Raw genomic sequence first — 71,681 nt, 5'->3', positions numbered from 1 at the left:
GGGCGGGTCCGTTCTCTGCACCCCCACCCCCAATACTTAAAAAAAAATTGGACCCCCTCACAGTAGTATTGCCCTCATTGTACAACCTTCACAGTAGTTTTGTACAGATATGTTCCCCCTCACAGTAGTTATTCCCACATTGTGCCCTCTCACATTAGTTATGCCCTCTCTGTGCCCCTTTCACAGCTGTAATGCCCTCTTTGTGCCCCCTTCACAGTAATAATCCCCATTGTGCCCCCTTCACAGTAATAATCCCCATTGTGCCCCCTTCACAGTAATAATCCCCATTGTGTCCCCTTCATAGTAATAATACCCACTGCGCCCCCTTCATAGTAATAATGCCCACTGTGCCCCCTTCATAGTAATAATGCCCATTTTTCCCCTTCACAGTAATAATGCATATTGTGCCCCCTTAATTGTAGTAATGCCCACTGTGCTAGTAATGCCCTCTGTGCCACCTCTATAGTAGAAATCTCCATTGTGCCCCCTTCACAGTAATAATGCCCACTGTGCCCCTTCATTGTAGTAATGCCCACTGTGCCCCTTCATTGTAGTAATGCCCTTTGGCTCTGTGCCCTCTTCACAGTAATAATGCCCTCTGGCTCTGTGCCCCCTCCATAGTAGAAATGCCCATTGTGCCCCTTCACATTAGTAATGCCTGATGTGCCCCCTCCATAGTAGTAATGCCCTCTGTGCGCTGTGTGGCGAGCAGGAGGAGCGGTATGTACTGGACAGCACTCACAGCGCTTCTCTCCCCCTCCTCCTGCAGACCAGTGAGCGCTTCCATTATGGAAGCTCTCACTAGTATTCCCTTTATAAGATGCACTGCACTGTATTGATGGAAGCGCTCATTGCTTCTGTTCTGGCACCCCCCTGAGAGCCGGCACCCGGGGCGGACCGCCTTCCCCCTGGGCACGCCACTGGTGCCTGCAGTAGTATAGAGCCCCAGTAGTATAACTAACCACAGGTGTGCAATCCCTCTCTCATTAACGCTTTCTGCAATTCCAAGGCTGAGGGATGCATATCTTAGATACGGTTGGCCAAACCTTCTCAAAGAGTGGTGGGCGCCGAAGCAATATACCCTTCCCACAAGCAGTAAAGTCTTTTGTCATAAACTTGCAGTACCTTACTGTCTGAAAATGTGGTTCTCAATCATCTATGAATATCTGTTGTCTTTCTCTCAGGGGTAATCTCTCAATGAAAAGGGTTATCCAATGTCTAAAACATGGCCCCCAATGCCCAGCCCCCTGATATTCATTATACTTACCCCGTCCCTGGCACCCGTGTCACTCCGCATAGCTGTTGCTGCCTCTCCTAGCATCAGCCGCAATGCTAGAGAGTCTCGTCCCCGTCGTGGCCTGCTATTGGGAGGTGCAGTGGCAGCCGTGCGGTGACCAGGAGCGATGCTGGTGCCATTGAGCGGGGTAAGTATAATCTATATGAGGGGTCTGGGCATTGGGGGGGGGGGGGGATGTGTTAGACTTTGGATAACCCCTTTAAGTTATTCTCGGGCAGTTTTCAATTTCAGGGATGAAGATTCCCTGGACCAGGCTTCTCTTTGAGCCTACTTTTCAAGAGCTCACGAACCAGGTGTGCGGACCAGACCATCACCCTGGAAACCGGGCTAAGACTGCCAGCGTTACCTGTTTGTTGCCCATACATAACCATAAGGTATACATAGTTCATAAAGAAATAAGTGCTTTAGCAACAAATCACAACATTTAACTCTTGGTACACAACTAAAGGGAACCTGTCACCAGTGACGTCTCTACCTTGCTGTTTGCATAGCCACACAGCTGTGGGTCACATGATTAAAACGTTTTTCTTTTGTTGATCCAAGTCTTCATTGCTATGACACTTTTTCTTATTATACAAATTAGACCTTGGGTGCAATAAGGGCGTGACCATTGCTCTTGTTGCACCCAAGCTCCACCTATTGCTGTGGCCAGCCCCTCCCTGGCTGCTTTGTCACTGCCAGGCTCTATCAATCAAAACAGCCAGGGAGGGACTGGCCACAAAGTGAGTGGAGCTTGGGTACAAAAAGAGCAATGGTGACGCCTTTATTGCACCAAAGGTCTAATTTGCATATTAAGGAAAAGTGTCTATGCAAACAGCTGGATAGGGTGGTCTCTGGTGAGAAAATAGCTTTAACTCTTAGCAGTGATCCACTGGGTCAGTGCATAAGTGTACTGTTGTGGGTAAAATGTCCTGTATACAATTGCCATACTAAATAAATGCATATTGCCGTGTGCTGATGTCACAGGGAGCCTGTGACAGCGTTCTGTCCCTTTCGGGAATCATGTACCAAGGCAGGTCGAAGGATGCCACATGTCATGTGAATGTAAACCGCAGTATTTAGTGTGAGACGTGTACTGTGAATTACAGGGGTTTCCACTGTTTAGAGTTTGATGACTGATTAGCTGTATCAGACAGCCACCACCACCAGAATCTATACAGTGGCCTCATTAGAAAGCAGAAGGCTCCTGTTTAGTGGTCCTGTTGGGGTAATGCAGCTGAGCTCCTATTCATGTGTATGGCGGCAATAGAAACTACACAATGTGCAGCGAGCAGGAGATGGAAGTTCACTACTTGGGGTTCTTAAAGGGAAAGTGTTTGTCTTGACGCCAGTTGCATATCGGCAACGAGGCACGGAGTCCCCCTTTTAGATGTGGTGGTACCCAGGATAGGAATGCTACAGTGGTGTAAGGGTGGCCTACTGTCCCTTGGTGGTACAGCATGTATCACTGTGCTCCATCCTGGATACCCTGGAACTCCAAGCATGGCCGTCCACTGCAGTGAAAAGGGTAGTTGAATGATGGGATGAAGGAATAAATTGAGTCCAGACCTTGTGATGAACTTGAAAACAGCTTTACTTGAATAAACTTATATCAACAACAACCTTCCAATTTCCTCTCGGCCATCAGCAGGTTTTGGCATGAACTCCATTGATCCATCCAATATTACACAATACAGTTTTTGTGTTATAGTAATATAGAAGGGGCTTTCTTATGGGGTTGTGCATATATCGTTAATGGTGAAGGCTATCCAGGCATGTCCAAACTGCGGCCCTCCAGCTGTTCCAAAACTACAACTCCCAGCATGCCTGGATAGCTTACAGCTATTAGAGCATGCTGGGAGTTTTAGTTTTGTAACAGCTGGAGGGCCGCAGTTTGGACATGCCTGCTATAGACTCTATACTATGCTTCTCTGCCTGTATATATTACCCTGATGTGCTGTACGATTGAGCTGACTATTGGCAATTTTGATCTTTGTGCCCCCACATGTGGTTATCTTTCCACTGTCCTCTATACATTGCCTCCACCTGGCATATGTGCATCGCTCTGGTGCGCTGTCTGGCTGGCATTGTAGTGACGCTCCAATACCTGGCTGTTTCAGGGCCGGCCGATGTGCGTGTCATGTGATCGGACCCGGGGCGGGGAGGTGTGGCTGCGTGATGTCAGATGCGGCTCCCTCCCTCCTCCTGGTCTGGTCATGTGACGCGGTGGGCGTGCCTCGCCTTGCTCTGTAAGCTGGGTGGCGCGTCTTTATGATGTCATCCCTGCAACACTGGGCGGATGCGCTAATCAGCTGCCAGCTGTGGACCACACCATTTAAGGACGAACTCAGTTTGTTACTTTACCTGAGATACCCCCGCAAAATGTTCCAACGATATTTGTTCAATCTTTCTCTCAGGGACTGGATGGTGCGGCCCACATACTGCAACCCACATTCACATTCACAATATAAGAGGATGAGCAATTTAAGAAACTTTTTTGGGTGAATTCCTCCCCCGTTGCATTGCTCTTAAACTTCAGCACACAGTTTGAAATACTACTGCAACACTTACATAGCCGATGGCTGCATTTGTAGCTGCCGGTATAATTTGGACGACACATCCTATTGGTTGGAGGTATGGCGGCATTCTTCTTCAATTTGCTCGGTGCGAGTATATTCTTTAGTGTTTTTGCCCTCCTAAGGCCTCTTTCACACTTGCGTTGCCCGGATCCGGCGTGTACTACATTTGCCGGAATTACACGCCGGATCCGGAAAAACGCAAGTGTACTGAAAGCATTTGAAGACGGATCCGTCTTCAAAATGCGTTCAGTGTTACTATGGCATCCAGGACGCTATTAATGTCCTGGTTGCCATAGTAGTAGTGGGAAGCGGGGGAGCGGTATACTTACAGTCCGTGCGGCTCCCGGGGCGCTCCAGAGTGACGTCAGAGAGCCCCATGCGCATGGATGACGTGCCATGCGATCACATCATCCATGCGCCTGGGGCGCCCTGACGTCACTCTGGAGCGCCCCGGGAGCCGCACGGACGGTAAGTATGCTGCTCCCCCACTCCCCACTACACTTTACCATGGCTGCCAGGACTTTAGAGTCCTGGCAGCCATGGTAACCATTCAGAAAAAGCTAAACGTCGGATCCGGCAATGCGCCGAAACGACGTTTAGCTTAAGGCCGGATCAATGCCTTTCAATGGGCATTAATTCCGGATCCGGCCTTGCGGCAAGTCTTCAGGATTTTTGGCCGGAGCAAAAAGCGCAGCATGCTGCGGTATTTTCTCCTGCCAAAAAACGTTCCGGTCCTGAACTAAAGACACCCTGATGCATCCTGAACGGATTTCTCTCCATTCAGAATGCATTGGGATAATCCTGATCAGGATTCTTCCGGCATAGAGCCCCGACGACGGAACTCTATGCCGGAAGAATAGAACGCAGGTGTGAAAGAGCCCTAAAAGTGATCTGTGGTTTGGATGGTATGATGTCTTTGAGATCCCCCCCATTTTGCATACCATTGGTCCTTTTATTATCTAAATGTATTTGTTTTGTATTGTATTTGCATTTGCATAGTTGCATGTGTAAATTTATATGTATATATGATGCATTGTTTTAGTTAATCATATTCTCAAATATACAGTATTGTGTATGTTGTATATGTATTTTTTATCATTGATATATATTTTTTTAGACTTGATAAAGGGGTCAGTGGTACCCCGAAATGCGTTGTCTATGAATAAACAGCAAATTGTTAAACAACCGGTTGTGAAAGTGCGCCTCTCACTGTCTTTACGTTCGACTTATATGGTCCAGCGCCCTTGCGTTTCTACAGTCTTACCCAAGTGGTGGGGTGGCTCCCACCCAAGGTGATTGGACGAGTCCAGGCTGCACCAACCGATAACCATCTTTACCTACCCTTCATTGTGGTTGCGCCCAAATTGGTGCAACCCTAATAGGTGAGCAAGCCATTTCTAATCATGGACATTCCACTTATCAGACATACTTACCCTATGAGCGCCTTTCTCTATCCTTTTGGCCACTATTTGCTGAGTTTTCAAGTAAAGAGTTTTCTAACTAACTCTGAGATATGGCGGCTCTAGGTGTTCTTACTCTGGTGAATCCACCTGACAGAAAGATACGCTGATGGAATACAGCCAACATTGTCTATCTGAACGTCAGAAACGGACACACGTCTGGACGGTGAATGAAGCAGGAAAAAGGAACCTGAAAAAGACGCATCCCCTACACAAGCGATCAGATCAAAAGAATTAGCGAAAGTTTTTTTAAAATTAGAATCGTCCCTTAATGAAGAGATCCAACATCATCTGGACCTGATATTGCTTAAGGCCTACCTTGAGGAATCTTTGGTTCCCCGTGGCTTGCGATGGAAATTGGAGAGCCCGTTCAAAAATGGATAATGGAGTGGGATAATCACATGTTAAACTGTGTTAGGGGTTTGATGGAACTCCTATGTAATAAACGGGAATCATTATGTCAACATCTCAAAGAACAAATCCACCAACAGACTCCATCTGACCAACTTTAATACACACATGGTTGGAGTACACTAAATATGACAGACTCATTACAGGCCGTTTGCTCCAACTTGAGCGAGAAATTATTAATAAAAAAACCGCCAAACTGTCCAAAGATAGATCCGATTTCCAGAACAATAACATCAAGTTCTGGCTAAAAAACAACACAGGATCCAAATATAGAAGCACAAAACAGCCACAAGGGACTAGTGAGCCTGAAGGTGTTAATATCCTCAAACATCAGGCCAAATTGTCCACTTACAATTCTGAGACATACACCAGGTATCGTAGCAATCACTCCAACCCCCCTAGGGCCCCTTTCGCTCACACGAAAACCGGCCAAGATTCCATACAGACTTCCAATAAACTTAGGCTACTTTTACAATTGCGGCAGAGTGATCCGGCAAGCAGTTCCGTTGCCGGAACTGTCTGCCAAATCCGGCAAAACGTATGCCAACTGATGGCATTTGTAAGACTGATCAGGATCCTGATCAGTCTTAAAATGCCTGATCAGTCAGAAAAATGCATTGAAATGCCGGATCCGTCTTTTCGGTGTCATCCGGCAAAACGGATCCGGCATTTATTTTTTTCACTTTTTTTTTCGGTCTGTGCATGTGCAGACCAGAAGGACGGGTCCGGCATTCCAGTATTTTGAATGCTGGATCCAGCACTACTACATTCCTATGGGAAAAAATTCAGGCAAGTCTTCAGTTTTTTGGGCCGTAGCATGCTGCGGTTTTATCTTTTGCATGATCAGTCAAAATGACTGAACTGAAGACATCCTGATGCATCCTGAACGGATTACTCTCCATTCAGAATGCATGGGGATATACCTGATCAGTTCTTTTCCGGCATTGAACCGTTTTGACGGAACTCGGTGCCGGAAAAAAAACCCGCTAGTGTCAAAGTACCCTTAATCTACCTCATAATAGTCTGGTCAAGCAACCCAGTAAGCAAACCAACCCACAAATATCCCCTTCTACTGTAAACAAGATTGGTACAATACATACGCACTCCTTTTCCATTCGTAACTTACCCCAATCAGACACTCCAATATGGTTCACCCTGCCGTCTGTTCCACCGTTACCAGGGTCCCATCCCTCCTCGAGTCCTCCCCCTCGATCTCTCTGAAAGTCGTTCTCTCAACTTGCCTCCTACTTCATTTCCATCACTAAACCGTATGGGGACTGATCCATCTTTGTTGGAAGACTCCCTGATTACTCTTCATAATACAAGCACCTCAGAAGATATACGGATCTCTCCTAACCATACCACCAACCATTCAGGGTCTTTTTTTATTGCTACCCGGGGCATTGACCCCGCAAGCAACTTATGCTTGAAAAAAAACAGCAGGCGGTACAATGATGATATCGAACTTCTTCAGACCAAGGACAAGACCCCCTGAAAAAGGGCTAAAAAATGCTGAAGAGGACGAAGAGGGGGAGTACGGACCCGAGGGACCAGAAGAAATGGAAAGTGTGGAAGGAGACAAAGAGGAACAAAATCACATTGCAGTAAAGATATTTCACTTATCTGGGTTCAGTCTCTCTTCAGCACAAACTTCAGTTCTCCAGAGAGGTCTGTCTTTTTGCCCTGCTGATAAATTTAATGAGTTTGAACTTTTCGTCAATTTAAAGGGAACCTGTCATGTGGATATTTGATTATAATCTAACTAATTATATAGAATCATTAACTACTAAAAAGTGCCTTAGATGTATTCACTTACTGGTGTGACAGATGGTTATCTCATAATATACACACAAAGATGCCGCATGCTAATGAGCTGTTTCGAGTCCGGCGTGATGTCATTGAGTCCAGCGTATATTTAATTCAGAGCTATAGCCACTCCCCTGCCCACCTGCTGCTGATTCCTATGGAAACAAACTGTCATTCAGCAGCAGGTGGGCGGGGAGAGTCAGGAGCTCATGAATATTCAGGACTCATCATTATCAGCTGGAGCTTTTCAGTACAAGATGTTGGCAGATTGACTGGGTCAATTAAAGAAAGTGACCCAGCATTTTGCTAAGCGAATCAGTCACTTATTTATGTTGCCCTTAGTTAGGACACCATAAAACTGGTGACAGGTTCCCTTTTAAATACATTTATCAGGAATGTTACACTTCAAAGGCATATTGCCATCGAGTCCAGACAAACTATGGCTAGTAGTAAAGAGGAGGCCCCTGAGAACACTGATATAATGGTCACCCCCCACACTAGCCTGAAACCCAAATCTACTTTTAACCCCACTCACCACAGAGGAAACCATAACAACACCTTTTTTTCTCTGGTATCCAGAGAGCCGAGAAATATCACTAAAAACATCAAGGTCAAAAAAAACCTGACTAAAGACGAAAGGGATGCATTGATTGAACTTAATAACAATGATCTCCTTGTTATTAGGAATGCAGATAAGAGAGGGGGAATAGTCCTACAAAATAAAAATGACTACATAACGGAAGCAAACAGGATATTAAACGACCCTCTATACTATGAACCCCTCCCGGCTAATCCACTTACAGAGGATAAAAAGAATCTGAGCATCCTGATAAAACAAGCTGAAGAGGGTCGAATTCTAACCAAAAAATAGAGGAAGTACATAACAGTTGACCACCCAAATACTGCACTTTTTAACCACTTACCAAAAATTCCTAAAGATACTACGAATCCACCGGGAAGACCTATTGTTTCTGGGATAAACTCCCTTACCAGCAACCTCCTCTCACTACGTGGATGTATTCCTACAAGAATATGTGGTAAACCTTCCATCCTATTTGAGGGACTTAACACACCTTATCACCCTACTGAAAGATATCAATTGGGAACTGCAATATAGTTGGCTGACACTGGACATAGCAGCCCATTACTCCAACATCCCACATGCAGCAGGTATCAGAACTGCGAACCCCAATCGTCGTCTCTCCCCCAATCACAAAAAGTTTATTTCAGATGCTTCTCATTTTATTCTCACACATAACGTGTTCTCATTTGAGGGGAAGATCTACAGGCAGCGGAATAGGACCGCGATGGGGACAAGTTTCGCACCAAGTTTTGCAAACCTATATATTGGCTGCTTTGAAAAGGAATTTATTTTCGATGGTCACTGCTGGAAAAATAATATCATGTTTCATAAGCGATATATTGATGATCTGATCTTGATCTGGAAAGGCTCCAATGAAGAAGCCCAGGCATTTGTTTCCCACCTCAACACCAACTCATGGAATTTCTCTTTCAAGTCCAATCTGATGGCCGCATCCACCGAATATCTAGATCTGATTTTATACTCAGATAACAATACCATAAGATCCAAGACCTACTTTAAGAAGGTTGATGGCAACAGTTACCTCAACTATAGAAGTGCCCATTACAAGAAATGGAAGGACATGTTCAGCCAGTTTAGACGGATCAGAAGAAATTGTACTGATAACAGCGACTTCCTCTCTCAGAGTGAGATACTACGCTCCAGATTTATAAATAAAAAATATCCCAGGAGGATTATAGAAAACGCCTTCACGCGTGCAAGCGGTCAAAGTCAGGAAGAATGCCTGAATACCAAAGAGAAGAGCAAACTCGCAAAAATGGGAAGCATCAGAAAATAAAAATCCTCATTTATCACTAATTACAACCCCAACCATGAGGCTTTAAGCACTATCCTAAAGAAACACTGGCATATACAAAAAAATGATCCATATCTCAAAGACATCATACCATCCAAACCACCGATCACTTGTAGGAGGGCAAAAACACTAAAGAATATTCTCGCACCGAGCAAATTGAAGAAGAAGAATGCCACCATAGCTCCAACCAATACGATGTGTCGTCCAAATTATACCGGCAGCTACAAATGCAGCCATCGGCTATGTAAGTGTTGCAGTAGTATTTCAAATTGTGTGCTGAAGTTTAAGAGCAATGCAACCGGGGAGGAATTCACCATAAAAAGTTTCTTAAATTGCTCATCCTCTTATATTGTGTATCTGATGGAATGTGAATGTGGGTTGCAGTATGTGGGCCGCACCATCCAGTCCCTGAGAGAAAGATTGAACAAACATTGTTGGAACATTATGCGGGGGTATCTCAAGCACAGTGTCGCCTGACATTTTCTTTCTACGTACAACAAAGATCCTTCTAAACTGACAATTACACCAATTGAATGCATCACTGAAACCGCCTCGGACAGATTCAGAACGATACAAAAAAGGGCAGTGGCCGCCATCCTCCCCAAGCACTGGGCATGTAGCGATACGCTACATTCATGTGATCCCGTCTCTCTCCCCTGCTGCTCCCCAAGCAGCCGTACTAGCCCCGCTCCGCCTTGGACGCTCCACCAATGAGCGCCATTATGTCACTGTCCTCACTCCTCTTCAATTGCAGCAGAGAGCGCGCGCTGTGCAAGTCGGCGTTCTCCACGTGCTGCCGAACACCAGCCGTGCCATCCGCTCTGCTGACCATCTTCAGGTAAATAGGATCCCCCTTTTTCATTCTTTATTATCATTATCCATATATGAATTACATTAAGACACTCTTCATTACCATTATTACTATTCTCTGCCAACAAATTAATTCATATCTTATGCCTAATCTTATTATTTTTACCATCATGATTCTGTGTCTCCTAGGGACATGTGTGTGCGTTCATATATACCCATATATACATATACATATGAATTTGTGACTCTCAGGGACATGAGTGTGCTGTGATATAATATATATATATATATATACATATTTTTATACTATATATTTTCTTTTATATAGATTTTTATGTTCTATATATCATAGGAGATTCATTTGGAAGAAAAATATTTTGCAATCAATTAGTTTTTATGTAAATTTTAACAATTTAACAAGCTCTTATGATTGAATATAGCAACTCCCCCCCCCCCCTCCCATTTTTCATTGGTCCTTTTATTATCTATAATAAATTAGGCTGGCTCACAGTATATTTGCATACACAAAATGTATTACCATAATAAATGTATTAATAAAAATATTAAAACATAACCTTATTCCATATTAGCATATACATATAGCAGAGTCAAATCGGTACATAGGAAATACTCACACAGGCGGATCAGCTTTAGCATTTTATATCTCACTACTGAGGAAGGAACTTGTGTTCCGAAACGCGTCTAGTGTGAATTTGACCCAGCTTTCTGTGCGTTTCTCCCAATTATCGTTAAAGGACTTTGCGAGTGTTTTTATTCTATCGAATTCACATACATCGAGTGTGGCGAGTCCAATACCGTCACCAAGTGATACCAGGATAAAATACCATCTCAGCCGATCCGCCTGTGCCGGTATTTTTTATGTACCGATTTGACTCTGCTACATCGAATAGAATTTTACACCAAATCGAACTCTGCTACATCGGCCTCTGCTATATCTGTTACACCAATCGGATTCCGCTATACCGGCTACGTCAGACATCAGTGAGTCGCGTATTCTATTGCACCTATCTGGGTCAGCGAATCCTTTCCCTGGTCCGTCACATGGGACGCCACGTAGACCGACCCAAGTGATCATTGGGAACGAGGCGGCAGCTGAGAAGCGCTGGCTGAAAGCGAGGTATTCACTATCTGCAAGCGCTGTTTGAGCGCGAATTATCCACCATTTGAAAATCGTAACAAGGACATTATCCTTCGAACCATAAAGGTTTCAACTGCCGGTAAAATCGCACATTAGTTATGCGATTGTTACAGTATCAATTTGTTAAATTACTCTGCATGTGGGAGAAAATCTATAATATCTGAAAGCAAAGAGTTCGCATTTATTGGAGTACTCCAGGTTTATAGATGCATGCGTGAGCTCCGCATTATATTTATCTATATATGTATATGCTAATATGGAATAAGGTTATGTTTTAATATTTTAATACATTTATTGGGGTAATAAATTTTGTGTATGCAAATATACTGTGAGCCACCCTAATTTATTATTGATTTATTTTCCATTTTGGTCAGCTGGTAACTGATAGGCTGGGCTCCAGTAGCCTGCTGCTGGTGGAGCTTTTCTAGAATTGTATTCATTTCTTTTATTATCTAAATGTATTTGTTTTGTATTGTATTCACATTTGCATAGTTGCATGTGTAAATTTATATGTATATATAATACATTGTTTTAGTTAATCATATTCTCAAATATACAGTATTGTGTATTTTGCATATATATTTTTATCATTGATATATATTTTTTTTAGACTTGATAAAGCGGTCAGTGGTACCCCGAAATGCGTTGTCTACAAATAAAATGCAAATTGTTAAACAACCGTTTGTGAAAGTGCGCCTCTCACTGTCCTTACGTTCGACTTATATGATCCAGCGCCCTTGCGTTTCTACAGTCTTACCCGAGTGGTGGGGTGGCTCCCACCCAAGGTGAGTGGACGAGTCCAGGCTGCACCAACCGATAACCATCTTTACTTAACTTTCGTTGTGGTTGCGCCCAACCCCAATAGGTGAGCAAACAATTTCTAATCGTGGACATTCCACTTATCAGACATACTCACTCACCCTATGAGAGCCTTTCTCTATCCTTAAGCCACTATTTGACATATTATAAGGAGGTAGTTTTTGTACTGGTGCACATTATAGGGGTATTTTTTGTGTTGGCTCACATTATAAGGGGTATTTTCTTGTACTGGTACACATGCTTTGTCTATTGTATTTGGTAACAGCTATAATACATGCAGTTTCACTGCTGTGTGTGTCGTGTGAAATGCTACAAGGAGGCCTTGAACCTAGAGCCTTCCCTGAGTGTAGGCGGGTTAATACACTATCCTTTTGGTTGCCAGCACTAGTCCGGGCCATTTGTAACCTGTATTTGTGTAAGATGTATTTGTGAAGGCCTGAAGCCTATGAGACAGTAGAACAGTGCATTTGATTGCGATTACATCTCCATGACCTCCTGTGTTGGGTCTCATGAGATGACCTGATGACGCAGTGCAGGAGGGCACAGTAATGTGTTTGTTACCGCCAGCATTGGGACGCCCGAAATCAGGCAACAAGCGGTGAAGGAGAGTGTAACACCCCAGAGTTGTGTTACTACACGCCTCTACCCCGCTACTATCTTCTAAGAGCCTGTATATTGTCATCTGATGTACTTTATATTATGTCTTCACAAATATGCATATAAAACTGTTAAATTCCACTGTTCTTGTAATTTTCCAGGTTCACCAGCAGGTGGCACCAACTCCATTGGCAAGGTAATAGTTACAGCTTAGCATATCTAGGCTAGAATGGATCATTCCAGCTTAGCTCCCCCTCTGGAGCTGTGGAGGTGTGGACTGTTCCCACATCCTGCAGCATGGGTGGAGAAGGACGTTATAGTCAGTGTAGCCCACCCCCTGCTAGGGGTAGGGTGTGTGTGTGTGGATTCCCCTGCATGTAGGGAAGACAGCAAGAATCTTGTCTCGGCTGAGACTTGATCATACTCCCAGTCTGAGCACTGTCAGCCTCAGCTGGATGAAAGAAGCAGAAAACTACAGACAACCTCCAGAGTTCCAGGAAGAAAGCATCACCTGAGAAACCATCTGAGAGATAAGTCCAGAGACCTAGGAGAAGCCATTCCTCCTCAGCTAGTCTGTGCCCATACAGCAGAGTTACAGAAAAGTGCAGACACTTAATTACTGCCACAGTTACAGAGCTACCAAGCAGACAACATATCCTGCAAGCTCACATTTAAAGCAGAAGTACTTATTCCTGCCAATGATTGCTAAAACCTCCTGGGGCAAGAGACCAAGGCTGTGTACTGCTTGGATACAAGTTATCTTCAGTAAAGAAACATTTGAACTTCCTTTCTGCTGCTAAATTCCTTCATCACTCCTACTATCACTACACTAAAATTTATTGCAAGCGAGCCAGGAGCCCGGAGTCCGGCCGTACCCAGGTAGGAGACACCGTGACACAATTATCACCCCCCCTATAGAGACATTATAGGCCATTACACCACTCTGGCATTTCTAATCTGAGACGTGCGTTATAACACCTTGGAAGGGCCCTGGGGTAGTACCCTGCACACGCTGCAATTGGCATCACGACAAATACAGACTATTGGCCCACTGCATAAGTGGCGTCAGCGTACCCGTTCCTGGTCACTGCAAGAGCAGAAGAGAGGTGAGTATTTATTTATTTTTATTTTTTGTATGTACACTAAGTCAGGTAGGACCAGGGGCACTACGGGGGTGGGGGAACAGTACTATAGATAGAGAAAGGGGCCCCTAACATATACTAATAATACAGAGGGGGCATAATGTATACAAATAATACAGATGGGGGCATTATATATAATAATAATACACATGGAGCCATTATATATACTAATAATAAAGAGGGAGCATTATACCGGCATATATAATAATACAGAGGGGGCGATCATATATTCTAACAATACAGAGGGGGCCATTAGATATCTAATAATACAGAGTGGGCTATTATATATACTACAAATACACAGGAGTCCATTATATATTCTAATAATACAGAGGAGGTCAAATATAAAATAATAATACATAGGGGGCTATTATATATCCTAATAATATAGAGGGGGCCATTAGTTATATACTAATAATACAGAGGGGGCCATTTGTGAACTGTAATATATTCTTTTAAGCCCCCGCTTTACTTCTTAGGATGGTCTTAATGACTGACCGCCTTCCCTATGTGTATACATGCAGAAATGAAGAGTTTGATGAACCCACTTGAGAAGTCATGTCATGTTTGCAACACTGTAAGAAAGGAAAAGGATGTATGTGGTCAATGAAGCTCCGGCTTAGCTAATACTAACATCCACAAAAGGAAGTTACAAAACCTCAGATGTACCGTATTTGTGAATCCTCTGGCTTTATAGCGCCTTCAGGCCTTGTATTGTCTGCTCCTGTGTCTTATATCTCATTTTATATATAAGTACACTATAAAACGAAGCATCAGTACAAGCAAACAAGCATTGTGCACTGAGATATATTGCATAGACAGTCTACAATCACATCGCCATGTACGGTGTAGCGTGGATTATAAACGGTCTATTGGCTCTGTACATGCTGCAGGTTCATGCAACAAAATAGAGGAACAGTACAAAAACAGGGCGAGAAGAGCCCCAGGAAGGGTGTCAGGAAATGTTTTCAGAGGAGGGAAGCGGCTAGACCACAGTGAAGAGAATGAGGCGTGGGGGGGGGGGGGGGGGGGAGGTTAGGGGGTGAGTCAAATCACTGTCGAGTTAAAAGGGTTAGCCCATGAAAATGGCTTGCACGTCCAGTAGCAGGACAGGCAGCATACTCTTTCATCAGGAACCTGCCATCTTTAAGTTGCTGTAGGGGCCCCCATAATCAATCATCTTGTGGTGTCTTACTCAGTGGTGTACATAGAGAAGTAAGGGCCCCATAACAAGGATCAAACCAGGCCCCCACACAGGACAGAAGGGTTTCTGCTAGGTATGAGTGAACCCGGGGAAGTTCGGGTTCTCCGGGTTCAGCTGAACTTCAGGTCAAAGTTTGGGTTCGGGACCCGAACTTGACCCCGAACCCGGACTCCATTAAAGTAAATGCGGACCCGAACTTTACTTTATTTATTAAGACAGAATGCTAAATAAAATGGCCATTGAGGGGTTAAAAAAAAAAAAACAACTCACCTCATCCACTTATTGGTATCCTCTTCTTTTTTCTTTCTGAAGGACCTGCAAAAGGACCTGCAATGACGTCACCGCGCTCACCACGTGGTGAGCACGGTGACGTCACAGCAGGTCCTTCTTTCTTCATTCAGCAGTTGTTCCTTTAGATGGTAGAGTCCTGACCAAGTTTTCACCTCCAGTAGGAGATAAGGAGGAGATAATCCCAACTAAGACTGCCCACCCTCTTGCCCTGGGCCCCATAGCAGTCGCATGGTCTGCTGCTATGGTAGTTACGCCACTGGTCTTACCGCTGTCTGCCACTGTGTGAGCAGATAATATTTACATGTACTGTAGCTGTATAGTGGCCCCCAGAATAGATTTTTTACTGGTGGGTCCAAGGCCCCGCAGTCTGACACTGCCCTTATTCTTCTCCTGTGATATGTGGGCTGGACCAACTTCTTGCCAAGGGAGGGGCAGAGCTAGTTAGAGCAGTTTCAGAGCGGTAGAGAGGAAAGTGAGGCATGAGGGAGCATGCAATCCATCTCAAGCTCCTCCAGACCACGTGGACCGCAGAGGCAGCTCATCTAGGAGGAACAATGCTCCAGAGAGCCTGTGTATTTGTGTCAGCAGAGTGATCAAGCAAACAAACTATTCAGACTCCACTGCAAGGTGAGGGGAAACACATTAAGACACCACCACCGCAGTTGAGGACAGGCGTAGCAAGAAGCCTGCATCATACAGTGGACATCTAGAGCCACAGGTGCCAGAGTACAGCCGTAGGAACGGGAATCAGGAGAGAGTCGCTGTCAGCTAGCAAACTTCTGAGTGTCATCTTCTACCACATTGCCAGCCACCATATCTCATTATCTAGGAGGAGAAATTGCATTTTGTACGAACTGCTGCTGGATATGCAGTCAGTAAAGAAAGACATTCTATAATCTCTGCCTGGTTCCTTCACATCACTTATTCATTGTACCAAACCCCAAGGAGCGACCCTCAAGCACCAGGGCCCAGGTGCGACCCCCTACCTCTGCACCACCTAAAGGTGTTCCCTTGCTCTTATGGGACTATTATAAAACATGATGTCTGTTAATAGCCATGTAATGTGAAAGTGTAATCCATCCATTTTTGACTTTGTCACTTGAAAACATGTGTCGCAAGAACAGAAGAAAGGCCTGAGGTGTAATTTGTTTATTTTTTTTCGTTATGTGCAAACACCTCGGTTCCTCTGCCAGATCCTGAGCAGAGATACTCAATGAAAGATTAGAGAATGAACTTCCTCTATTTTTCTCTCTTAAAACCACAGTGTCTGTAGTGCACAGTAAAGCACTAGACATTAGACAGCAAGACGTCAACCACTGCCTTCTGAAAATGAATCAAGAAATCGTTGGAAATATTGTCCTCCTGGTAATCGTTACATTAATCAGCGTAGTCCAGAACAGTAAGTAGACTGATGTCTTAAATCCCACGAATATCTTGGATGTAGTCCTTAAAGCCTTCATTGTCATTTTTTCAGTCCTTATCAGTCATAATCTAGGGCAGGGGTCTGCAAACTTTGGCACTCCAGCCGCTGAGAAACTCCAAATCCCAGTATGCTCCATTCCTTTCTAAGGGAATTTGGAGAAGAGCAGAGCAAGTATACATGCTGAGGGTTGTAGTTTTGCAAGAGCTGGAGTGCTGGAGGTTACTTACCCTGATTGGATGCCTACAGGCTACTTGTCATTTTCATAGGATGGACTTGAAGTTATCCAACAACTCAGTCTACGGATGCAATGAAATGATCTCCAGTGATCCAGACTCTGGCACAATAATGGTTCTTAAAGGGGTTGTCTCCCTTCAGCAAATGGCAATTATCTTGTAGACAAAGTTAATACAAGGCACTTAATGTTACAGGGTTACGATCACCCTTTAAGGGCTCGTTTACACGACCGTGTGAAGCCCGTGCCCATGCTGTGGACCACAAATTGCGGTCCGCAATGCACGGGCACCGTCTGTGGGGCAGGCGCATGGGGATCGCAGACCTATTCACTTGAATGGGTCCACGATCTCTCCGTTCCGCAAAAAATATAGAGGATCTATTTGCTGTGCGGGGGCACGGAACGGAACCCCAGAAAGCACTCTGTAGCGCTTCCATAGTATTCTGTTCTGTGCTTTCGTTCCGTACCTCCGGATTTGTGGACCAATTGAAATGAATAGGTCCGCATCCGTGATGCGGAATGACAACGGAACGGTGCCCGTGTATTGCGGATCCGCAAATGCTGTCTGCAATACGGGAACGGGGCACCAACGGTCCTGTGAACGAGCAATAATCCAGCAGTGGTGGGCGTGTATGCACATTATAGAAAAAAACACTGGTCTCTCTGGTGGTCAGGACTGTGGGAGCATGCATAAACACAAATCCTGTCCCGGCCACCTCGTATCTGCTCTGCGGCAGTGGTTGTAACACCTGGATATGAGTAGCGCATAATGCGATGGAAAAATGAATAAAGACAGCAAAGGAGACACTATGGACAATCACAATCCATTAGTAAGTGGCTAGTATTAAGTTTCTCTAAAAATGCCATTTGCTAAAGTGAGTGAATTACTTTAATTAACCCCTTCAGGACCAAGCCATTTTTCACCTTAAGGACCAGGCCAAATTTTGGAAATTTGACATGTGTTACTTTATGTGGTAATAACACTTTTACTTATCCAAGCCATTCTGAGTTTGTTTTCTCGTGACACATTGTACTTCATGACATTGGTAAATTTGGATCCATATATTTCACCTTTATTCATTAAAAAAAATCCTAAATTTTACGAAAATTTGGAAAAATTCTCATTTTTCAAAATTTCGGTTTCTCTGCTTTTAAGACAAATAGTGAGTGATGCCTCATAAAATAGTTAATATTTTACATTTCCCATATGTCTACTTTTGTTTGCATTAGTTTGTGCCTTTTTTTTTGTTTTGGATGTTTTTAAAGGACCAATTTAGTTATGAAAGTCACTTTATGAGGCTTACATAATAAAAACCACCCATAAATGACCCCATTATTGAAACTACACCCTTCACCCTTTAGGTGTTCCACAAGAAAGAAAGGAAAATAGAGGATGCATTTTAAAATGTCACTTCTTTTTGAAGATTTTCCATTTCAAGAAATTTTTCCTGTAAGGCAGCAAGGCTTACCAGCAGAACAAAACTCCATATCTATTACCCTGATTCTGCAGATTACAGAAACACCACATATGTGATCGTAAACTGCTGTATGGGCACATGGCAGGGTGCAGAAGGGAAGGAGCAACATATGGATTTTGGAGGACAGGTTTCACTGGGATCATTTTAAGTTGCCATGTCACAGTAGAAACTCCCCAAAAATTTTATTGCTCAATATCATGCTTTTTGTGAGGCACGGTAACAAAAAAAAATGGCTGTTCTGGCACTGTATTTAGTTTTTTAAGACATTAACCTAAGGGAAAGATCATGTGTTACTTTTAAAGAGCAGGACGTGCTGATACCAAATATATCTATATATATTTTTTTTTTGCCAAAGGGTTTGCAACAGAGGCCGATTTTGGCAGGAGCGGGATATATGCTGGAAAATAAGACTGCTTTCAAAAATAGAAGCGTTAATAGTTTATTTTTATCAATTAACAAAATGCAGAATAAACGAACAAAAGTGAAATCTACATCCAATTAATATTTGGTGTGACCACCCTCGAAACAGTATCTGCTCTTCTAGGTACTTGCAAACAGTTTTTTTTTATTTTTTAAGGAACTCAACAGGGAGGTTGTGCCACACATCTTGGAGAACTAACCACAGATCTTCTGTGGATGTAGGCTTGCTGAAATCCTTCTGTCTCTTCCTGTAATCCCAGACAGACTCCATGACAAGATCAAGTCTCTGTGGGGCCATATCAACACCTCCAGGACTCCATGTTTTTCTTTAAACTGAAAATAGTTCTTTATGACATTGGCCGTATGTTTGGGGTTGTTGATCTGCTGCAGAATGAATTAAAATTATTAACACTGTCTTTAAAATCATTCTTACTTTGTAGCATTTTTTTCTACACTTGCCTAAAACTTTTGCACACTACTGTATATATACGGTATCATGACTGTAGCGCATAATATGTTATTGATTTCACGCATTGCACAGCTTTTACCAGCATAATTTATCTGCCTGCGCCCATTTAATATGGTAATGGGAATGGACAGCTTCGGGCAGCATGATTGGTGTAGAGGCCTATATTGTAGAGGCCCTGGTAGTGTGAAATCAGACAGGCATAGGGACACCACATTGCTCCTGGACGGCCGAGATAATTCGTCTTTACACTACAAATTTTGGGCATGATCAGTGAGTGCTGAATGCCCCAGTATAGGCCAGGTCGTGATGGAGAAGCACCACAGCAGAACAGGAGGTTGCCAACCGTCCAGAAATTTCTGGACAGTCCGTAAAAATAGGCAACTTTTTTCCTGTGTCTGTGAAAAAAAAGTGATGGTTCGTGATTTTTTGGGAGGCTGGTGGTACTTGACTAGATTTTTTTTTAGTGGTAAGAACTCATTATTAGCATTTACTGTGAGCTGTAAATTGATGGTAGTTATCAGTATAGTGAGCTATAGACATGGATTACTTAGACATTTTTATAATTTCCAATTTGTCCGTAAAAAATGTTGTCTGTCCGTGATTTTGAGATGTTGTCAGGAAAAAAGAAAACATTGTGGTTGGCAATCCTGAACAGCGGAAATCCACCATTGCCTGCCTCACCCATCTCAATTATGGGAGCGGTCATGTGATCCGTTCTCAGTTGTGCAACATATAAAGACTGGGCTTCCCTGTGGAGATGATATATAGTGATATAGTGCACTCCTCCGTTACTGCCAAAATATCAGTAAAGTTGTGTTGCGCTTTAACGGTATCTGAGTTATTCTCTTTCGACACAAAGTGACGTGTCCCTGAATCCCCATATTTGGCCATTCTCCAGCGTATGTTACACAATGATGGCAACAGACATAATATGTAGACGTGCTGTAATGTTGAATAAACTGAGCTGAGCCTTCATCTTCCTATAGATATGACACAAATGTCTAAAATATCAATACACCTTAATTAGCTTTTATAATGCTTATGATCTGCAAACGGATTCCCTGTGTTGTCCAGTTTCGTCCGGAATCCAGACAACCCCTTTAGCTCTTATGTGAATTACATCTATATGTAAAACACATGTAAAATATAAGCAAATGGTGCTTGAGCTTCCTGGTATTCGAAAGACTAAAAAAGTTATATGTGGCATAGGTTTGATGTTTTTGCGAAAGGACTGCCAAAAGATGCATTACATTTATTAAGAGGCATGAGCCTCTTAAAGGGGTTGTCTCACTTCAGAAAATGGCATTTATCATGTAGAGAAAGTTAATACAAGGCACTTACTAATGTATTGTGATTGTCCATATTGCCTCCTTTGCTGGCTGGAATCATTTTTCCATCACATTATACACTGCTCGTTCCCCTGGTTACGACTACCCTGCAATCCATCAGCAGTGGATGTGCTTGCACAGTACAGGAAAAAAAACACTTGCCTCATGGCCACATAGGAAAAAAAAAAAAAAAGGATTAAATTAACCCTTAAAAGTGTTCTCTGGAAATAGTGAGAATTCCCAACAGACAGTCTTTGACCCAAAGATTCCACAGCAGCCACGTTACCACTGAAGGCAGTCGTTGGCTGCAGCGGCGCATGTGACTATGTCCATGCGCGCCGGATATCAACACTGCGGGGAGCATGTTTAAACCGGCAGCCGTGCGGAGGACCCTAGCTGCGGGGAGCAGGTAAGTATGAATCTTTGGATCAGGAAAGTCGGCTAGAGTATTGCCACTAAGTCTCCATACACAGCTGGTCTCCTCAAAGGGGTTTTCTGGGATTTTAATATTGATGACCTATCCTCAGGATGCTGGGTTAGCTGGTTGAAGAGAAAGCAGTGGTAGTGTGAGCGCAGCTTTCCCTTCATTGTTTACCTTCTCACCGTCGACATCGCAGCGGTGCAGATGTAATTACAGCTTAGCCGCCCCATTCACTTCTATGGAACGGCTCCTTCCTATACACTTGAATACTACAGAGCCGTCCCATAGAAGTGTAGTTACACCTGCTCACCGCTGCGATGTCGACAGAGAGCAGGTAGACAATGAAGAAAAGGCAGAGCTTGCACAGCCTTCTCTTCAACCAGCTGATCTGATATTGATGACCTATCGTTAAAATCCCGGAAAACCCCTTTAATGCTGGAGTGATGATGCTTTTCAGCCAAACTTTTGTCCCTTGAACAATTGGTTTGGTCCGACATTTCCTTACACGGTCCAGAAATGAATGACTTGGACATCATATCCATCTGCATGGGAGTAGCGTATATGGTCATAGAGTGAGATTCCAAGGGGGCAACTCCTCTATGACGTCCATATTCCGCTATCAATGTATAGAGATGGTGGTATCTTCAGATAATTAGCAGTGCAGAAACATGACTGATGCCTGAAACCTATGACCGACTGAATTCAAGAGAGTGGTAATTTAAGGCCAGACACACACGAGTGAGTTCAATGCGGGAAACTCACAGAGTGTTTCAGTGTGAAGTCTCATTCTGACCTCCGCTCCTCTGACAGGATCGCACGGCATTATAATGATTTATAATGCTCTGTAACCCTTATGCCTCATTCACACAGTCAGCGTTTGGTCAGTTATTTCCATCAGTGATTTTGAGCCAAAACCAAGTGCGGCTCTAACCACAGAACAGGAGCAGATCTTTCCCTTATACCTTATGTCTGTGGAGGCTCCAATCCTGGTTTTGGCTCACAATCACTGATGGAAATCACTGACGTGTGAATGAGGCTTTAGAGTCCTGGAATCTATTGTATTACACGGACAGCATTATGTCATTGTAATTCAGTAGATTCCAGGACTCTCAGTGTCACACTCACATTATATTGCTGTGTGATCCTGTCAGAGGAGCATAGGTCAGAACAGGACCTGGCACTGACACACAAACCGCTTGTGTGTGTCCGGCCTAAGAGGTACTCCGATCGGATAGATGTGGACTTTGAATGGCCTACATTGTGATTAGGGATGAGTGAACTTGTGTTTTCAAGTTCGGTGTACAAGGTTCAGGTTCTCTAAGAATTCTGTTATGTATTCCGCTACGACAGACCATAAGTAAACCCAAACCTTGGACATCGAACTTGAAAGTTCGTTCATCCCTAATTATGGTACATACAGGAAGCTTTATAAAACACAGGTAATGACAATGTAATGCTAATGTCATTTTTTTCTATCCACGTTTCAGTTTCTTTTGCATTTAAAGTGGAACATGAATCCAAGAACCTGCATTCCAAGAGCTTCCAGAGAACCGGCTCACCGGCCTTCGAGAAAGTGTACACAGCCAAGTAAGTCTATCCACATGGGACAGAAAATACAGCGGAAAGTCTGCCGAGAATTTTTGCTGCGTATTCAAAGCAAAAAGCCGCAACAAAAACCACATGAATTACATGCGTTTTATGCCACAGAAATATGTATTTCATCCTCTCCATTACAAAAGGTGAAACCCATGATAGAGCTCCTCAGTGTAAATTCACATTCGCACCACAGATCAAGTTAAGCTGCTGATCTTTCTACCTAGCATGTGGATTTCTTAAAAACGAATCTTCTTCGTTGGTACTGTGCGATCCTGTACCGCGCCACATCTAAACGTAGCATTATAAGCACTAGAGATTCATTGCAGGTCTATGAAATCCATTCATATCTGGATATGGACATATTGGATAAAGTTGAAAAAAAGGGTTCCTGTTAGGTTTCTTTATTGTTTGAATCAGTTACAAGGAAACCAATGACCGGCATAAATTTTTTTTCATATTTTCGCCACTTTCCCCACACAGCAGTGGTTGATCGGATATGTCAGATTTCAAAATGTCCAATTCACAGGTCTGCAAAATATTTTTTTTCAAGAGCTGTTTTGCTTATTCCACGTAATATTAATGTTTTTTGGTGCGCTGAGTCCGAAAATGACCTCCATTTTGTCATAGGACATCACGTTTCCTGACAATTTAGGTAACTATGTTAAATAGGGCAATACCTCAAAATAAATGGAAATAGACTTATAAAGTTAAAGTTTTATTACAATTTTTTAATGAAAATCCTTTTTTTGAACTGAAAAGCTCACCTTCACACACTAAACTCGATTCTTCTTCTCTGTGAGGCTCCTCTTGGTGCATTTACTCTTGTGAGTAGCATCTGGAATGTCTCTCTGAAGCATCCAACAGTAGTCTGCCATCATTGTAACGCTCCATTTCCCCTGGTATCTCCTTTGCATCTCTTTAATGTCATGGTGGAATCGTTCACCTTGTTCCTCACTCACAGCTCCCAAATTTTCAGGAAAGTAGTCAAGGTGGGACTGGAGGAAATGCACTTTCAAATTCATCAGGCAACCTAAAGCTAGAAATGCTTTCAGCATTCGTCCGACAATCTTTTTGTAGTGAGGATCTTTGTTATTGCCTAAAAATTTCTGTACGACTTCTTTAAATGCAATCCACCCTACTCTTTAAAGGATCCGTCATGGTATTGACAAACTCTTAATCCACTATAAGCCTTCTAATGTCTGGTCCGACGAAAACACCTTCCTTCAATTTTGCCTCCGAAAGGCCTGGAAACTTGGTGACCAAGTATTTGAAGCATTCTCCATCTCTTGGAAGTGATTTTACCAATTGCTTCATCAATCCTAATTTTATGTGGAGAGGTGGTAAAAGAACTTGATGGGAAGGTACCCGGAAGTTCTCGGAGGACATTTTTTTCACCGACTGTTAGCACCCTCAGCTGCCAGCTCTTCTTGGTCCAGTGATTTTGTCGGTCTCGACTGTCCCATAGACACAGAAAACATGGGTATTTGGTATACCCAGCTTGTTGCCCAAGCAGCATGCACAAGACCTTCAATTCCCCACACACTTGCCAACCATGGTCTTCATATTTAAGTTTACAAAGAACCAATTCCAAGTTCTTGTAGGTTTCCTTCAAGTGTACGGAATGACCTACAGGTATGAAAGCGTAAAAACCACTGTTGTGGTGTAAAACTGCTTTGAGACTTCTTTTTGAAGAATCAATAAAAAGACGCCATTGCTTTCAATCATATTGGATTTTAAATTGACCCATGAGACCTTCGACATTGATTCAATAAACCAACTTGTCTTCCTGGGCGAAGTACGGAACAAACTCCTTTTCACAATGTCTGTCTGATCCATGAAGATGACACTCCTGGCAACAATAAATTCCTGCTTTTCAGCCTTTATCCGAGTAACTCAGCAGCATCTTTGGGAAGATTTAAGTCTCTTACCAAATCATTAATCTCCTCCTAAGAAAATAATTTTGGTCTTGTATCATCTTCAAGTCAGATTCTTCAGGAAAGATTAACCCCTTCTATCATTAGAAGCACAGACTAAGGGCTGAGACTTACATATACAGCATGCTGCTGAGTATCCCAGTAGTCAGACATGTCACTCAGAGCAGCACTTGTATTTACCCCCTTTGCAGGGAAGGGAGTGGGGGGGGGGGGGGGCAGAGATTGTTTACCTGCAAATAACAACAAAGGGCCAAAAAGAAAACTGGGGAAATGAAGAAATATAATTTTTTTTCCTCTAAAACTTGCTTAGCTTATGTATATATTGCTGACCATCAGATTTACAGTGCTATATTTTTTTTTTTACATAACTCGGACAACCCCTTTTAAGTTTTTTGGGGCATTTTATATCTTAAAAGCACTTATGTGAATTCATTAATAGTAATTTGGACTTTAAATTTGGTTAAAAACCCATAATATAAAAAAATACCCCAAATTATAAATTTGAAGACAATTTAGCATTTTGTGGCAAATCATGACGTCTAGGAGTTTTTTCAATATTTTATTTGTTTTCAGCACACCAAAATACATGGAAATTAGATGAAAATAACCAAACAGCTTTTTAGTCGCAGACTAGTTATTCATCCCAATGTGAGATAGTCCACTGGTAGAGAGGTCTGGCGGCAGCTTGTCTGTCTCTCCCCATTGAAACAACATGCACTCTTAGCCAAGTCAAGCATGCATATTTATGGAAGAGTCAGTAGGAACTGCTGTCAGTGAGAGCTATCTTAGGCCCCATGCATGCGACCGCGGTGCCCGAAGTTGCGAAGTGCAAACTCTGGGTCCACAAAACACAGACACATCGGCAGTGTGCATTTGACACTGCGGTGTGGACCCATTGACTTCAATGGGTCTGTGATCTGCAAGATGTGGCGAAAGATAGGACATGTTCTACCTTTTGCAGTGCGGAGGCACGGATCCGGAAGCCCACGGACGGGCTTCTGTGTGTTTTTTCGGGTCTGTGTCTTCACTCCGCAAAAGATAGAACATGTCCTATCTTTTGCTGCATCATGCGGATCGCGGACCCATTGAAGTCAATGAGTCCGCATCGCAATGCAGAGTGCACATGACTGTTGTTTGCAACACGGGCGTGGCAGCACCACGGTCGTGTGCATAGGGCCTTAAGGTTATAGGGACCTTAAAAGGTTATTCGGTTAAGAAGTTAACCCCTATTAACAGGATAGGTGATAACAATTAAGTCAGTGGCGGTCTGACCACTGGGAGTTTCTGGTAGAGCGTGCGCTCTGCCCTCCATTCATTCCTTAGGGGACTGCCGGAGATAGCCAAGTACAGCACATGGCTACCTCCAATAGTCCCATAGGGATGAATGGAGGGGTGGTGTGCATGCTCGTCCAGCTGCTCCATTTATTTTTGGTTGTACAGGGCCCCATTCTCATGGATAGGGGATAACTTCTTCTTACCGGCATACCCCTCTAGGTTTTATAGTGTTTGAGGAGTATACAGTTTATTCACACATTTTGGATGCTTTTTTCTTATCTTTTCCAGCCAAAACTGCATAGATGCCTACCCTACGTTCCTAGCCGTGCTGTGGTGCGCTGGCATCCTCTGCAGCCAAAGTAAGGAGTTTACATTTTTCTAAATGGACTGTTGTGGGTTAATAAAGGTTTGCATGTAATGTCCCCTGTACAAGGCCCAAAAAGTCTGATGTTGGAAATGATTGTGAGGGCGCAACCTCATTCAGCTAAAAATGTGCGCCAGGCCTCTTATCATCCTTGGATACACAAGGCATATCGTCATCACTGGGCCCCATTATCATAGACATTTTTTTAGCAACACTTGTCCTGATGAGAGTTGTGAGCCGGGTCTAGGCACTACATTTTATGACACCGTGTAGTAGCGCTGTACAATGCAGAGGTGTGGACACACAGCAATGAAGCAGAGCTGGAGCACACTTAAGCTGTAGTAGCGCTGTACAATGCAGAGGTGTGGACAAACAACGATGAAAGAGAGTTGCAGCATATCAAGAGCAGAGCTGTAGCAGTGATATACAATGCGGCAGAGCTGGAATAGTGGAAAGTCCATTGTAGCAGATCTGGTTGTAGGAGAGATGATGTAGCGGCAGGACCGATGTAGCAGGGATGGAATAGTGTCTTTAATATATTGCCTAATATATTGTCTAATAGTTGTCTTTAATATATTTTGCTGGTATTGTTTGTTATTTTGGATATATAGTTCAAAAGGATTGGTGATATGGAGGTAATTTTGGGGTTGGTTCTCATTGGAATCATTTTAAGTCTAATGTAGCAGAGCTGGATGTAGCACTGTTGATGTAGAGGAAGAGCCAATGTAGTAGGGCTGAAATAGTGGTAAGTCCAATGTAGCAGAGCTGGATGTAGCACTGTTGATGTAGAGGAAGAGCCAATGTAGTAGGGCTGAAATAGTGGTAAGTCTAATGTAGCAGAGCTGGATGTAGCACTGTTGATGTAGAGGAAGAGCCAATGTAGTAGGGCTGAAATAGTGGTAAGTCCAATGTAGCACTGCTGATGTAGTGGATGACTTAAGAAATGTTTTTGAGGTTGAGGTGATAGGAGATGGAAAGGGCTTGGATTTGTGGTCTAGAAGAATAGGAGGCAAGGGTGTAGATAAGGTGGTAATTAGAGACAGCAGGACATGTGCTCCAAGGGCCACTAGGTGGCAACAAGCCAGTATGCAAAAAATTATAATTTTGATAATTCCGTGTGCATTTTTGGACGTCGATGCTATTCCACAGCACTGAAGCTGCTTCCTGACCCTGTGTTTCCATGTGTTATCCAGCCCCTGCAGCCTTCGCTGGCCTCATGTACTTGTTTGTTCGGCAGAAGTATTTCATCGGTTACCTAGGAGAGAAGACACAGAGGTATGATTTGCTATCATTTCCATAATGTATAAGAAACTTTTGCAATTTTACCTTTTCACTGTTAAATGAAACAATTTCACATTTTCCATCAATTTTGCAGCAATCCATAATTGAATCTCAGGATAATTCTCCTGCTTCAGTCAGACATAAAGCGGTGAATACTTTTATTAAAGTGCAAAATGTCATTGAAATCATGGCAATCTTAAATAATAAGCTTGCAAAATACGGTAGCCAAAAGTAGAGCAAATGTTACTTCCCTTAAAGGCGAATTCTAGTCAGAATTGGTCTACAGATAGGGAAGTTAGAAGATCACATTGGACGGAGTGTTTAGCGTTCAGTTCCCAAAATGCGCTCTGTAAAGTATCCATACCCCTTTAGGACTGCACAGGCAATCTAAAATTCGATATGGCTGCTTCATCGAATAAAAAAAAAAAAAAAACACTTTGGGAAGAATTACTTCGCGAGTATGATTTATTTTTTATTTTTTACCCCATTTCATGAAAAATCGATTTGTTACCACGAAGCCTAAGGAAATTCAGCTTCACGGGAAAACAAATTTGCCCCTTTATTTTGGACTTGGTGGAGGTCAAAGCTAAGACTTCACCAATCTGATCTTCTGACATGTACCTCTGCCATGTTAGAAGACATGTACTAGGGCCTTTGGGCACCATATACAATGAGCCCCCAACATGGGACTCCCTCTATGAGCCACTGTAGAAAGCTACTAACAGAGTAGCTCTTGCACTGGCATACCCAGGTCACATCCATGCTTTATAAGGTCGACCAATTATTTCAATTACTGGTATGCATTGTTCAATCTTTCTTAAAGTGTACCTGAGTTTTCATAATGGCTGTTCTTTTTTATACAATCATAACTGTGAAATAACAGGTCTTTTTGGGCTCTTTCAGCCATATTATTACTTGTTTCACCTGCACAGCTAGATGCATTTCTCTCACAAGCAGGGAGTTTCTCCTTTCTATGGAATCTGCCAGCACTGTACTGCTGTGACGTCCTTTCCATTACTTTCCACTATTTTTTTTTTCAGCTCCGGAGCTTACAGAACAGATAATGAGGGGGAAATGACACAAACACTCCTATAATCTTCAAAAGCTGTGTAGAGGCAGTTCTTCCATCAGGCTCAGGATCTGAGATAGTCCCCATTTCCTGCTAGTTGTCTTCTCTGTTACAAGGGATGGATCTTGCCTGACAATAGGCAGTGGACTGCAAATTAGGTGGAACTTTACAGCTTTTTCAGGTGGATGCTGGCAGATTTTTTAAATAAGGCGAATAATTCTAATTGCTAGTTACACCATTCTCTATTAAATGACATTGTGAAGAAGTACAGTGACACTTTAAAGAAAATGAAGGGACAGGCATGTCTCGCCCTAGCAATAACAGATGATAAATGTGGTTAAGGAGCCCATACACATTAGATGAATGTTTGCAGGAATGGCTGACCATCCAATGTATAAGGTGGTTCCCCAGCTTTTCCCTACTAGCAGATGAAGGGGGAAAGAGGGTCAGACATGTTGGATGTCAACATGCCTGCCGAAAAGAATCCACTACTAGAGGTGTCTGACAGTAGATTATTCTCCTCTCTCTATTCAGAACAAAGGCACGCTAAGCCAAGCTGAGCATGCATGTGTATGTGGGTATGGCGTATGAAGCAAGACCCACACCAGTGAACTGATCAGTCTCCATGCGACAATCCCTTTCAAAAAGTACCTGTCCGCTCTCACAGTTGTAATAAATACTTGCATTCCCTACGACAAGGATAAGCAATGTCCGGCACTCCAGCTGTTGTGAAAACGACATCTCCCGGCATGCACACTTACTCAGTTGTTCTTGAAACTCCCACAGGAATGGAGCACGCTGGGAGTTGTAGTTTCATAACAGCTGGAGTGCTGGTCCCTGCCCTCTGAAATAACAATGCTGGAGCGTATCTTCTTAGAACTCTGCATGATGTTGTTCCTCTTGTATTCCCCCTGGAAATGTATCAATAAACTGACAACTGGGCATTACCCTTCCCCTTGTCAATAGAGTTTGATACTATGCCTGAAAGGGACTTATTTGTAGAGAAACATCACAGGATATGTTATTGGATTAAATCCTGCTTCACTTTGCATCAAGATTTCACGTGCTGCCTTCCTTCTTCTACGCCTAAAGTCTGATACTGTCAGCACCGATTGGACATTTAAAGGAGAATAATAATACCCAGTCGCCAATTGATTTATACATTTCCATGAGGAATAAAAGAGGAACAGCAAAATGCATAGCTGTAAAGAAGCTCCAGTATTTCATGGAGAATTCATGCATTTACTAAACCAGCCATGTCAATGCTGACAGATCCTCTTTATGTCAGATGCTCCGGGTATAACTTCTGACCTGTTTACCATTATCTTTCTTGTTTTTTAGTACTCCTGGATACGTTTTTGGAAAACGCATCATATTTTTTATGTTCGCCATGAGTCTGGCCGGGATCATCAATCATTACCTTGTGATCATCTTTGGAAGTGATATGGAGAATTATATAAGTGGACTCAGTAAGACCTTCACCCCTCTACTGCTCATACCGTAATGATGGTTTGATTTTACATAATACTAAAATAAAGGCTTGCTTTATACATTATGGCGTAACATGTAAGATGTCAATGCGGGAGTCTGTAAGACGGGACAAATATCAATTCTTAGAATAAAGAAGCCTCACCAGTCTTCAGATGTACACAGTGAACCTTCCCTTTAGGGTATGAACACCTTTGCACAACAATTTTCTTTTTTGCTCCATTGTATCCACATTTTTCTTTAGAATTTCCTTCCAACAGCTTTTATGCAGATCTAAATGTCTCCATGACTACAGACTACAAACAAACCCTATGGGTAGTCTGAGCCTATAGCCATAGGTAACCCCCGTGTCCTACTGTCTGTGAGCTAGAAGAAGAGGGAGAACCCTGGGGCAATGAAATAGTTGGTTGTAAAATATCACATAGCCTTGGAAGCTTTAACCAATATTCGGAGGCCACGTTCATGTTAAAGCCAATGTTAAATATATTTCTAACTCTATCATTTTGTCAAAATGACAAAAAATAAAATCTAATTTTTATGGTCCATTCACATGTATTGCAATACACCCGGCCGGAACCCCCATAGAACTGCCTGTTCTTGTCAGCTATTGCGGACAAAAATAGGGCATGTTCTATTTTTTTCGGGAGCCGCGGACTGGAAGATCGGGGCCGCGCTCCGGAAATGCGGATTCGGACAGCACACTGCGTTCTGTCCGCATCTTTTCCAGCCCCATAGAGAATGAATAGGTCCGGATCCATTCTATGGACGTGTGAATGGACCCTTAGGCCTGCCTGTCGAAATATTTTTTTGTATCTGGAGCTGCCAACACCTGAGTAGCCACTACCAGGGGGCCCGAGAGACATACATATGGTCTCTGAGCCACTGGTTGAACACTAGTTCATAAAGTCTTAAATGGGTTGTCCGGGTTCAGCTCTCCATTTTCAACTAGCCAGCCCCCCTGATATGAGCATCAGAGCATTTTATGCTTGCTTGTGGATATTCTTTACACTGCTAGGCAGAGGCTTCGGCCTAGCAGTGTTGCCGGTGACGTCACCAGCACTGATGGGCTGTTTTACAGACTAGGGCAGCACTAAAGCCTGCCCATTAGTGCTGGTGACATCACTAGTGTCTCTGCCTAGCTTACCCTATGGAGAGCTCGGTACATCAGCGGATCTCCAGAAAAAGCCTTTGGCCTGCGAGATTTAGCGCAAGACAAGGGAGAGCATTGGAGCATGAAATTAAATGAAATGCTCCGATGCTCATATAAGGAGGGCTGCCTGGGTGAAAATGGGGGTATGGTCAGGTTCAGCTCTGAACCCGGACAACCCCTTTATTTAAAAAGTTTGTCTGCTTTAGACCACTTTCACACAGTCAGTGTTTAACCAGTGATTGTGAGCCAAAACAAGGTGCTGGTCAAAAACACAGAACAGGGGCAGATCTTTCCATTATACCTGATATCTGAGTAGGCTCCACTCCTGGTTTTGGCTCACAGTAACTGATGGAAATCACTGATCAAACACTGACTTTGTGAAAGCGCCCTTAGACAACCTTTAACCAAAAGTCCTATTGGGGTGTAATGGTTGGTGGTCCTTGTCTTATTCCCAGTTTCTTTTAGAGATAACTGCTGACCCCATGTCTAGAAGCCAGAATGGGCTGGGTGCATTATGGCAGATGCAGCCCACCCATGCAGTACCTGGATGGCTATTCATTTGAAATGTCTGGCTGGACCTGGCTTCCCCAAACATTACAGATGATCACCAGAAGTTAGGAAAACCAAAACCAAAGCAAACTAAGTTGGCTGCCAGTTAAAAATGGATTTTCTTAAATGGCTTCCTTAATTACTACTTAAATTTTTATGTTAGATGTTTTCAAAGGTGAGGTCTGTGATCTGCGCCCCCCCCCCCCCCCCCCCATTCACCACAATTAGTGAACTGTTCAACTTCAGGGTTCTCCGGGCACTTTAGGTGATCCATCCCTTGTACTAACCTAGTAAATGTAGCTGAACAGGAAGAGAAGGGAGCAAATCCAGAGACGAAGAGCCCGAAGTGAGTGCGAGTGCAGTTGGCGGAATCTGCGGAGCGAGGAATGGGTAAGTACTAATGTTCCCTTTAAGACTTTGCAGTTCCTTAGCAGAGCTGTTAGGCAGCTGGGTGATATATTGTGAAAGGTGATCAATCTGTTAATAAAGGTGCATTCCCATGTAGCAACCATAGGGTAAACCTGCAATACCATGCAACCATCATTTAAAGGGGTATTACCATCTCTGACTTTTCTGTGGATATATCATAAAGTCCAGTAGACTTGGACTCTATCTCGAGAGCAGAGCTTCATTTGCCTTCTGCAGTGTATGAGGTGGCCCGACACGTGTGGCTCTCTCCATGGGAGAATGGGACCCGAGGTGGGGCCTGCATCTATCGGACTCCTGTGGCTATGCCATAAAAGTCCTCCCTTCAGTCCAACACCAGAAATAACAGTGATAACTCTGAGTAGAGATAATGTGGTAGATGGTCATATCTCCTAAGTTTGAAAAAGCCTAAGTTGGGAAATTATCATTGGTGGCGCCAATGTTTTACCCTAAGCCACAGCTTTGACTCTACTCAATGTTTATTTATACATGCCCCAATTCCGCACAGCCCCCTTAGTGTCCCCACATAGTATAATGCCCCCTTACTGTCCCCTTCACATTAGTTATGCCCCATTAGTACCCCCACATAGTAGTGATGCTCCCACACAGTAGAATGCCTCGCTTAGTGGCCCCCAACTGAAATGCTGGCCCATGATGCAGTTTTGGAAGCCAAAACCAGGGGTGGTTTCCAAAAAGAGGAGAAGTCGTATCTGTCTTTTATACTTTCTCTCCTTTTATAATCCACTCCTGATTATGGCTTCCAAAACTGCATCAGGAAACCTGACCGTGCGGTCATAACCTAATAGAACTGAAGACTTTAGTGGAGAACTTTTTCAACATGGAGTTTCGGTACAGAGGTCTTAGTATAGTCTATCTACAGGTAGTATGTACAGTATAGGGACACATGCAAACTGGTATCTCAAACATGAACATCATTGACGATGACAATTTCTTTCTCATTTTTCTCCACAATAAAGACACTTAGTGTTATCAGCTAGTGCACAACATATATAGTCCCCTTCTTTTCATGTCACACAGTACTTAAAGGGGTTGTCCGGGTGCTATGGCAATGAATAGGGACAAAACTGAAGCATTTTTTCCAGTATTGAGCCCCTATGACAGAACTCAATACCGGAAAACTTTAACGCTAGTGTGAAAGTACCCTTAGGCCCAGATATGGCCTGCTCAGGAACCAGTCTCTATCTCTGTGGGTGCAGTCTGCACTCAATTGGAGGATGGGGCCAGATATACAGCTCAAAGTTCCTCTTGCGTGCAGTGCTGTACTACACCCTTGTTCCTGCTCTCAGCCTCTGCTCTCCTCCACACTGGAGAGCCTGCCCACTTCCAGGAAGTGACATCATCCATTCCAGGGGTTGACTCTTCACTCAGTATTTTACAGTGATTACAAAGTTTCACAACTAGATGGCAGCAGAGCAGCAGTAATTGCATTATTATGCATAAGTTATTATTAGGTAAGGGGGGAACTAACTCTCCTTAGGGAGAGAGAACCTTAATCAGTGTGAGGAGACTTAATGGCCATACAAGTTCCTCTGGAATTCTGGGAGGGAAGGGATGCAAATGAGCTCTTAACAAGCTCTGCCTCTAAGTTAATATTGTCTTGCATGGGGGATTGCTATTGTTCAACATATAGCCTACAGGTAGAAAGGACAGATGACCTAAAATGCCCACAGAACCCCTTTAACTCATATCTCCAAGCCATCATTGGTGGTCTGGCCATAGGAAGTAATGGGGCGTGTGCGCAAAACCAAGCTTCAATTCATAGTGACATACCCTGTATCACTTAACACTTCCTCCCTCCTGCACATCATGAGAAGGATTGTACTTAAATAGCTTTTTTGCGATACCAGAAAATGTAAGTAATAGCAGGGAGTGATCCGGCAGACAATGCCAGGAATCGTCCGCACACAAACCGCAGCATGCAGTTTGCATATTTGCTCCCCGCCGGTCAGTGTTTCCTCTGCTGCAGCGATGCGTTTCATCATTACACACATGCCTGCTGAAGTCAACCACAGGCCATAGCAGTCACGTGGACACTGGCGCTACAGTGATGACACCCCAGACTACCTCTCTCTCATGACCACTGATTGGCTCTAGTGGTCACGTGCCAGATCAATAGCAGCTTGTAAACAAAGATCTGGCAGCACACCTTTGGATCATATGAACTGGATTGGTGTGTTGAAGGTAAGTTGTGTTTTTTTTTTTTTTTTTTATTTACACCATTTGCAGAACCAGTCAACCTCTTTGACAATTCTAAATATCAGATATATAATGCAAACAATCCAGGGAGCACAAAGCTCACTTGCTACATTTCAGGAAGTGACTATTGTGAGACACATATGTAAAGTTATTCACTACTTATAAAGATGATAACTACTACTGGGAAGGAGGATAAGCCTCACTATCACATTGTGCTGATGTAAGATCCTATTTACTATGCAAATGTTTCACTGTACCCAAGCCAAGTCACAACAATGTCATGTATTATCTGTCACATCAGTATTACCAAATCTATTTTCCTATTCAAATGTATTTCTGACATGAATGGGTATGGATGATAAAGTACAGACACTGTGCTAGGAAAAAGTATTGGATCCCTCCTCTGAGACCTAAAAGTATCTCCAGAATTGGACATGGATAAGGTCTATGGTCAGAAGGACCTCTTCCCTCTCCTGACATGTCTGCTTTAGTAACTACTTGCAATTCCCTTTATAATAACAATTCAAAAACATCTATTCTTGTGACTTTATGATTTGCATTCCTTTATTATTTCTGCTAGAATATATGAATGAATTACTAGCTGTTTAGATGAAGGTCCAACTGGGTGTCACCAGCTAGGCGTGTGTCCCTGCACAGTCTGACACCATTCAATCAGTGTTTTGCCAATGTCATACTCTGCAGGGACCACCAGGTAACACCAATCTGGACCCTCATTGCCAACTGCAAGAAATTTATTCATAACATCTAGCAGGAATAATAAAGAAATGGCATAACATAGTCATAAGAATATATGCTCCAGAATTATTATTACATGGGGGTTGCAAGTGTAACGCCCCAGAGGTGCATTACCACTTCTGTACCCTGTCTCCTATGGTTAACCTCATGTCATCATATGTATTCATTTCCAGATCCTGTAAAATGTGTATTTGTATTTCTGATTATGTAACTGTTCAAGTGTAATATGCCTGGTTCAAAAGCAGGTGGCGGCATAGATAGCGGAGCTATTTTACCTAGAATGGAACCCTTCTTTCCATTCTAGCTCTCTCTAAGAGAGGGAGGGACTAGTTAGTGAGGAGTTAGTTGAGTCTTACCCCCTGCCAAGGGAGGGTGTGCAGCAGGTGCTCGTCCCTGTTGGACCAGCTGGAGCACCTTCAGCTCAGCTGGATCTGGAGGCCAAAGCCTGAAGCCTCAGAAACCAGGAGTAAAGTTTTCCCTGGATAAAACTAGAGACAGACCAGACCACAGAAAGTGAAGTACAGCATAAAAGAGGAAGCTGAGTTCTATAGCCAGCCTGTTAGCACAGCAAAGCCGGAGAGCAACAGATGTAGTTTGCCTGCCACAGTTAATGCCAAAGCCTGCTGCAAACCAAGACAAAGCATTTAAGGAAAAGTAAAGCTGTTATTAACTTCATCACAAGGTCTGGACTCAATTTATTTCATTGTCCCCTTAATCAACTATCCCTTTTCTGCATCGGAGCCAACGCCTGGGGTTCCAGCGTATCCAGGTAGGAGCACCGTGACACGTGCAACACCATTAAGGGACATTTAGGCTACCATATACCACTCTGGCATTCCTACACCTGGGTACCATCCACAGTATCACTAAAAGGGGCCCTGTGCCCTTGTTGCTTCACTGCAACTGGCGTCACGACAAAACAAGTAACTTTTTCCCTCTTAAAGGGACCCCTGGCAGTCGAGTCCACCACACAAGTGTTTACTAAGTCAGGCATGTCAGGAAAGAGGACAGGACCTCTTTAAGTTAATAAGCCTTCCAGGACCAAAGACATAGAAGAGGTTCCATTTCATGATGTTACCACCACTGTGCTTACAACAGGAACGATCTGTGCCATGCTGCCATATAGTATTATAGTAGTATCCCATTTTGTCTTGAGACATTGATAAGTAGATCACAGCTGTGAGTAATAAGCTTTCTAAGATGTCTTATGGTACAAAATGTGTGCTGGTAAAGAACTGACAAAAAAAAGCACCACACTGCACAAGCTGTGCCTGAATCAGGAGTGCACCCCCAATGAGGCCAGGTGAGGTGACTGCCTCAAGCAGCACCAGGAAGGGGCAAGAGGGGGGCAGCCAAATGGCCATGGGCTGAATAGAAGGGGTTAGGTTAAGAAATTGGCATTGGCAAGGGGGAGGGGCGCTCTTTCAGTTTTTGCCTCAGGCAGCAGAAAAGTTAGGCGCACCCCTGTCTAGAATGAATGGGCACCCTGTACCACTACATTTCTCCTACACTGGTCATTGATTGGAAATGTGTGGTCGACCACAATTGATCAGCTTAAAAGGGTTTATCCCATGATTAATGTAAAAAACTAAAATCAGACACCATGTAGTACATGACAAGCTCTTTCTAACAAAGCTAGAACCAGCCCTGTACCTCACATGGATCCAGAGAGCTCCCCATTCATTGCTCTGGTATATTTTTATCAAGCTGACAGCTCAAGGGGGAGTGTCTGTTCCGCTGCATCTCAGGGGGTGTGTCTCAGCTCTCCCTATCACAGCTCAGGAGGCAGCTGAAGGATAAAACTGAACATGTGCGGCCTTCTCAGTGAGCAGGTCAAAGAAATAAGAAAAAAACAGCAGGTGGCGCTATAGAGATACATTTTATTGAATATCTCAGTAGCTATACAACATTTTGAATTACGGTACATGCAATTACAAAAGTATTCAGATCCGGGTGCTGGCACAGGAGGTCATTAGGATGTCATTGTGACCACCTGCATCATTATACAGCATCATAGGTTTCAGGCATAGTGGCCTTATACCTTTGGGAGTGAATAGCGGGGATAGGAGCCATTGGCTTTCCGCTCCCTGACATATATTGCTGTTCCCTCAGAGGCAGGTGATCTGCTGCCTGTTAGATGCTCAACTCGCTTCATGGCAGATGTGGCCCTGAGAAAGGGGCATTTTATATACTAATGGCACTATAGAGGGGTGGAACTTTAGATACTGATGACACTACAGTTAAGGGCATTGTATATATCTTAACAGCACTACAGGAGGGTGTTATAAATGCTGGGGGATCTACAGGCTCTACTCAGAGACAGGTTGGCCACCACCTGAGCGAGATGCTGATCTGGCCTCATGGCAGATGTGGCCCTGAGAAGGGGCACTTTTCTATACTGATGGCACTATAGAGGGGCCGGGGGCATGTAATATACTGATTGCACTACAGCGGAGGGCATTATATATATTGATGGCACTACAGGGGGCATTATAAATTCTGGGGGCACTACAGGGGCATAATAATATAGGGCACAATATGAAGGGTACTGCTACTAATGGAGGCACTCTTGGGTAGCAGTGTCACTATTGGTGAGAATTTAGGGAGCACTATTACTATGGGAGGGGGGACTATCTGCATTAGATATTATTTCTGCTGTTTGGGGGCATTGGGGAGCACATCAGGCACAGTATTGGGGGAAATAGGAGAAGGGTAGAAAAGTGAGGAACCTTTGCAGAGATGAGACATGGCTGAAAGAAGTCATCGTGTGTTGTCTGGGCTGAGTCGAGAAGATGAGGAAAGAGAACGTCTACATCAGAGGAGACGCGACTGGAAGTAAGAGGTATGTGGCACTGTTTTCGCCTGTATGTTTGGCAGTGCTGAATGTAATGTCCATCTAAGGGTACTTTCACACTAGCGGCAAGGAAGTCCGGCAGGCTGTTCCGGCAGGTGAACAGCCTGTCGGATCGTTCCTGCCGCTAGTGCACACGTGTCCCCGGACTACCGTTCCGGCCCTATTGACTATAATGGGGGCGGGGTGGAGTTCCGGCAGCATCACGGCAGCACATGCTGAGAGGCGGTTGGACTAAAAGTACGTCATGTTGTACTTTTAGTCCGGCTGCCTCTAGGCATGCGCTTCCTCCGGAACTCCGCCCCACCACCATTATGGTCAATGGGGCCGGAGCGGTAGTCCAGGGACACGCGTGCACTAGCCTCAGGACGGACCCGACAGGCTGGTCGCCTGCCGGACTTCTTTGTCGTTAGTGTTAAACTAGCCTAAATATGTCTTTAGCAGTAGAGCTGGGGAGAGGTTATGGAATTTGACAAGGGGAGGAGGGGGCATTTCTATTTTCCTCTAAGGCAGCAGAAAAGCTAGAATCGGCTCTGATCATAGGAAGATTACCAGTTACCGTAAACAGTGGCAGAAATAAATTAGAAAATATCTAAATAATCAGTTGCTTAGATGAATCCAAAGTTACCGAAATTCTCCATCAGGGAGATTATGGGAGAGAATTATTAGAACTGGTTTAAAGGAAAAGTTGTCCAAAGATTCCACCTTTCATGTTTCAGAACTTGTTGCATCTTTCTGGCAGCTTTTCACATACATGGATGGTGTTTCCCTGGATAAGAATTCTCCTTCAGCTCAGCTACAGATACACATACAGTGGATATAAAAAGTCTACACACCCCTGTTAAAATGTCAGGTTTCTGTGATGTAAAAAAAATTAGACAGATAAATCATTCCAGAACTCTTTCCACCTTTAATGTGACCTATAAACTGTACCACCCAATTTAAAATCAAATTCGAATTTATTAGGTGCAGGGAAGAAAAAATATAAAAATAAAACAATATGGCTGCATAGGTGTGCACACCCTTAAACTAATACTTTGTTGAAGCACCTTTTGATTTTATTACAGCACTCAGTCATTTGGGGTATGAGTCTATCAGCATGGCACATTTTGACTTGGCAAGATTTGCCCACTCTTCTTTGCAAAAACACTTTAAATCTGTCAGATTGCGAGGGCATCTCCTGTGCACAGTCCTCTTCAGATCACTCCACAGATTTTCAGATTCAGGTCTGGGCTCTGGCTGGGCCATTCCAAAACTTTAATCTTCTTCTGGTGAAGCCATTCCTTTGTTGATTTGATGTATGCTTTGGGTCGTTGTCATGCTGAAAGATGAAGTTCCTCTTCATGTTCAGCTTTCTAGCAGAAGCCTGAAGGTTTTGTGCCAATATTGACTGGTATTTGGAACTGTTCATAATTCCCTGTAGCTTAACTAAGGCCCCAGTTCCACGTGAAGAAAAACAGCCCCTTGGCATGATGCTGCCACCACCATGCTTCACTGTGGGTATGGTGTTTTTTGGTGATGGGCAGTGTTGTTTTTGCGCCAAACATATCTTTTGTAATTATGGCCAAAAAGTTCATCCTTGGTTTCATCAGACCATAACACCTTTTGACACATGCTTTTGGGAGACTTCAGATGTGTTTTTGCAAAATGTAGCCTGGCTTTGATGTTTTTCTTCGTAAGAAAAGGCTTTCGTCTTGCCACTCTACCCCATAGCCCAGACATATGAAGAATACGGGAGATTGTTGTCACATGTACCACACAGCCAGAACTTGTCAGATATTCCTGCAGCTCCTTTAATGTTGCTGTAGGCCTCTTGGTAGTCTCCCAGACCAGTTTCCAGTTTTCTTCTCATCTTTTCATCAATTTTAGAGGGGCATCCAGATCTTGGTAATGTCACTGTTGTGCCATATTTTCTCCACTTGATGATGACTGTCTTCACTGTGTTCCATGGTATATCTGATGCCTTGGAAATTCGTTTGTACCCTTCTCCTGACTGATACCTAACAGTGAGATCCCTCTGATGCTTTGGAAGCTCTCTGTGGACCATGGCTTTTGCTGTAGGATGCGACTAAAAAAATTTCAGGAAAGACCAACTAGAGCAGCTGAACTTTATTTGGGGTTAATCAGAGGCACTTTAAATGATGGCAGGTGTATGCTGACTCCTATTTAACATGATTTTGAATGTGATTGCTTAATCCTGAACACAGCTACATCCCCAGTTATTATTTTTGTTTTGTTTTCTTCCCTCCACCTAAAAGATTTCAGTTTGTTTTTCAATTGAGTGGTACAGTTTATAGGTCACATTAAAGGTGGAAAAAGTTCTGAAATTATTTATATTTGTCTCCATTTTTTACAGCACAAAAACCTGACAGTTTAACAGGGGTGGGTAGACTTTTTATATCCACTGTATACAGGATGCTGCTCGCACACTGTAGTTTACACTGGCCTGAACATCAGCAACAACTATGCAAAGCTTCCCTCTCGCTTATTTGACAGCAGCTCACTAACCAGAAGAGTGGGGCCAGCCCACCACGGGGCAACTGTTTCTAAAGTTTGCCAATTAAAGAGCATCTGTTAGCAGATTTGTGCCTACGAAACTGGCTGACCTGTTGCATGGGCGCTTGGCAGGGCCGGACTGGCCTGCCGGGATACTGGGAAATTTCCCGGTAGGCCAGCAGGCCTGAGTGCCGCAAGGCCGCGGCCCTGGTGGTAAGTGGGGGCAGCCGGCGGCAGGGCACAGCAGCAGGAGATGTGTGCTTCCATTGTGGAAGCGCTCATCTCCAGTCATCTCTATCGACGGCGATACAGATGTCTATGCTGCGGCAGGGGAGGGAGAGGTGTGTCCCCTCCTAATCCTCTGATAGGCTGCCGGTCTAGTGCTGGCAGCCTATCGGAGGCCGGTGCAGGCACCGCCTGAGCCGTATAGCAAGGGACACAGGCCGGAAGAGGCCTGAATCGCATCGCTGGAGGTAAGTATAAGTGTTTTTTTTCTTAATATAAGATGACTACTGGCACGTAAGGGGGACTACTTGCACATTAAGATGACTACTGGCACATAAGGGGGACTACTTGCACATAAGGGGGGCTAGTGGCACATGATAAGGGGGCTAATGGCACATGATAAGGGGGGCTATTGGCACATGATAAGGGGGGGCTACTGGCACATAAGGGGGAGTACTGGCACATAAGGGGGGCTACTGGCACATAATGGGGGGCTACTGGCACATAAGGGGGGGCTAATGGCACATGATAAGGGGGGTTACTGGCACATAAGGGGGACTACTGGCATATAAGGGGGGCTACTGGCACATAAAGATAACTACTGACACATAAGGGGGGGCTAGTGGCACATGATAAGGGGGGCTAATGGCACATGATAAGGGGGGCTAGTGGCACATGATAAGGGGGGCTAGTGGCACATGATAAGGGGGGCTACTGGCACATGATAAGAGGGGGCTACTGGCACATAAGGGGGGCTACTGGCACATAAGGGGGACTACTGGCACATGATAAGGGGGACTACTGGCACATTATAAAGGGGGCTACTGGCACATAATAAGGGGGGTTAGTGGCACATGATAAGGGGGGCTAGTGGCACATGATAAGGGGGGCTACTGACACATGATAAGAGGGGGCTACTGGCACATAAGGGGGACTACTGGCACATGATAAGGGGGACTACTGGCACATGATAAAGGGGGCTACTGGCACATAATAAGGGGGGTTACTGGCACATAATAAGGGGGGCTACTGGCACATGGGGGGCACTCTTGCTACTGGCACATGATATGGGGGCTCTGGCTGCTGGCATCGCTGGAGGTAAGTATAAGTGTTTTTTTTCTTAATATAAGATGACTACTGGCACGTAAGGGGGACTACTTGCACATTAAGATGACTACTGGCACATAAGGGGGACTACTTGCACATAAGGGGGGCTAGTGGCACATGATAAGGGGGCTAATGGCACATGATAAGGGGGGCTATTGGCACATGATAAGGGGGGGCTACTGGCACATAAGGGGGAGTACTGGCACATAAGGGGGGCTACTGGCACATAATGGGGGGCTACTGGCACATAAGGGGGGGCTAATGGCACATGATAAGGGGGGTTACTGGCACATAAGGGGGACTACTGGCATATAAGGGGGGCTACTGGCACATAAAGATAACTACTGACACATAAGGGGGGGCTAGTGGCACATGATAAGGGGGGCTAATGGCACATGATAAGGGGGGCTAGTGGCACATGATAAGGGGGGCTAGTGGCACATGATAAGGGGGGCTACTGGCACATGATAAGAGGGGGCTACTGGCACATAAGGGGGGCTACTGGCACATAAGGGGGACTACTGGCACATGATAAGGGGGACTACTGGCACATTATAAAGGGGGCTACTGGCACATAATAAGGGGGGTTAGTGGCACATGATAAGGGGGGCTAGTGGCACATGATAAGGGGGGCTACTGACACATGATAAGAGGGGGCTACTGGCACATAAGGGGGACTACTGGCACATGATAAGGGGGACTACTGGCACATGATAAAGGGGGCTACTGGCACATAATAAGGGGGGTTACTGGCACATAATAAGGGGGGCTACTGGCACATGGGGGGCACTCTTGCTACTGGCACATGATATGGGGGCTCTGGCTGCTGGCACATGATGGTGGGAGGGCTCTTATTACTGGCACATGATTGGGGGGCATCTTACTGGCATATGATTGGGGCATATATGGGGGCACATCTTACTGGCACATGATTGGGGGCATCTATTAGGGCACTTATTACTGGCAGATAATTTGGTGGCACTATAGGGGCATCTACTGAGGCTAAAAAGAAGGGGTATTTTATATGGGGGGCTCTGTATAGGGGCATTTTATACTGGGACTCATTATGGTGGGTACTATGGGGACGGGGGGAGCACTATGGGGTCATCTACGGGGGCACTGAGAAGGGGCATTTTATATTGGCACATTATGGGAACATTAGCTCAATTGGGGGCATTACAAAGGGGTATGTTTTGCAAATTATAAGGAGAATTATTTCTACTGGGGGGGGGCATTATGGTGGGCTTTATTACTCCCCCATGGTATGACCCCCTAGTAGCAGCACCAGCCTCTCCCTGCTCTGCTATCCCTCTGCCCCTTCTCCAAATCCTTATTATGAAATCTTTCTCATTAGGATAAAACACAACATCAGCTCCGCCGAGCCCCCGGCCAAAGTGTAGAAGTGGTGTCCGAGATCCCCAAGGGCCAAGTAATTGTAAGTTTTCATCTGAAAATATGTTTGTTTGTAGTTGATTTTTATTATCAATTTTACATTGCAGATTTTTTTTTTTTTTTAGCAGCATATGGGTAAGATTTTATAAATATTTTTATTATTTGGTCAAAAGGCTCATTGGGGGGAGGGGGGATTGTAACAGGACTGCCATAGAATATCTAAAATAGTCAAGTAAAATGTTCCATGCAACAATCATTAAATAGGTGGCCAACAAAAAAAGGGGCGGGTCAAAGGGCGTAGTAAAACACCGTCTGAGCATGCTGAGAGTTGTAGTTTTTCAACAGTTGGAGGCATCCTGGTTGGGAAAACACTGTGATAATATGAACAATGGGGGTTCTACAAAAGAGCTATCGTGGGGCAAAGTTCATATTCGTGTTTACACACGTGTTTTAAAATGAATGCTTTCTCCTATTATAAACGAGTAAATAATGACGCAATGCTGTGGGGCTGGTATGCAACTTTTTCCAGGGCTGGTTTTTATCCCCAGTCCGGCCCTGGCGCTTGGCATCTGTGTTGGTCCCATGTTTATATGTGCTCACATTGCTGAGATACATGAAGTATTAATATATGCAAATAAACCTCTAGGAGCAACGGGGGAGTTGCCGTTACACCTAGAGGCTCTGCTCTCTCTGAAACTGCTGCGCCCTCTGCACTTTGATTGATAGAGTCAGGCAGTGTAAACGTGATCACACCTGGCCCTGTCAAACTGCAGAGGGCACAGCCGTGGCAGAGAGAGCAGAGGCTCTAGGTGTAACGGCAATGCCCCCGTTGCTCCTAGGGGCTTATTTGTATAAATGAAAACCTTTTTTTAAGCAGTGCAGGCACATATGAACATGGGACCAACACAGATGTCTTCAGCTGCCAAGGGTACATGTAACAGGTCAGCCAGTGTCATAGGTACACATCTGCTGACAGATGCCCTTAAACTAGTCCCTACCCATGTGCATAAGTAAAAGCTACATTAACAATTTGTGCTACTGATATTGCATATTTAGCATACATTAGCACTTTTAGTAATGCTAGACATTTTGGCTGTGAACCACTGGGTCACTGCAAGCACAAGGACTTATTATCTGCAAGGGAAGAGGCAGTGGATGTGAGTAGAAGCTGCTCATCTGGCTGTGTGGTGGTAGCAGGGTATTCTGGGTTGTAGGCTTTTTGGGAAGACACCAGTGGGTAATGACAGGTTGCTGAGATGGTTTAGGGCTGGGTAAGTGTAGTGGTAAGGTTAGGGATGAGGTGGGATTGGATTGAATCAGGGGCACAGGTGGTGAGGTTTTATTTAGAAAGTAGGGTAGGAAGCTTTTCCTCAGTGATAGTGAAGAATCAGACTATATGGGATGAGCAATGAGCAGTTGTGTAGTGGGTTTAAAATTAAACCTTTCTTCCCTGGAAACAGAACCAGATCCAATAAAATGAAAAATCTGATCAGCTATCCAATCAGTTTGGATCAATGACACACAAAAAGAAAATCATAAAGCAAAAAGACCCTGGTGTGAATGCAGTGTGCTATAGATAGCATCAAATGTAAGTACTGCTTTCTCAAGAGTGACCACTGGGTGGCAATAGAAGCATGGAAATAATAATAAAAGTCGGTGCTGTGAAGTGCATAATCTAGTACATACTGTATATAAAAGTAGCATCAGTGTGATGTACATGCATGCTAGAAAATAGTAGAAGGGGATGGATTTAGTGTTATAAAAAGCTAACTTTATTTGAAGAAATTGGTCCTGGAGACTGGCATTGGCACATCCCTCTTTTCCTTGTTTTTCAAATTTTTTGTTGTAAAATCAGCAACGCAACGTCATTTGCAGCCACGCAGGTGGACAATTAAGTAACTAAAGTCTCATGTAGTTTTGATGTCCTATCCTGTGTAAGTTATGGTTAGGCTTGTCATCTGGCTGGTAAACAAGTACAGTGGTTTCGGGACCATTGGGCCAACTAACCAGTTCGTCGTTGTGGTAATCCTGAGGGTATTATCCCCTGGTTTTCACCCTTTAACCATTATGGTCTTATCTACAGGGTCTGTTAGTTCTTGGAATAATCCTGGTGTAGTTGGCAGCTGACTCACTGGGGGGTCAGAGACTCCAATGCAAAGCACCAGAGGCACAGGCACCGGCAAAGCACACAGAACCAGGCGGAGAACAAGCTGGCAGAGTACATGAATGCAAGGCCAACACTGACTCAACCAAAGTGAGGCAAACAGGAAACATTCTAATCCATGGAACAGACACCGGGTAATGGCAGACAGAACTAGCTCAGAATTCAGACACAGACAGAACCTGAACAGATCCAAACACAATCTGGAGAGAACAGGCAGATATATATAAATTCTAACACAGAATAAGCAGACAGAATGTTAATAGACCCAACCAGAATCTGTTGCACAATCAGGGGCAGGCCACACAATTACGAAAAAACACTGCCTGTCCAAAAAAAAAAAGTTGCCACCTGGATTTAACTAAGTAAATAGTTATGAGCCTCCTATCGGATAATTACTGCATGGGCGATTATCTTTCAGCTGGCAACAAGTTATTTAACCCCAACTGGTGCAATGAGCCGCTTCTCATTTCTTAAACAACCATGTCGAAAGACACATCTCGTGGTCGTGGAAAGTTATTAGTCTGTTTGAGAAGGGTCAAATCATTGGCATGCATCAAGCAGAGGAAACCTCTAAGGAGATTGCAGAAACTACTAAAATTGGGTTAAGAACTGTCCAACGCATTATTAAAAACTGGAAGGATAGTGGGGACCCATAGTATGCGAGGAAGAAATGAAAAAAAAAATCCTGAATGATCGTGATCGGCGATCACCTAAACATTTGGTGAAATCAAATCGAAGAAAAACAACAGTAGAACTCAGGGCTATGTTTAATAGTGAAAGTAAGAGCATTTCCACACGGACAATGTGAAGGGAACTCAAGGGATTGGGACTTAACAGCTGTGTAGCCGTAAGAAAACCACTAATCAGTGAGGCAAACCAGAAAAAAAGGCTTCAATTTGCTAGGGAGCATATAGATCGGACTCTGGAGCAATGAAAGAAGATCATGTGGTCTGATGAGTCCAGATTTACCCTGTTCCAGAGTGATGGGCGCATCAGGGTAAGAAGAGAGGCAGATGAAGTGATGCCCCCATCATGCCTAGTGCCTACTGTACAAGCCTGGGGGGGCAGTGCTATGATCTGGGGTTGCTGCAGTTGGTCCGGTCTAGGTTCAGCGACAGTATGTGCTCCAAGAATGAGGTCAGATGACTACCTGAACATACTGAATGACCAGGTTATTCCATCAATGGATTTTTTGTTCCCTGATGGCACGGGCATATTCCAAGATGACAATGCCAGGATTCATCGGGCTCAAATTGTGAAAGAATGGTTCAGGGAGCATGAGACATCATTTTCACACAAGGATTGGCCACCACAGAGTCCAAACCTCAACTCCATTGAGAATCTTTGGGATGTGCTGGAGAAGGCTTTGCGCAGCAGTCAGACTCTACCATCATCAATGCAAGATCTTGGTGAAAAATGAATGCAACACTGGATAGAAATAAATCTTGTGACATTGCAGAAGCTTATCCAAACAATGCCACAGTGAATGCGTGCCGTAATCAAAGTAAAAGGCGGTCCAACGAAATATTAGAGTGTGTGACCTTTTTTTTGGTAGCAACTTTTTTTTTGCACAGGCAGTGTATATAGCAGGGGAAATGTACACATTAATCAAACAGGTGCATACACAGGTAGGAAGGTTGACCATAGCTGCAAAGAACTTAGCAGTAAAGAACTGAGGCGAAATATAAAGCACAGTGGCCCTAATTCACGTCCACAAGAAGCTGGTGCCTGAACAATAGAGACAAGTGAACCATTATTCCAACATGGTATTACTACCAGGACATTGGAAATGGTATTTAAAGGGGTCGTCCGATCTGAACATTTATGGCATATCGATAGGACATATGGCATATCTTGTTTTCCTGTCTTCCAATCGCTTTAGCAATTGGCAGGGGTTTCAGCACTCAGAACCCTACCGATGAAAACTTTTGATATGTCTGTCATCCAGAACAGGGCTACTGCAAAATGGTAATTGTTGTAATGCTGTATTGCTAAGTAAAATGCTCTAATTTATTGTAAATCTATAACCAACAGTACTGTATGGATAAGGCAGGGTTAACGGCTTTGGGTTGCTAGGATATGGACCAGAGTCCACCCCTTAGTTAGTCATTCAGTTGAGAGTCTGTGCCTAGGTGAGGAAGAGAGAGGACATATGTTGTATGAGCTCTTCAGCGCTAAGCATCATTATAAATTACACGCCTCCTCTAGCTTTTCACATGCCAGACTGAAATCTATGGCAGTTTTGTGGTAGAAATAATGATGAATGAGTCAGTTCTGATGCCCCCACCCACACCCCACCCTTGCTATGTCACCTTTTTGAAAACTGGTGAGGGTGACGTAAAAATCACAGTTGTGACTGAATGAACCGGTATAGGAGGAATGATAAATTCCCCCCTTAGGCTGTAGTAGAAAAAACTGTAAAAATGAAATTCTGTTATATGTTAAGTGGAGGGCCTGAATTGACGTTGTGTGACACCACAGAGATCATAGGATCTCTGTATCCTGCACCTCCGCCTCAGGCCCTATACGACAGTGTGTGAGATATGTTTGAAATTTTCTCTTAAAGGGATATTCCGGCTAGATTAAGTTGTCGTCTGTCCCAGTGGTAGGACCCTCACCAATCACAAGAACGGGGGCCTTGTATCCCCCTGAAATGAACAGAGCGGCCAAGTGAAAATGTGTGTGGCCGATCTATTCATTTCTATGGGATTTCATGTGATAAACCAACACAAAGTAGCAAGTACAAAATGCGTGAAGTGAAAAGAAAATAATATGTGGTTTTCAAAATTTTTTATAAATAAAAATCTGGAAAGTGTGGCATGTATTTGTATTCAGCCCCCCTGAGTCAACACTTTGTAGAACCACTTTTCGCTGCAATTACAGATGCAAGTCTTTTGGGGTATATCTCTACCAGTTTTGCACATCTAGACGCTGAAATTTTTACCCATTCTTCTTTGCTCGATCTCAGTCAGTCTGGATGGAGAATGTCTTTTCGCTTCACACATACTTTGCTACTTTGTGTCACATAAAATACTAATAAAATATATTTAAATTTGAGTGTAATGTGAAAAAATGTGGAAAAGTTGAAGGGGTGTGAATGGTTTTTCAAGGCACTGTATATTAACCAGTTTAAGACTGGGCCATTTTGTGATACATTCCGGTTTTTATGTGCATGCGTCTTCAAAATCCATAATTTTCTTCTGTTTGTTTATTTGAATTATTTTTGTATCTATTTTCAGGGATACATGGCACTTTATTTTTATGTAATTTTTAGGATATTATTGTTTTTATATCTTACACCTGGGGGGAAAAAAAAAAAAAAAGGAAAAAGGAACTAAAGCAACTAAAATATTTGGTTTAGGGTGGGTTCACATCACCGTTATAGATTCAGTTTTTTGTTTTCCGTTATAACATGGCTATAATGAAAAATAACAGAATCCATAAGACGGAAGTTAAATGGAAGCCTTTAAGATGGATTCTGTTTTGATCCTTCATAATACAAGTCTATGGGCAGCATAACGGATCCGTCCTGGTTTCCATTATGCAGGAGTCCAGTCCTGCATAACGGAAACCTGGACGGATCCGTTATGCTGCCCATAGACTTGTATTATGATGGAATGCAAAATGGAAGCGTTTAAAAGGCATTCTGTTTTGCTTTCCGTCATTATATAAATCTATGGTGAATCATAACAGATCCGTCTGGTTTCCGTTATGCAGAAAGGAAAAAAAGTCCTGTCGACAGGACTTAGTTTTCTGTCTTGCATAACGGGACCCAGACAGATCTGTTATGATTCCCATAGACTTGTATTGTGACGGATCAAAACGGAATGCCTCTTAAAGGCATCCGTTTTGACTTCTGTTTTTATGGATTCCGTTATTTTCTGTTATAGCCATGTTATAACGGAAAACAATAACGGAATCCATAACGGTGATGTGAACAAGCCATAATCGGAGTCTTATAGGCCAGGCAATGTTCCTTTGGAATTCTGGGAAGAAGGGATGCAAATCCAAGTCATGTCTCAAAGCCTATTTAAAAAATCGAACCTTGACTTACAGGATAGTTGTCTTACATCTGGTGGCATCAGAGGCAGCGCTTGTTAAGAGCTCATTTCCAGATCTTCTGACATACGCCAACTCAGGCACCAATGCCATGAATGCGGCACCAGTGCAATAGTTCTACCCATCAAACCTCAATAAAAGCTAATAAATAGTAATGAGCGGCAGGGACAATATTCGAATTTGCGATATTTCGCAAATATTTTGTAGAATATTCATCATATATTTGCGAATTCGAGAATTTTATATTATTTTATTGATTGCGAAAATTGGCAATGTAATATTTGCTTAAAGCGCGCGCAATACAGCCGTGGGTCACTTTTGCTACATTTTCCAAGCTGCTAGAAGTTTTCTGAGACTGGAGAAAATGGTTGGCACGGCAGAACATTAAAAATGGCTTCATACTGTATGTAGATAGAGTGCTCCAATATATTCGCGATTGCGCTAATCAGCAATTAATGATGCGCATATATTGGCGCAATACGTGCAACTTCACATTTTAGCAGGTCTGACATATTACATATTACTGATTGGTGCACTAAGTATTGTTGTGACATCACAACACTATGTCTGTAGCATGTATGTATGGACAGCAGAGAAAGAGTAATCCCTATCACACTACCTAACACCCCGCACTGGAACCTCAGCTACACTATATCAGGGTATAACCTACCTGACTATCTCCCACTAACTATCTGTATTATATATATATATAAGCTAACTAACTAACTAACTAACTAACTATCTAATGTAGATTGGAAAGCACAGAGCACAGCAATGACACTGCTTTCTCTCTCAGAACTTTAAAAAATTGTAGAAAATGGCTGCTGGGGAGGTTCTTATATAGTGAGGGGTAGGCAACTTTCCTATTGGTTGCTAGGGATGTTGCTAAGCTCAGACAAAGACTTTGCAGCCTTCTCATTGGCCCACAAGCAGGAAGCAGAAGGGATCATGTGTTCAGATGGAAAAAAAAAATCTAGAATATTCGTGAATACAAATATATAGCACTATATTCTAAATATTCACAAATTCTCAAAGTGCCGATATTCGTGATTAATATTCGCCATTCGAATATTCGCGCCCAACACTACTAATATACAAAAATAGAAAAAGGGGTCTAGCTAAACTGAACAAACAACCCATATAGCGAATCCAATAGTCCCAGACAAGGATAAATAATAAACCATAATAGGAAAGTAGAATTTATTAATCTCATAAATAATAACACGGATAAAATCATAAATAAATAATAATAAAAATAGGACCAAAAACCCCAAAATGTATGCTACAGAAGAGAAGCCAATACCGGGTAATTAGGACAAGGCCAATGGGATAATAGTAAAGATGACTGTTTAAATTGGTATAACAACAGTCCCACACATAACTACATTGAGGGAAGTAGTGGAGATATCCCACATCATAACTCAGGCAATAGACAATAGACAAGCAGCATACTACAAAGTATCAAGAGAAACAATTATATATATATATACATGTATAGTGAATAATAAATATAAAGGTAGTTATTTAAAGGGTTTCTGTCAACTGAAAAATGGTTATTAAGCTGGCTGACATTAGCGATGTGGTAATGTCAGCTGTCCATAACTATATTAGTGCCATCTCACTGCCTAAAGCCTTTATTGAGAAAAACTAACTTTTATAATACGCTAATTAGCCTCTAGGAGTCGGGGGGGGGGCGTTGAACCTGCTCCTAGAGGCTCCGTTCTTCTCTTGCTTGACAGGGCCAGGCAGCGCTGCTCTGCTCCCGCCGGCCGTGTCTGCAGAGTAAATCTCACACCGTTCAGTATTTGGCGCAGGCTCAGTGAGGGAAGGACGCTCGGCGGCTGCTGGCTTTCTCACGGCGCCTGCGCCGAATATTGATACAATAGAAAACGGATCTGTCCCCCTTTGACTTTGAATGGAGTTCTTGTCGAATCCGTCTTGACTATTTTAAAGATAATACATCCAGATTGGTTCATAACGGATGCAGACGGTTGCATTATTGTAATGGAAGCGGTTTTGCCGAGCAATGACGGACGCTGGTGGGAAAGTAGCTTAACGTGACGACACTACTAGGTTACAATGTCACGGCGGAGGATCTCAAAACTGGACCAAAACGCTTCTGTTTTATTTAATACATCAGGATACATCTGTTCTGTTGTGGCTGTTTTAAATCGAAACTGGATCCAGCACTAAAAACAATGCAAGTCAATGGGTGACAGATACGTTTTTTTTTTTGCTGCATCCAGTTTGTTCCGTTTCACAGACTGGACACAAAACGGCAGCTTGAAGCGTTCATGTGTCTGGTACCAAAACGGAACAGACCGGAATGGAATGCATCCTGGTCTGTTTTGCCCGCTTTGACAAAGCATGAGGACAAACTGGAAGCGCTTTGCGCCGGTTTTGAGATCCTCTGCTCATGCACACGACCATATGTATTTTGCGTCCATGTGCATTCCGTATTTTGCGGAATGGACTAGCTGGCCCCTTGTAGAACAGTCCTATCCTTGTCCGTAATGCAGACAATAATAGTACATGTTGTTTTTTTGCAGAACGAACATACGGAAACGGAATGCACACTAAATAACTTCAGTTTTTTTTTGCTGACCAATTGAAATGAATGGTTCCGCATACGTTCCTCGAAAAAAAACAGAACGGACCGGAAAGAGAATATGTTCATGTGCATGAGCCCTTAGGCTGATGTGTACTGAAATGGCGGTATTTCACACAGTATCAGTCGCTCCTACATCAAATTCCGCATGTGTTAATTGTGGATTTTGTCACGGATTTGCCCCAGATCTCACCCTTTCTCAATGGAGACAAAACAGATCAGTATGCATTCCGTTTTGGTTTGTTCCATTTTGTGAGCTGCAAGCTGCGGTTTTGTGTCCGGTCAGTGAAACAAAGCAAAGCGGATCTGGCACTAAAAACAATGTAAGTCAATGGTGCCAGTTCCGTTTTTCTCAGATCTGAAAAATACCAGATCCATCACTCACTGACATTTTTATTTTTTTGCGCCGGATCCGGTTTGTTCAGTTTCGATTTAATACAACCGCATCCAAACAGAACGGATGCATCCTAATGTATTGAATCAAACAGAAGCGTTTGCCTCCGGTTTTGAGATCTTTTGCTGGATCTCAAAACCGGAATCCAAAGCGCAGATGTGAAAGACGCTTTAGGGTCCATTCACACATCCGCAATTTAGTTCCGAATTTTGCGGAACGGAATTGAGGACCCATTCATTTCTATGGGGCAGCACGATGTGCTGCCCGGATACGCAATTCCGTTCCCGAAAAAAATAGAACATGTCCTATTCTATGATTTTAAAACATAATTATTTTTATTTTAATGCAGATTATTACCTCCAAACTACCGGGACAGCCATGGGCACCAGGTTCGCCCCCAGCTATGCCAACCTGTTTATGGCAGAGTGGGAAGAACTAACTATTAATCATATGCTGGGGTCGGACCTGGTGCTGTGGTACCGCTATATCGATGACGTGATCTTCATTTGGAGGAGAAATGAAACAACACTAATTTCCTTTTTGGATAAGATTAACCTAAATAAATAGAATCTTTGTTTCTTCTCCAATATTAGCAAAACACATCTAGAATTTTTGGATCTTAACATTAGAGTTGAACAAGATAAATTAATATGCTCAACATACCAAAAACCCACAGCTAGAAATAGTTTTATCCTCCATTCTAGCTGTCATCTATCGATGTGGCTGCTCAATATTCCGAGCAGCCAATTTAGACGCTTGAAGAGGAATTGCACTAATAATGAAACCTTTGAGCAAGAAGCCGAAACATTAAAAATGCAATTTAAAGAGAGAAATTACCCCACAAAATGTGTTGAAGACTCGCTAAATAAGATTAAACAATTAGACAGACAGTCCTTTTTCAACAAAATCCCTAAGGAGATGGAAAATCTGATAGAACAAGAAAACATGCCAAAATTGGAACGCACAAACATTAGTCTTCCTTTTAATACACATTACAAAAAAATTTCAAGAATTATTAATAAACACTGGCACTTTATCCAGAAAGAAAAGATAATTGGAGCATTATTACCAAGAAAACCAACTATAATCTATACTAAGGCCTCAAATCTAGGTTTGAAAATTGCCCCCACTGTTAAATCTGGAAATTCTATCTCGGATCCATCTATACATGGGTGGCTTCATTTGAAAGGTTTCTTTAGGTGCAATACTTGTTCTAATTGTAAAAAGACACGCTTCAATAAAAAAACAATGAAGGTCTCATCCACTTTTAATGGTTTTATACACGAAATACAACATTTTTTAACGTGTAATAGTAAAAATGTTATTTATATCCTTCAATGTCCGTGCGACAAACAATATATAGGACGCACGAAAAGAACCTTAAAAGAAAGAATTTCTGAACATTTTACTAATATCAGGAGTGGATCAGACAAACACACTGTCTCGAGACATTTTAAATTGCATCATAATCAAGATCCCAGTTGTCTCTCCTTTGCTGCCATTGAAAGAGTCAGGCCACATTGGAGAGGAGGAGATATCATCAAACATATGTCCCGTGTTGAATCGCGATTTATATTCAATTTCGATTCAATGGGCCTGAATGCCGAATCCGAACTTTTCGGCTTTCTTTGAGTTATATCTGAGGGTGGCAGCCCTCCACCCGACGTGGCCCAGAGGTGGATTTAATACCCACTCTGGTCCCCTTTGGGTGGGGGGCTTCCACTCCTTCCCCTCTCCAATAAAGCTATGATTGGACAAGAACGACAAATATTTATTTTAAATTACTATTTTATTAATGCATAGATCTTATTTTATTCTATTTTGTTTTAATGCTTTTTAATATTTTACATCATATTTTAAGGGGTTAAAATAAATGAAAATTGATATAATTAATGTATATACAGGTAAAGGACAACAAAACGCATCCTTACTGAAAAAATTTCTGAATCGCATCGATAACGAATACGAAAATTTATGTATAATGATGACAGAATTCAATGGGAAATGTTAGAAAATACTATCGCCAAAAATGACTATATAAGTATAAGCTTTGAAAGTGCTTTTTCTCAAGATGAATCATTATTTCGATCATTCCACACCAGAGTTTCTATTTGATCGGATCCACACCAGACTTTCGTTTGATCTGATCCTAAAGGATGTTGGGTATAAAAGGGGATAGATTCCCATCACGGGTCACCACTGAGGAAGGGGCCAGGAAAGGACCTCGAAACGCGTCTGGTTATTTTAAGACCCGGACATCAGCTGATGAACATTTACGAGACCCCAACATCCTGACAATTGGACTTCAACTTCATCGCAATTTTGACTTTCTCAGCGTGGAGTGAACACCTCGATATTTACAAATCAGGTCCTGACTCTAAAATCGGTGAACATCATCGAGAGACTAGTCATAATGGGGACTATACGATTACCCGAACTACTCCAAAAAAGCAACTGGAATCAGGTACCGCCGGATCTGACATTGTGAGCCACATGGGACGCCACCACTCATGTCAGACGGCAATTGAACTATACTAAGAGGTGTAATCCACTAACTGATTTTATGTCGATTTTGTTCATACGATCGAATTGACCACAAACGATCGAATTGACTTTATAGATTTTGTCTACAGCTCCATCTGCACAAATATCGAGCATTTCATTGGCGAAGTTCCTATCGAATTATCCATCAATCATTCTTATCGATTTTTTATTCAATTTTTTATTCTATTTGACTAATAATATTTATTCTTCTATCTTTCTACATCATTATCGTAAAAGATGTATTGATGTATTTTGTGCATCCTAATAATATGCGATTTTTAGCACTCACGATTGTTTTATTATTCATTCATTATTAATACCTTATTGTTTCAAATATATATTGTAATTGTCTAGATTATAAATAGGTGTAATAAATATTGTCATTGTCATTTACCACATGGTCTGTGTCTGTCTGGCCCAGGTGGTGAGTGCTCAGCCTTCCTATATCCTTCACATTGTTCTTTACCTATGACTGGGTGAGTCATATTAGGCTTAGTAGCACCCACTCCATAACTATAAACAGAGTGAGCCACCATATTTTCACATATTCCATGTCCTATTCTTGTCCGCAATTGCGGACAAGAATAGGCATATTCTTTTAGTGCCGGCAATGTACGGTCCACAAAATGGGAAACGCACATTGCCACTGTCCGTGTTTTGCGGATCCGCAAAACACGTTGCGGACGTGCGAATGGAGCCTTAGAGACACTGACACAACATCCCCTTCCCCCAATCACTCCTTCAATTCAAAGAAATACTCAGTGTAGAAGTGCAAATCAATTTGAACTCGATCGAACATGATCCAGTGACAGTAAAACCAGGCGGAGGCTTTCTGCATCTACACCCTTGAGACCTTGCACCTATGAAGATTAAAGGGGTTGTCCGATGGATAAGGCCTCTTACACACAACCGTATGTATTTTGCGGTCAGCCAAAAATACGGATGAATTCTGTGTGCATTCTGTATTTTGCGGAACGGAACAGCTGGCCCCTGATAGAACAGTACTATCCTTGTCGGACAATAATAGGACATGTTCTATTTCTTTGCAGAACGAAAATAAGGAAACGGAATGCACACGGAGTACCTTCTGTTTTGAAATGAATGGTTCTGTATACGATCCGCAAAAAAAATGGAACGGACACAGAATGAAAATACGTTCGTGTGCAAGAGACCTAGGTCATCAGTATCTGACTGGTGGGGGTCTGACACCCGGACCCCCGCCAAACAACTGTTTGAGAGGGCACCGACGCTCCTGTGAGTACCGTGGTCTTATCTCAGCTTTTCCTAGGCACAGCTACGAGAGTAATACCAAGCACAGACGCTGTATAATGTATGGCGCTGTGCTTTTTAAGCAGGGAGAAGGCCGTGACACTACTGTGAGTGACCATACCTTCTCAAACAGCTAATTGGCAGGGGTTTCAGGAGTCCCTGGTTTCAGGTCCCCACCAATCACATAATAATCACAATTTGGAAAAACCCTTTAAACCTAGATTATGAGCTAACATCATGTTAGGGCTAAGGGAATGGAGATATATGCTGGGATTAGGTTTTGCTACATCATTATTGAAAAGAAGGACAATAGCCAGTTGCAATACAGATTCTGTTTGACCCCATCTATGTAGTTTCATTAGAAAAGGACTATTGTTTTAGAGTTATATTTAGGTAATGTATTAGTAATTGGCTGCACAATATCACATTATGGGGAGTCAGAGAATATAACAGCACTCAAATGGGGAAGGAAGGAAAAGAGGATTTCCCCCTTCCTTTCATATTACGGCTCTTTATCTTCAATTAATTTCACATAGTAACACAGGGAATCATTTATCCAACTGGTTTAAAGTAGAACTGGCTTAGTTGCCCATAGCAACCAATCAGATTCCTCCTTTCATCTTCCAAAGGGACTGTCCAAAATGAAAAGTGAAAGCTGATTGGTTGCTATGGACAACTAAGCTAGTTTTCCTTTACACCAGTTTGATAAATAACCCCCATAGTTTGTAAGGCTGAATAAAGACATATGACCATCCAGTTCATCCGGTTATCCTGCAAGTTGATCCAGTGGTTGGCAAAACCCCCTGTGAGGTAGAAGCCAATTTTCCTCATTTTAGGGGAAAAAGTTCCTTCCCGACTGTCACGAACCAGGGGGTGTGAACCCACTGTGTCATGTGTCCTACCTCCCCTAAGGGGATTGTCTAAGTGAACCCCTCGATTCTTCACAGTACCCCTGATGGTGGGGATAGACTTTCCTGAATGGAACACCAGGTTGCTACCTATTAAGGAGGGTAAGAACACAAGGCAGCTGGTCCAGGCGGACCAGGGGATACCTGAGAAAGGTACCAGAAGTACAAGCGTAGTCAGGCAGGCAGAGTCATTACCAGGAGCAACAGTACAGGACCGAAGGATGAGGCAGAGGCGCAATCAGACAGGCAAAAGGTCCAGGCAGGCGGCACAGGTACAGGTCAGGCAATCCGGGTAGGCAACAGGAGAGTCAAGGCAAGCAGGCAGGGATAAGACGGTTAGCAGAATCTAGTAATGAAGTACAAGTCAGGAACACACGTGCGTATCAGGATATTTAGCAAAACACAAGGACCTTGACACTGAGGCATCTGGGAAGAGGCTGAGCCACTTATATATGTGCATGAGGGCTAGGATTGGTCAGCGAGGTCACATGACCTAACCCATAAAACCCAGGAAGTGACGCTTGAGGAAGTGCTGCAAAAAAAACTGCAGGAAGCATGCTGTTTCCAAGGCTGATATGAAACTGTGGAGCGGATCCTCAGAACCACAGCACCTAAACAAACACAGCCCAGAGCTGCAGCAGAGAATGGGAAGCTCTGGCTACAGATCACCGCTGAGCACGGCACCTGGGACCGTGGTGGTAATCAGGGGAACAGTGGCACACAGCAGCCGCTGTTACATTGCAACCCCCTCCTTCTTGAGTCTGCGACGAGATAAAAACTTTTTTATCAGGTCCGGAGCATGAATGTTCTCCTCCGGCTCCCAAGACCTCTCCTCAGGACCAAAGTGCTTCCAGTCCACCAGACAGTAGGTCTTGTTGCCACATCTCTTGATGTCCAAGATGTCTTTGACCTCAAATGTCTAGTCAGAATCTTCAGATACCGGAGTTGGAGTAGAAGGAGTTGTTGAGAAGCAATAAAGGACTACTGTTTCAGTTAGGACACGTGGATGGCATTGGGAAGAAGCAGAGAGAGGCAGACTTAACTGATATGTCACTTCGTTTATCCTCCTCAATACTTCAAAGGGTCCAAGGAACCTAGGAGCAAACTTAAAACTGGGAACCCTTAAGCGGATGTTTTTGGAGGAGAGCCATACCTTATCTCCAGACGATAACTGAGGTGGTTTTCTTCTTCTCTTGTCTGCATTCGTTTTTATATGGGTCACCACTTTGTTGATGCAGACATTGGTGTCACGCCAAATCTTCAAAAAATCTCTAAAAGAGGAATTCGCAGCTGGTACCCCAGAAGATGTAGGAACAGGGAGAGGAGTTACAAGGGTCTTGACCAAAAATGACAAAGAATGGAGAGAATCCAGTAGACTCACTAGTGTGGTTGTTCTAGGAGAACTCAGCCCAAGGTAGAAATTGTACCCAGTTGTCGTGTTGGGCTCAAACAAAATGCCGGAGATAGTTCTAGAATATTTGATTGACCCGCTCAGCTTGCCCGTTGGTCTTGGGATGATAACCGGAAGAGAAGTCCAGCTAAATTACGAGCAGCCGGCAAAGAGCTCCCCAGAGCTTAGAGGTAAACTGAACTCCTCGATCGGAAACAATATGCCAAGGTAAATCATGCAGGTGGAATATGGGTCTCACAAACAGTTTAGCAAGTTCAGCAGCCTGGGGCAGTCCAGCCAAAGGAACGAAGTGCGCCATCTTGGAGAAGCAGTCCACGACCACCCAAATAGCTGTTCATCCGGCAGAAGAAGGCAGATCTGATCTGTAAAAAAGTCCTTGGCAATGTGTTGCCATGGGGAATCAGGAACAGGAAGGGGTAACAACAGCCCGGGTGGTTTGGTCCAGGAGACTTTATTCTGAACACAGACGGTGCAGGCAGACACATAATCACGTACATCCTTAGACAGTGTGGCCACCAGTAGTGGCGAGACAAAAGTTCTGTGGTCTTGCGGATCCTTGGATGACTAGCCAGTTTGGAGTTGTGCCCCCAAGCTAGAATACGTTTTCTCTTGGCAGATGGCACGAATGTCTTCCCGGGTGGGATGTCTTTTACCAGGACAGGAGCCACTGTGATCAAGCGAGCAGGATCTACAATGTACTGGGGCTCCTTCTGCTGGTCTGAGAAGTCAAATTACTTATACAGAGCATCCACCTTGATGTTCTTCTCGGCTGGGTGAAAGTGCAGCTCAAAATCAAAACGGGAGAAGAAGAGTGCCCACCTGGCTTGGCGAGGATTGCAGACGCTGGGCTGTCTGCAGATACAGTTGCAAGAAAAAGTATGTGAACCCTTTGGAATGATATAGATTTATTCACAAATTGGTCATAAAATGTGATCTGATCTAAGTCACAACAATAGACAATCACAGTCTGCTTAAACTAATAACACACAAAGAATTAAATGTGAACCCCTAGACTAATGACATCTCCAAGAGCTAATTGGAGTGAGATGTCAGACAACTGGAGTCCAATCAATGAGATGAGATTGGAGGTGTTGGTTACAGCTGCCCTGCCCTATAAAAAACACACTAGTTCTGGGTTTGCTTTTCACAAGAAGCATTGCCTGATGTGAATGATGCCTCACACAAAAGAGCTCTCTGAAGACCTATGATTAAGAATTTTTGACTTGCATAAAGCTGGAAAGGGTTATAAAAGTATCTCCAAAAGCCTTGCTGTTCATCAGTCCACGGTAAGACAAATTGTCTATAAATGGAGAAAGTTCAGCACTGCTGCTACTCTCCCTAGGGGTGGCTTTCCTGTAAAGATGACTGCAAGAGCACAGCGCAGACTGCTCAATGAGGTGAAGAAGAATCCTAGAGTGTCAGCTAAAGACTTACAAAAGTCCCTGTTAGCGAATCTACGACACGTAAAACACTAAACAAGAATGGATTTCATGGGAGGATACCACAGAGGAAGCCACTGCTGTCCAAAAAAAACATTGCTGCACGTTTACAGTTTGCACAAGAGCACCTAGATGTTCCACAGCAGTACTGGCAAAATATTCTGTGGACAGATGAAACCAAAGTTGAGTTGTTTGGAAGAAACACACAATACTATGTGTGGAGAAAAAGAGGCACAGCACACCAACATCAAAACCTCATCCCAACCTTGAAGTATGGTGGTGGGGGCATCATGGTTTGGGGCTGCTTTGCTGCGTCAGGGCATGGACGGATTGCTATATCATCGAAGGAAAAATGAATTCCCAAGTTTATCAAGACATTTTGCAGGAGAACTTAAGGCCATCTGTCCACCAGCTGAAGCTCAACAGAAGATGGGTGTTGCAACAGGACAACGACACAAAGCATAGAAGTAAATCAACAACAGAATGGCTTAAACAGAAGAAAATACGCCTTCTGGAGTGGCCCAGTCAGAGTCCTGACCTCAACCCGATTGAGATGCTGTGGCATGACCTCAAGAAAGCGATTAACACCAGACATCCCAAGAATATTGCTGAACTGAAACAGTTCTGTAAAGAGGAATGGTCAAGAATTACTCCTGACCGTTGTGCACATCTGATCTGCAACTACACGAATAGTTTGGTTGAAGTTATTGCTGCCAAAAGAGGTTCAACCAGTTATTAAATCCAAGGGTTCACATACTTTTTCCACCTGCACTGTGAATGTTTACATGGTGTGTTCAATAAAAACATGGTAACATTTAATTATTTGTGTGTTATTAGTTTAAGCAGACTATGATTGTCTATTGTTGTGACTTAGCTGAAGATCACATCACATCACATTTTCTGACCAATTTGTGCAGAAATCCATATCATTCCGAAGGGTTAACATACTTTTTCTTGCAACTTTATGTAAGGTTCTTGTGGTCGGTGAAGATTATTACTAGATGCTTATTACTAGATGCTGGGCCCCCTCCAATAAATAACGACACTCCTCCAAGCCAAGTTTTATGGCCAGAAGCTCCCTGTCTCCTATACAGTAATTCCTTTCAGCAGGGGAGAATCCACATGTAAACATCTTGCCCTTGGAAGTAGTAAAACAGCACCGGCTCCTATGGAGAAGGCGTCCACTTCTAAAAATAATTGTCGGGAGACATCGGGATGATGCAGAACAGGTGCAGAAGCAAAAGATCTGTCATGTACGGTGTACAGGAAACAAGGCAAAGCAACATGTATAAACGACTCGCTGGATCCAAAAACTAAGGAACCAAGGGAGACCCCTGCAGAAGACCTGGCACTTTCCCTGGCTGCTCAGCCTATGCAAAGATCCGAATGGTGGAGGTTTGCATATCCACGAACCTTGACTATAAAGCCCTGAGCACCCTACAATAGTGAGGGGACACGACCACCGGCTCCCTACACAAGATACGGAGGGAGTCAGGGTCACCTGGGATCCAGCAAACAGAAAATAACAGATAAAGGTACAACACTTAGCTTTGAAGCAAACAGGAGGACAGAGTCAGCGTGCACACACACTCCAGGAAGTAGTATAAGCCGCCCAGAAAAGCCTTCTGGGGAAAAATTTAAAGGGAAGCAATTAGTCCAACACATGACAGCTGAGAGGCTAACGAGAGGAGGAGCTGAATACCACAACACAGAAACTCAAGGAGGAGGTTCTGAAAGGCCTCTGTCAGAGCTTCTCAGCTGTCTGGTTGTGACACTCTGTCAGAGCTTCTCAGCTGTCTGGTTGTGACAGTACCCCTCCCTCTACGAGTGGACTCCGGACACTCAGAACCCACCTTCTCAGGATGGGACCTATGGAAAGCCCTGATGAGACGAGAGGCCTTAATGTCCGTCACTGGGACCCACATCCTCTCCTCAGGACCATACCCCTCCCACTGAACAAGGTACTGAAGAGAACCGCGGACAAGACGAGAATCCACAATCCTAGAGACCTGAAATTCAAGATTCCCATCAACCATAATCGGAGGAGGAGGCAAAGGCGAGGGTACAATGGGTTGAACATAAGGTTTCAATAAGGACTTATGAAAAACATTATGGATCTTCCAAGTCTGAGGAAGATCAAGACGGTATGCAACAGGATTGATGACAGACAGGATTTTGTAAGGCCCAATAAACCTAGGACCCAACTTCCAGGAGGGAACCTTTAATTTGATATTCTTGGTAGACAACCACACCAGATCACCAACATTCAGGTCCGGACCAAGCACACGTCTCTTATCAGCCACACGCTTATATCTCTCACTCATGCTCTTTAGATTATCTTGAATCTTTTGCCAAATAGATGACAAAGACGAGGAGAATCTGTCCTCATCAGGTAAACCAGAAGACCCCTCTCCCGAGAAAGTCCCAAACTGTGGATGAAACCCATATGCACCAAAAAATTGTGACTTATCAGAGGACTCCTCACGACGGTTATTTAAAGCAAACTCAGCATGGGACAAAAAAGAACACCAATCCTCTTGATTCTCCGCCACAAAACAACGCAGATATGTCTCCAGATTCTGATTGACGCGCTCTGTCTGGCCATTCGACTGCGGGTGGAAAGCAGAAGAGAATGACAACCGAACCCCCAAGCGAGAACAGAAAGCCTTCCAGAATCTGGAAACAAACTGCGTGCCCCTATCAGAGACTATGTCTGAAGGAATACCGTGCAATTTGACAATGTGATCAACAAATGCCTGCACCAGCGTCTTAGCATTGGGCAAACCAGGAAAAGGGATGAAATGCACCATTTTGCTAAAACGGTCCACCACCACCAGAATCACAGTCTTCCCCGAGGAACGAGGCAGGTCCGTTATGAAGTCCATGGACAGATGTGTCCAAGGACGGGAAGGAATGGGTAAGGGAAGGAGAGGACCTGATGGCCGTGAATGAGGGACTTTGGCACGAGCGCAAGTCTCGCAGGCTGCCACAAAACCCTCAACCGACTTACGAAGCGCAGGCCACCAGAATCTCCGAGCGATGAGATCCAGTGTGGCTCTTACCCCCGGGTGCCCAGCAAGGACCGTATCGTGGTGTTCTTTAAAAATCTTGTGTCTTAAAGCGAGAGGCACAAACAACCTCCCAGGAAGACAAAGATCAGGAGCCTCTGACTGGGCTGCCTGCACCTCTGCCTCCAATTCAGGAAAAAGAGCAGAGACCACCACACCTTCAGCCAAAATGGGACCCGGGTCTTCAAAATTCCCGCCTCCCGGAAAACAACGTGACAGGGCATCTGCCTTCACATTCTTAACTCCAGGGCGGAACGTGACAACAAAATTAAACCTAGAAAAGAACAACGACCATCTGGCCTGTCTCGGGTTTAGACGCTTGGCTGACTCCAAGTAGGCCAGATTTTTATGGTCAGTAAATACGGTAATAGGGTGTCTGGCTCCCTCTAGCCAATGGCGCCATTCCTCAAAAGCCAACTTGATGGCCAACAATTCCCTATCTCCCACATCGTAATTTCTCTCTGCGGAGGAGAGTTTTCTTGAGAAAAAGGCACACGGTCGCCAATTGGCAGGAGAGGAACCCTGAGACAAGACCGCCCCCACACCCACCTCAGAAGCATCAACCTCAACTATGAAGGGTAAAGAAACATCAGGTTGCACCAAGATAGGAGCGGAAGCAAAACTCTCCTTGATATCAGAAAAGGCCTTACGCGCCTCTACTGACCAAGAAGAAAAATCTACCCCCTTTCTGGTCATATCAGTGAGTGGTTTAACAATAGAAGAATAATTCAAAATGAACTTCCTGTAATAATTGGCAAAGCCCAAAAAACGCATTTGCGCCTTTTGATTCTCAGGAAGCTCCCACTCAAGCACAGCGCGGACCTTCTCGGGGTCCATGCGAAAACCAGAAGCGGAGAGAAGAAACCCCAGAAATTGAATTTCTGAACCGCAAACACACATTTTTCCAGTTTCGCATATAATTTATTCTCCCGCAGGATGAGCAAGACCTGACGTAAATGTTCCTTATGAGTTTTGAAATCGGGAGAAAAAATCAAAATGTCATCCAAATACACCAATACAAATTTTCCATCAAATGATAAAAAATGCTGTTCACGAAATACTGAAAAACGGCTGGGGCATTCATCAAACCAAAAGGCATAACCAAATTTTCAAAATGGCCCTCAGGGGTATTGAAGGCCGTCTTCCATTCGTCCCCTTCTCTGACCAGGTTGTATGCCCCTCTTAAATCTAATTTGGAAAAGACTTTAGCCCCAACAACCTGGTTAAATAGGTCCGGGATCAGAGGAAGCGGATAAGGGTCACGAATTGTGATATTGTTCAGCTCCCTGAAATCCAGACAGGGTCTTAAAGAACCATCTTTTTTCTTAACAAAGAAAAAACCAGCGGCAACAGGTGACTTCGAGGGTCGTATGTGTCCCTTTCTCAGACTCTCAGAGATATAAGCACGCATAGCGATCCTCTCAGGTTGGGAAAGATTGTATAAACGAGATTTAGGCAGCTTGGCGTCTGGGATGAGATTAATAGGGCAATCGTACTCCCTGTGCGGGGGCAAATCCTGAACTCCACTCTCAGAGAAGACATCCAAAAATTCAGAGAGAAAAGATGGTACAGTCTTAGTAGCAACCTCAGAAACAGATGTCATGAGGCAATTCTCTCTGCAAAAGTCACTCCAACCATTTATTTGCCTCGCTTGCCAATCAATGGTGGGGTTATGCTTAGTGAGCCAGGGCAGCCCCAACACCAGAGGGGTGGGTAAACCGCTAAGGACGAAACATGACACATCCTCAACATGAGCATCACTCACAATTAAACGGATATTGTGAACTATGCCCTTTAATGATTTTTGAGAAAGTGGAGCGGAATCGATAGCAAAAACAGGAATATCCTTTCCCAAAGTGCGCACCTGGAAACCATGAGTTATCGCAAATTGATTATCAATGAGATTAACCGCTGCTCCACTATCCACAAAAATCTCACAAAAAATGTTCTTGCTCTCTAGCGCCACCCTAGCCGGCAGGACAAAACGGGAACTACAAGCAAATGGAAAACCTTCAATTTCCGCCTCAACCCTGCCAATAGTAACAGACGGAACATTTTTAAAAGATTTTTTCCTGTTTGTTTCTTTATTACTCCCAGAAAACTGCCTGAATCTCCTAGAGGGACAAATATTTGCCAAATGATTTATACCTCCACAACAAAAACAAACCCTCCCATGCGGGCTGAATCTTCTATTGTCAGAAGCAATCAACCCCAGCTGCATGGGCTCCTGCTCAGAAGGGGCTGACGGCGACTGAGACCCCTGCGCACAGAACGGGACCGCTGCACTGTCCTGGGACTGAGTATGACAGGAAGGGGACATCTCTCCTGTCTCTCTAAGACGCCTGTCAATACGAACGGCCTGAGACATAGCAGAGTCCAAAGAACTAGGCCTCTCATAAAAGGCAAATGCATCTTTCAATTCCACTGAAAGACCATGGCAAAATTGACTTCGGAGTGCAGCATCATTCCAACCAGTATCAGCTGCCCATCTCCGAAATTCTGAGCAGTATATTTCTGCGGATTGTTTACCCTGGCATAAGAGACGTAGTTTAGACTCAGCCAGAGCAATACGATCCGGATCATCATATATCTGACCCAGGGCTAAAAAGAATTCATCCACTGAACGGAGAGGCCGTGCCCCCTCCGGCAGCGAAAAGGCCCAGGACTGAGCGTTACCCCTGAGCAGCGATATAATGATCCCCACCCTCCGTTCCTCATCACCAGAGGAGTGGGGAAGAAGGCGAAAATGGAGTTTGCAAGCCTCTCTAAAACGCACAAAATTCTCACTACCCCCGGAGAACGTATCCGGGAGCGAGATCTTAGGCTCAGAACAAACTCCATGAACGCAAGCTGAACCGGTCACTTGAAGCTGAGAAAAAGTCTTACGGAGATCAGCTACCTCCAATGAAAGACCCTGGAAGCGTTCAGCCAAAAGTGAAACCGGATCCATGCTTGAGACGGTTATGGCGGCTTATAATGTCACGGACGGTGTACAGGAAACAAGGCAAAGCAACATGTATAAACGACTCGCTGGATCCAAAAACTAAGGAACCAAGGGAGACCCCTGCAGAAGACCTGGCACTTTCCCTGGCTGCTCAGCCTATGCAAAGATCCGAATGGTGGAGGTTTGCATATCCACGAACCTTGACTATAAAGCCCTGAGCACCCTACAATAGTGAGGGGACACGACCACCGGCTCCCTACACAAGATACGGAGGGAGTCAGGGTCACCTGGGATCCAGCAAACAGAAAATAACAGATAAAGGTACAACACTTAGCTTTGAAGCAAACAGGAGGACAGAGTCAGCGTGCACACACACTCCAGGAAGTAGTATAAGCCGCCCACAAAAGCCTTCTGGGGAAGAATTTAAAGGGAAGCAATTAGTCCAACACATGACAGCTGAGAGGCTAACGAGAGGAGGAGCTGAATACCACAACACAGAAACTCAAGGAGGAGGTTCTGAAAGGCCTCTGTCAGAGCTTCTCAGCTGTCTGGTTGTGACACTCTGTCAGAGCTTCTCAGCTGTCTGGTTGTGACAAGATCTTCTTACGATAGAAATGAGAAAATCGAAGGAAGCGTTGTAAAGGTATGAAGACCCTGTGGGCAGGGCCAGTCCATCACTGCATTCAATTTCTCAGAATCCATCTGCAACCCGGCATCCGAGATTATGTATCCGAGGAACGGTACGGTAGATTTTTCAAAGATGCATTTCTCTAATTTAGCATAAAGTCGATTCTCTCTCAACCGCTGTAAAACTAATCGTACATGCTTCCGGTGAGTGGTCAAATCTGGAGAATAGATTAGTATGTAGTCCAGGTACACTATCCCACAGACATAGAGCAGGTCCTGGAAGATATTGTTTACCAACTCCTGGAATACCGCGGGAGCATTGCACAGACCGAAGGGCATGACAAGATACTTGTAGGGTCGATCATGAGTGTTGAAAGCAGTCTTCCACTCTTTGCCCTCTCGAATGCGGATAAGGTTGTATGCTCCGCGCAGGTCGAATTTTGTGAAGACCATAGCTCCCCGGATCCTGTCAAAGAGTTCGGAGATTAGCGGAAGAAGGTATTGATTCTTGACTGTTACCTTATTCAGACCCCGATAGTCGATACAGGGCCGTAAGGAACCATCTTTCTTCTGCACAAAAAAGAACCCAGCACCGTCTGGTGAAGTAGACTTCTGGACAAACCCCCTCTCGAGATTCTGCTTGACGTAATCAGACATCGCTTGGGTCTCAGGAAGTGAGAATGGGTAGACTCAACCGCGAGGAGGAGTGGCACTTGGCAGAAGGTCAATCTGACAATCATGTGGACGATGCAGAGGCAGGGTCTCGCCCTCTTTCTTACTGAAGACAACCGCAAAACTGGCATACTGCTGCGGAAATCCAGGAAGATCTTCAGGTACAGTAGGCGAGGAAGCAGGTTGGACCTCTGATAAGCAGGTAGACTGGCAGGAAGATCCCCAACACAGAATCTGACCGGAGTGCCAGTCCAGAACTGGAGTGTACAGACGCAGCCAGGGAAGACCAAGGATAACCGGATTTATGGATGCTGGCAGCACATAGAAGGAGATCATCTCTGAGTGCAGAACCCCTATTTGCAACTTAAGGGGTATAGTAACAGAGAGCACAGGTTCAGGGAGTGGCAAGTCCATTTACGGAAGCCACTGACAGAGGCGTCTCTAGCTGGTAGAATGCCGGTTCTGATAGACCAGAGCTTGCTGAATGAATTTACCGACTGACCCAGAGTACAAGAATGCAGGCACACAGACAGTGTGACTCCCTTGTGATAGAGAGTCACCAGAACTGAAAGTTTCGGAGAGGACTTCTCCTTGTCTAGGACCACCTCTCCAACTGATCCTAGACATTGGCGTTTCCCGGCTTCTGTGGACAATTACGCACAAAGTGGGTCTTGCCTCCACAATACAGACACAGGTTCTCTGCTTTTCGGCATAAACGTTCCTGGTCAGACAATCAAAGGTGCTCTATTTGCATGGGCTCTTCAGGTGGGGTGGACAATAGAGGAAAGATCGGCCTCTGGATGGATGGAGCCAAACGAGGTGGTCTTCTGGTGCATGCGACCTCCTTAGAACGTCAGGTGATCAGGTCATTCAGATTAGGGGGACGGTCGCGACCAGCTAATTCATCCTTAATCCGGTCAGAAAGACGCTCCCAGAATACCACCAGTTGAGCCTCATTGTTCCATGCAAGTTTGGCAGCCAGGGTACGAAACAGGATGGCATACTGACCCACAGACGAGGAACCCTGTAGTAGAAGCAGCAGAGCTGATGCAGCGGAGGACGCGCAGCCAGGCTGGAAGGTACACCAGCTGGAAGGTGGCTGGGAAAGACTGCAGATTAGGGGTCTCTGGACCTCCATGTTTCCAAATAGGATTTGCCCATGCAAGTGCCTCATCAGACAGCAGGGACACAATGAAGGCAACCTTAGACCGCTCAGTAGGAAACTTCTGCCCATGCAACTCAAAGTGGATCAGGCACTGGTTCAGGAATCCACGGTTTTTGGATCTCCACCATAGCCTAATGGCAGCGGGAGTTGCACACAGGTGGCACACAAATCCACGTACACCAGTGTGGGAATTGCAGGAGTAGCAGCGACTGGCGACCCTGTCCTAGCTGGAGAAGACATAGCATCCAGACGAGCAGCAACATTTTGCATGAACTGCATCATGACATCCTGACGTTCGTTCTGGCACCTCACTTCATGTAATAACTTAATTCCTGAACGACAGGCTTGGAGTGACCAGCGAGGTCCATGGCCTCAGTGTAGTGTCACGAACCAGCAGGTGTGAACCCCTCGATTCTTCACAGTACCCCTAATGGTGGGGATAGACTTTCCCGAGGGGAACTCCAGGTTGCTTCCTCTTGAGGAGGATAGGCACACGAAGCAGCTGGTCCATGCGGACCATGAGGTACCTGAGTAAGGTACCAGAAGTACAAGCGTAGTCAGGCAGATGGAGTCATTACCAGGAGCAACAGTGCAGGACCGAAGGATAAGGCAGAGATGTAGTCAGACAGGCAAAAGATCAGGGAAGGTGGCACAGGTACAGGTCAGGCAATCCAGTTCGGCAACAGGAGAGTCAAGGCAAGCAGGCAGGGATAAGACGGTTAGCAGAATTCAGGAACGAAGTACAAGTCAGGAACACATGTGAGTATCAGGATTATTAGCACAAGGATCTTGACACTGAGGCATCTGGGAAGGGGGCTGAGCCACTTATATATGCGCATGAGGGCTAGGATTGGTCAGCAAAGTCACATGACCTAACTCATATAACCCAGGAAGTGACGTGCATCGGCCCTTAAGAAAGTGCTGCAAAAAAACCAGCAGCAAGCATGCTGTTGCCAAGGCTGAGATGAAACTGTGGAGCAAATCCACAGAACCACAGCACCTACACAAACAGAGCCCAGAGCTGCAGCGGAGAATAGGAAGCTCTGGCCACAGATCACAGCTGAGCACGGCGCCTGGGACTGCGGTGGTAAGCAGGTGAACAGCGGCGATACATACGGTTGTGTGCATGAGCCCTAAGATAGATAGTGATTCCTCATAAAATACTCATTAACATTCACCATATTTCTACTTTATGTTGGCATCATTTTGATAATGTTATTTTATTTTTTTCAGGATGTTGGAAGGTTTAGCATTTTAGAAGCAATTTTTGAAATTTAGAAGAAAATTTCCCAAATAATTTTTTTTAAGGATCAGTTCAGTTCTGAGGTCATTTTGAGGAGTTCACATAATAGAAACCACCCATAAATGACCCCATTTTAGAAAATACACCCCCTCAAACTATTCAAAACTAGTTTTAGAAATGTTGTTAACCCTTTAAGTATTCCATAGAAATTAAAGCAAAATATAGGTGAAATTTAAAAATTTCACTTTTGTTTTGCAGACATCCCTTTTTAATATTTTTTTTCCTATAACATATCAAGGGTTAACAACAAAACACACCTCGATATTTATTAAGACTTGTAGGGTAAACCAGCTCACCTGCCACATGTATTGCAGTCCTTGGGTGCACAGGAAACCATAGTGAGACCTCTTGAGACAAGGATAAAAGACAAAAGCAATCCAGCACTCGGGTCATTTTTGAGCCATTGGTCCAATGGAGTAATGAATAAGAACTGTTTAGTTCTAAACGCGTAGACTGCGAATGAGACTAATAGAGGTTGTACCACTGTATGAATTTTTTTCACCGCAATAAAAGAACTGACGGCTCAAAAATTACTGGAGTGCTGGATTGCTTTTCTCTTTTATACTTGTCTCAATATTTATTACCCTGATTCTGCAGAAACTCCCCATATTTGCTGGAATGGTCTTAGGGTGCCATGTTGCATTTGAAGAGACCCTGAGGTACCCCACAGTGAAACCCCCAAAAAGTGACCACATTTTGTGAACTACACCACCTAAGGAATTTTTAAGGGGTGTAGCGAGCACTTTGACCCAACAGGCATTTCATAGAATTTATAACCCTTGGCTGTAAAAATGAAAAATTCCATTTTTTTTTACAAGAAAATGGTGCTTTAGGCCCAAACTTACTTTTTCACAAAAATAACAGGAGAATATCCCCCACATTTTGATATGCCAAGGCTCAGAAGGGAAGGAGCAGCATCTGGATTTTCTAACATGGATTTTTCTATCATGGATTTTAAGAGCGATAACTTTTAAATTTTTCTGTCGACTGAACTGCGTGAGTGCTTATTCTTTTTGCGGGACAAGCTGTAGTTTTTATTGGCACCATTTTGGGGCTCATTTGGCTTTCTGGTAGCTTTTTATTTCATTTTTTAGGAGGTGAACTCACTAAAAAGCTGTTTGGTGTAATTTTTCTATATATTTTTTTTACACAGTTCACTTGATAGGGTAGGACGCATAAATACCAAATATGTCTAGTTTTTTTTATTTTTACGTTTTACACAATAAGAACATTTTTAGAAAAATAAATCATGTTTTTGTGTTGCCATTTTCTTAAAGCAATATTTTTTCAAATTTTTCTGGCTATGATCTTGTGTGAGGGCTTGTTTTTTGCGGAATGAGATTACGTTTTTATTGCTACCATTTTGGGCTACATACGACTTCTTTTTTTATTGAAATTATGCGTTTTGGGAGGTGAAGTGACAAAAAAAAGCTGTTTTGGCGTAATATATTTTTTTTTACGCCATTCACTTGACGGGGTAGATCATGTGATATTTTTGTAGAGCCAGTTGTTACGGATGCGGCAATACCAAATATTGCTTATTATTTATTTATTTACGTTTTACACAATAAAAACATTCTTAGAAAAAAAAAATCATGTTTTTGTGTTGCTAGCTGTTTTGGCTAATGTTTATAAATCGTATATATTTTTTTTATGGCGTTCACTTGATGGGGTAGATCATGTGATATTTTTATAGAGTTGGCATTC

General features: G+C 43.7%; 1 protein-coding gene across 1 annotated transcript; it reads left to right on the top strand.

The window, feature by feature from the left end:
- Positions 1-16,698: 16,698 nt before the first annotated feature.
- Positions 16,699-30,297, top strand: LOC122932061 (arachidonate 5-lipoxygenase activating protein). The gene is made up of 5 exons (XM_044286246.1): positions 16,699-16,851; positions 22,711-22,810; positions 26,317-26,387; positions 27,586-27,667; positions 30,084-30,297. The coding sequence occupies exons 1-5, from the start codon at positions 16,782-16,784 to the stop codon at positions 30,244-30,246; spliced, it is 486 nt and encodes a 161-aa protein (XP_044142181.1). The 5' UTR covers positions 16,699-16,781; the 3' UTR covers positions 30,247-30,297.
- The last annotated feature ends 41,384 nt before the right edge of the window (positions 30,298-71,681 follow it).

This window comes from Bufo gargarizans, chromosome 3, assembly GCF_014858855.1.
Source record: "Bufo gargarizans isolate SCDJY-AF-19 chromosome 3, ASM1485885v1, whole genome shotgun sequence".
Lineage (NCBI taxonomy): Eukaryota > Metazoa > Chordata > Amphibia > Anura > Bufonidae > Bufo > Bufo gargarizans.
This window is presented reverse-complemented; position numbering and strand designations above follow the sequence as displayed.

Bases quoted from the DNA above. Each gene is read 5' to 3' on its own strand.
- LOC122932061 (XM_044286246.1), top strand. From the start codon at position 16,782: ATGAATCAAGAAATCGTTGGAAATATTGTCCTCCTGGTAATCGTTACA. The intron at 16,852-22,710 runs GTAAGTAGACTG...TCCACGTTTCAG, and splicing joins AATCAGCGTAGTCCAGAACA to TTTCTTTTGCATTTAAAGTG. The intron at 26,388-27,585 runs GTAAGGAGTTTA...TGTGTTATCCAG, and splicing joins TGGCATCCTCTGCAGCCAAA to CCCCTGCAGCCTTCGCTGGC.